The sequence below is a fragment of the Taurulus bubalis genome, assembly GCF_910589615.1.
Source record: "Taurulus bubalis genome assembly, chromosome: 2".
NCBI lineage: Eukaryota > Metazoa > Chordata > Actinopteri > Perciformes > Cottidae > Taurulus > Taurulus bubalis.
In genome coordinates, this window is record NC_136590.1 from 17,792,432 (window position 1) to 17,864,520 (window position 72,089).

General features: G+C 42.0%; 6 protein-coding genes across 6 annotated transcripts in view; 3 read left to right on the plus strand and 3 right to left on the minus strand.

Moving 5' to 3' along the window:
* Positions 1–2,274, plus strand: part of cops3 (COP9 signalosome subunit 3) — a 7,968-nt gene extending 5,694 nt beyond the window's left edge. Inside the window, exons 8-12 of the mRNA XM_079233600.1 lie at positions 23–196; positions 427–513; positions 819–932; positions 1,057–1,137; positions 1,438–2,274. Of these exons, the coding sequence (XP_079089726.1) occupies positions 23–196; positions 427–513; positions 819–932; positions 1,057–1,137; positions 1,438–1,491 (510 nt within the window). The 3' untranslated portion in view covers positions 1,492–2,274. The remainder of the gene's footprint in view (positions 1–22; positions 197–426; positions 514–818; positions 933–1,056; positions 1,138–1,437) is intronic.
* Positions 2,275–9,713: 7,439 nt separating this feature from the next.
* On the plus strand, positions 9,714–18,614 carry usp22 (ubiquitin specific peptidase 22; the record flags this gene model as incomplete). Its single annotated transcript, XM_079214405.1, has 11 exons — positions 9,714–9,807; positions 9,942–10,043; positions 12,425–12,591; positions 12,704–12,851; positions 15,100–15,202; positions 16,848–17,006; positions 17,411–17,537; positions 17,619–17,710; positions 17,887–17,949; positions 18,274–18,423; positions 18,572–18,614. The coding sequence occupies exons 1-11, from the start codon at positions 9,729–9,731 to the stop codon at positions 18,612–18,614; spliced, it is 1,233 nt and encodes a 410-aa protein (XP_079070531.1). The 5' UTR covers positions 9,714–9,728.
* A 2,653-nt stretch (positions 18,615–21,267) lies between these two features.
* tnfrsf13b (TNF receptor superfamily member 13B) lies at positions 21,268–24,158 on the minus strand (the record flags this gene model as incomplete). Its single annotated transcript, XM_079237771.1, has 4 exons — positions 21,268–21,530; positions 21,933–22,211; positions 23,356–23,472; positions 24,044–24,158. The coding sequence occupies 4 exons, from the start codon at positions 24,156–24,158 to the stop codon at positions 21,268–21,270; spliced, it is 774 nt and encodes a 257-aa protein (XP_079093897.1).
* A 13,682-nt stretch (positions 24,159–37,840) lies between these two features.
* LOC306733356 (somatostatin receptor type 2-like) lies at positions 37,841–40,456 on the minus strand (the record flags this gene model as incomplete). The annotated part of the gene is made up of 3 exons (XM_079214579.1): positions 37,841–38,272; positions 39,347–39,672; positions 40,069–40,456. 3 exons carry the CDS (start codon positions 40,454–40,456, stop codon positions 37,841–37,843), a joined length of 1,146 nt encoding a protein of 381 aa, XP_079070705.1.
* A 23,453-nt stretch (positions 40,457–63,909) lies between these two features.
* LOC306753855 (somatostatin receptor type 2) lies at positions 63,910–64,929 on the minus strand (the record flags this gene model as incomplete). The annotated part of the gene is made up of 1 exon (XM_079237772.1): positions 63,910–64,929. One exon carries the CDS (start codon positions 64,927–64,929, stop codon positions 63,910–63,912), a length of 1,020 nt encoding a protein of 339 aa, XP_079093898.1.
* A 5,514-nt stretch (positions 64,930–70,443) lies between these two features.
* Positions 70,444–72,089, plus strand: part of slc39a11 (solute carrier family 39, member 11) — a gene marked incomplete at its 5' end in the record, with an annotated part of 97,118 nt that continues 95,472 nt past the window's right edge. Inside the window, 2 exons of the mRNA XM_079237670.1 lie at positions 70,444–70,551; positions 71,045–71,083. Coding sequence (XP_079093796.1) covers positions 70,444–70,551; positions 71,045–71,083 — 147 coding nt within the window. The remainder of the gene's footprint in view (positions 70,552–71,044; positions 71,084–72,089) is intronic.

The window sequence follows — 72,089 nt, forward strand, 5'->3', positions numbered from 1 at the left end:
CTCTTGTTTCTCTCGCTCGTAGCCCCTGAGCAACGCGTACCACGAGTTAGCCCAGATTTACACCACCAACAACCCGGCCGAGTTGCGCGGCGTGGTCAACAAACACAGCGAGACCTTCACGAGAGACAACAACACGGGCCTGGTCAAGCAGTGCCTCTCCTCGCTCTACAAGAAGAACATTCAGAGGCTAACAAAGGTGGGCGTGTGCCTCTGTGGGTTTTTGTTTTGTCTGTCGACACGAGTTTGAGCCAAATGCTTTCGCAAGAAACATTTCTCATATATTCGCTTCTTCGTGTGGTTTGAACTGTGATGTGTAACAGCTGTTGATTTGGTTTGAGGATTAGTTAGATGTTACTACTACTATGGTGGCATGATCTACACAGGTATTTTACATTAATATCGAGCTGTTTCACGTGCCTCCTGCAGACCTTTCTGACACTGTCTTTGCAAGACATGGCGAGTCGAGTGCAGCTGTCCGGCCCACTGGAAGCGGAGAAATACGTCTTGCACATGGTGAGTTGGTCCAGGAAATCCAGATACAGGTTTCTCTCTCTGCACATTGAGTGTGTGTGTGTGTGTGTGTGTATATATATATATATATATATATATATATATATATATATATATAAAATTACACATGGTGATATATTATGATATTTAAATGCATATTATTTTGCAACAGGATATCTTGTACACAATATGTTAGTTAGTATTTTATCTGCTTTATCGAACTTATTTATTTATCTGTATCAGACTTTCTACCTAACAGTGGTTGACTCTAGATCCACACTAGAAATCCTCCTTATGCTTCTGTGTAGATTGAAGATGGTGAGATCTACGCTAGCATTAACCAAAAGGACGGCATGGTCTGCTTCCACGATAACCCCGAAAAATACAACAACCCAGCAATGCTCCACAAAATTGACCAAGAGGTGAGTACGTCCAACTCGGGGTTGTCTTGCTTTGCATGAGGTCCGATCATAATGCTATGGATGAACCCTGAAGATAAGTTCACTACTTATACAGTGAAGCTGTGTCCTCTTTTCTCCTTTTTAGATGTTGAAATGTATAGAGCTGGATGAGAAACTAAAGTCTATGGATCAAGAAATCACAGTAAACCCACAATTTGTGCAGAAGGTGAGGCAATCAAATATATATAATTTGTTTTCTTCTTTTTCTGTTATTATTTTTACAAACGCATGCATATATTATGCTTTGTGGTATCTTAGCTAAATCTCTCCTTGTGAATGCTGTGGTACGTAGCTTGCTTTTCATGTGGAAGAATTCAATATAAAACAATTGTAAGAATAAATGATACAATAATGCAACCAAAACGAGGAGATGTCTAGAGTTACGACTTTCAGGGTGTTACAAGCAGCAGAGTTGTTGTCTGGTTGCGTTAAGCGTTCTCAACCTGTGGCACTTTGTGTTTTTCAGAGTATGGGATCGCAGGAGGACGATGTTGGTAGCAAAACATCAAGTTATTCCTGAGGGGCCTTGGACGGGGAGAGAACGCTGCAGCCACCCAACACGTTCTTCCCAGGATGAGTTGGATTTTTTTTAAAGAGGAAAACAAACAAACATTCTATTGCATAAGGACTTTGGTCAAGGAAAATCTGATTGTGTGGAATGATGATAAATCTGGTTATTCTTTCTTCAGTGTCTTGAGGATAACAAATGGTCCTTGCAGAAAAAAGGAGAAAAGATAAAATTTTTGTCAGTGTTTTATTTATCAATGTTCAGGTTGGAGCGCCACTGCTACATTAACAGAAACCACAAAAATAAAAAACTGGACTTATTTGTTCCAAACATATGTGCGAATAATCTCACTGTTTGTATTGGTTCTGCTGCATGATGGCCGTAACGAGAGGGCATTACATGAGGTAAAAACATCTTTGGCTGACGAGGAATAAATCTGACATATTCTGCAATTGTAAAGACTGATGTGATTGTGTCCCCCCTCACACCTTTTGGTTAGAATGTAGATATCATCAATAACAAATCTGTACACATGGACATGCCCTTGACCAAACTCGGCACAATGGAGGAGTGGTTCACAATCTGGTGCACTGTTTTTGTTTTTTCCTTTCCTTTTTTTGGGTTGTTTTTTAGGTTGGATCCACTAGAGGTCGCTAGAGCACTGTATAGAAAACAGTTTTGACAGCTTGTTATTACAAGAGGTGAAGTCAACAGATGAAACCAAACTGTCATGTCATTTGGGAGCTTGAGCTTTGCGATTGTGGATCTGTTAATAATAAATTGTTTAAGAATATAGTTATGCGTTTCATGTCTCTTTGTGAAAATAACCTCACGTAAGGTGAATGTCCACCTTTTTATTGTGTCATTATAAATAACGCACCTGATTAATACAACGAAGCGGATTCAGGTTTCAGCTCATAAGCGTCCTCTTGCAGGCGGATGTGGTTTTGCCGGAAAAATGCACCAATCGCGACGCAGCACCCGCTTCATGGAGGCGGGACTTAATTGCAAAAAAGTTGACACGCCAATCATGCGTAGCGCCCGCTCCTCATTGGTCCGCCGTTATGAATGAGGTGGGTCTTGACGACACTCACCGTGTAAGCTACTGTTGAAATTCCAGTGCTAACCAACTTTAGCCAGCTTGCTAACATGTAATTCAGCGAATGTGGAGAGCTAGGTTACATAATATACAGCGCTGCTGTGGATGTAAATTAGTAAATTATATTTTATTTTCCAATAGAGCGACATTGGACAAATCGTGTTGATGTTTGCGACTGTGCGTGCCTCCGTCACTGCAACCATGTCCAGTTAGCCAGGACGCAGCAATCAGTGGATAACGAACCTGGCAAGCTAGCCAGCCAGCCCGTCTCGACTGGGTCTGCGGTGAGGGATTTGAACAGGTTACATCGCCCAGAGCAGACGGTATAGGCCGGGTGCTGTGACCGCCATGAGTCCCGCGGGCTGCCCCCATGTCAGCAGCTTCAAAGTGGACAACTGGAAGCAGAACCTGAGGGTCATTTATCAGTGTTTCGTGTGGAGCGGTTCGGCCGAGACCAGAAAACGCAAGGTAACAAGAAAGTGACGGGACGGAACTGTGTGTGTGTGTGTGTGTGTGTGTGAGAGAGAGAGAGAGAGTGAATGAGAGAGCGTGTGTGTGTGTGTGTGTGTGTGTGTGACCCATGCGCGCAGTTCCCCGCCCTTCCATAACAACAATTCACCTCCGACACCCTGTTCGGTCTACGTCAAATACTAACCCCGCTCACAGTCCAGTCTTTACTTTTATTATGTCGCCTAAAATTAAACCCCGGACATGACAGGCTCGCCACAGCTGTACAACAGCCCGACACTGAAGCAAACTTTCAGCCTGTCGCCCAGTTAACCCCGCACGGTCGGGGACGCTAGTTTAGTGAAAGCGAAGAGACCGCGTCACCGATCAGAGAGCTGGTGTGCGTCTGTTTGCGTTGGCCGCGCGCCTGCAGTGGCTCCACTTCTTGCACCAGCAGACCTCAGGTCAGCGCTGCACGGTGGTATTTCCTCACTTGGAGAGGTGGGGCTTAATTGATTGAAATATACTAAGCATACGTTCACCTGGTTATCCTGCAACCACACAAACGAAAACGAAAGCTGCACCACTGCTAACTTTGCACTGTGTGCGCGCGTGCCACTACACAACACACAAACTGGACCGATGTGAAAAGACAGGCTGACTGACTGTCTTTTCACATCGGTCCAGTTTGTGTTTTCTACACCCCATTTTTATTGAGTCATACATATTGCAAGGATCCACAAAACTCGTAGATACAGATCAGCTGTGCATAATATTAGCATGCTGTATCTGTAACGCATGGGCTTGCCTAACTGCATCCTGTACCCCAATGTGGACAACTCCCTGTCCACCCTGTCATCTGCCACGGGATCAGTGGGAGCTGGTAGTCCTGGAGGCGTGTTTACTGAACAAAATGGTGGTCAATATTTGCAGGGTCTCGTCCTGGTGTGGTTGCCTGATTCTCTCCTATAATTTTGGAAGAGACGTACCATCGTTCACTCTCCACTCCGGGGCCGACCGTTGGGCTACTACCGCTTGTGTCCGCCTCTAGTGGTCACGAACAACACTCCCTCCCGTCTGCATCGGGCTGACCTTCGGATACGGAATGCTTTTTTGTTAACCCGTGTACGAGTGTATATGTATGTGTGTTGATGGGTCATTTTGACCCCAAGACAACACAAGGGTTTTAAGCATTCGTTCACCTTGAGAATTCAGAGGTTCCACTCTTTTGGTCGGCTGCATGTGTCGATCGCATTTGTGAACGAAGGCTGCGTTGGATTTTTATCAGTCCACCACGAAACAAATGTGTTTTTCTGAAGAGGCCGCCGTGGAGAACAATGACCGTTCAGTTCAGCAACACAAAAATGGAATCAGTGCGGAAGCGGCCTGATGGGCTCAAAGCTGGTGGCAGAGGGTCAGAAGGTCAAATAAATCCTTTGCATTAGCGCTGTGTATTGCTGGCACGACCAGCTGTTATTTGTGAATATGACTTCAGTTCCAGCTCTGACGTTAAAGCAATATGTAAGATCTGGCAAGAACATTTGTTTAAAACGTATGTATTTCCAACAATATTGACTCCTAGGGAAGGCAAGAAGAATATGCGAGTCATTTTCTTGTTTCTGTCATCCAATTAACAAACTATGACCGTCTCCCAGTTGTGGCAGCTTGGTTCAATTTCGAGTTGTCTTGCCATGCTGTTGGAAAGTATTGCCTAATTTCTTTTTTTTGTGATGATGACTGTCAATTTAGACTGTAGTAGATGTAAAGACCCAACTTTGTCTGTTCTGCACATTGCACCCTTTTGTAATCGCCTACATTCATGTGTTGTAATTTTCATATACACATAAAATATCACTGTTTATTAGAATTGTTAGGACCTTCCCATCTCCGTGTCCTATATTTAGCAGGACTGTACAGTATTTAGTACCTCTTTTTTTTCTTATTTTTTGGAGGGAATAGGCCTTTTTTAATTCTCCTCCTCTGGATGCCTGGATCCTTATTTTATTTTTTGTTTCCTTCAATGGGTGAGATGGATTTTGTTGCATTTGGCTGACAGTGGGATTATGTCCTCACTTACACTTCGAACCAGGATCTGTTTCCGGCCCATTACCTCCTATTGCTCTTCTCCCACAACATCCTGCCGGCAGATGGGTTGTCACTGTCATCGCAGCGCTCGCAGAAATATGACACAGATAGAGCTTCGGCTGTCTCAAGGCCTTACGAAGTGTGTTTTTTGTATTTTTTTGTACGTGTTACTACATGGGCCGGTGTGTTTAAGCAGAACTACTTACTGTGTATGTCCATTACTACTTGGACATACAGTGTTTGTACTCTGACTCTTGTTGGCATGACGGCAGAGGTTTACGGATGTGTTGACAGACACACATTTTTCTCCACGAATACTAATGTTCTCTCAGGAAACAGAAAGACAACACTTGCAACACTGTAACACTGACAGTTGGAAGAATGAGTGAGGGACGATTGTAGCATGTTGATGCCTTTTCATAATGCATCTCAGCACTTATGCACGGAGGGGTGCACGTGACTGGAATAATATTTAAGAGTCGTTTGTTTTTCTTCTTTTTCCAAAGCTAGCCTGTTTTTTGCAGCTTCTTTTCCTTGGTCTGGGTTTGGATTAAACAAGGAAGATATAATGTGTTGATCAGTGAGTTTTAGAGGTGCTGGTAGGTGGATTATGTCGCCCTCAAATGGAGCCAAGCCAGCTGTTCCTAGTCTTTATGCTAAACTAAGCTAGCCAACTGTCACCCGAAATCACCCATGAAATTACTCAATTAAATCTGTGAAGAAAGCAATAAAACATTTTTTCGAGTCTTTATTTTAAGATTTTTTCTTGAACTCTAATGTTGCCATCCATAGCTATTTCCTTCTCCTTTATTCTCCCTCCTGTCTTTTTTTACTCTCCCCCCATCCCACCCTCTTCTTCCACACATTGCTCATTTCCTCTCACCTCTTCAATTCCCTGCTGCTGGATTCCCGGCATGCCGGCTTCTCATCTGCATGCTTTTGAACCGTTGCGATCAATCCTCCATCAGTAGTGTCTCTCCTCTCCACCGTCGTCTTGCCAACATGAGCAGAATATATAGGACGGTATTTTAGGTTTACACATTAAGTACTTGAAACTCATCCTATCGTGATTCAGCACGAGGTATGAGAGGTTTAAGACGAGCTATGTTTCACTTGATAGTAAAATCCCCCCAAGAAATTTGATGGCAGTTGAGGCCAATAATTATGGACCCATCATTATGTTGTAGTTCAAGAGACATTCAACGTTTTGAATTGTGTCCACCACAACTTCCTACGCATGTCAGACCTGCTGGCACGCCCACGTAACATACAGTAGTCCCCACCACCACCACCCTGCTGTGGATGCATGGCCATTTCATCACCTGGTGCCTTTAGAGTATTGTGAGTTGGTGTAACACTGATAATAACCTCTCTGTTTCCTCTCCCCCCTCTCTCTTCACAGGCCAAGTCGTGTATCTGCCACATGTGCGGTGCCCACCTCAACAGACTCCACTCCTGCCTCTACTGTGTCTTCTTCGGCTGCTTTGCCAAAAAGCACATCCACGAACACGCCAAGAGCAAAAGGCATAACCTAGGTATGGCAAAAGCACCCTCGCGCCCGAAGGTGGTCACAGGTGTGTACACGGTGCCACACCAGGCATCCAGACCTACAACTGAGTTGTCGACGCACTCTAAACATAATATGCACAAGCCACACCGTCAGTGATGCTTCTTCTTCTCTCAAAACAAAGTCTGCTAAGAGATCTAATTATACAGCCGAGTGGCTAATGAAGATGTATGAAACGATGACGGTTCACAAAGACCCGAGTGCGTGTGTCACATGTAAACTTTCAAGTTTATTATATGTTGGACCCCTTTTTTTTCCTCACCGACCCGGCTGTGATTTTGTGATTCATTTAATAAAAAAACAAGTAGTCGCGAGCAACAGAGAGAGAGAGAGACGTTATTATGCAACCGGGTGCAACTCGTTTGCAACACAGTCTAAGAGGCTCGGCCTCACGGGGGATTTGAATGTCACCCGTGCATTCGGCCTCATGTGGCCGGTTAGAGTTAGTATGCATTAGTGAATGTACTAATAAATAAGAACCACGACGCCTGTCGAGGTGGAAGATTGTTCTTCTTCTTTTTAAACGTAAGCAATTACATGGGCTTATTGGTAACGTCTCCCTTTTGTAGCTTCCTCCAAAACATTCAGTGTGGGGGTTTTATGGGTTAGAACACAAAATGGGATTTGCCTCCGCCTTGTTTTGATCGGATTATTATTCCGGGTCAGAGAAGCTAACGTAACACATCGTACATCAGTGATTTGGATTTGTTGAGATATGCTCCCTTTTTCAAAAGTCAGAGGGAGTGGAGCGCCTTCGAAGTGTGTCACATGACCACAACGTCCTGGGTCCGATTCAATTCATTGTTGCATGTCATAACCTCCATTTCTACTCTCTGTCTCTCTACTACACTAGTGGTGTCAAGCTCATTTTCACCCTGGGCCACTTCAGCATTGTGGTTGACCTCAAAGGGCCGCTTGTAACTGTAAGGCGTTATGAACTATACTCTATATAGAGTGGAATCCAATTATTTATAGAATCCAATTCTATACGGAGTGAAATTATACTCTAAATGGAGTAAAATATAACTCTGAATTGAGTGAAATGGCAGTAGAGTTGTTTTAATTTTATGCTACATAGAGTAAATTGTGTAGAAATGTAGAATAAAATATAAAAACTAAATGGAGTAAAAAAATACTCTGAATTATTAACTAGCAAACATTAGCAAATGTAATTTTTTTTCCCAATTTAGTAAAATTTACCCTAACATATTGTCAAATAACTGCCTCTGCCGTTTATTTACAGGTCACATAATTGACATGCATTGTGGGAGATGTAGCCTATGGTCAATGTACACTGTAAACCACCATAGAGTTTTAGATAATCATATGGCTTTCAAGCTCTTGCGGGTCACATAAAATGACGTGTCAATCACTGTCAAATACAGGTAAAAACAGCATTTGCCTGTAAACTGCTTTCTTGTTTACTTTATGAAAAGAATGGGTGACATTACAGCTGGGTGACAAGTGAAACAGCAACACAACTGTCTGCCTCGGGCATGATAGTGGCATGGATGCTTTAAAGGGTCTGCAGAAATATGCAGATTTGAACGTGAGCACATGTATCGACATTTGCTTGGAACAACCCCCGAATGAAGCTCTCAACATTATCGTGGAATTACGTGTCGTGCAGGAACTGCAGTACTTTAAAGGAAATTGAAAATCCCCTAAGAATCCAAGGTGGTAACGCTTCACATTCATGCTCAGAAAATTGTTTTGGGGCCAGGTAAACATGCCCAGTAACAGGCATTGTTTTTAGGTGTAAGCTGCATAGAACAACCTTTTTTTTTATATTGTCGATAAGAACAGAAAACCGACTTTGGAGGCGACGGAAACAAAAGATGCAGCAAAGCGGAAGATTATCTTCAACACCACAGCATCGTCTGTTGGAATACATGCTGCGATACCAACTCTACGCCCAGCAGTGCTCTCTTTCTCTCCATCGTCCTCATAATAGAATTAGGCTGCTTTGAGCTGCAAGTGAAGCGCGTTACACTGCAGTGTTTTGGAGGCGAGCGCTGCCGCAGCAGCAAAGAGGGGGGTCTTGGGTTTGGCAGGTGTTGAGTGTGTTTTTTACGATAAAGCGTTATCGCTCACCTCAGGAAGTCCCCTCACCCCCCCTCCCCCCCCACACACACACACACACCCACACACGTGCACACACACTTGAGTGTAATTGTGTGTTTAATTAGGTTAGCAACGAGTGAGAAACGGAGGGGGAGAGAGAAAGGGACAGATCTCCGCAGACTGGTGAGGAGGTAACTAAATCGTCTTTAACAAACCCCCTATGAAATTAGCCTCTGTTAAACCCCCGGCCCCTCCTGCTTCTCCTCCTCTTTTCTTTCTTGCCGTTCCATCTCTCTCATCTCACCGTTTTATGCGTTTCCATTCGCAGCTCTTTGAATGCTGTTTGCACCCCTGTATTGGGCTAGTCTCTATCCTCCTCCTTTCATTCACTCTCCTCCTGTTTCCTTGGTTACCTGACGACCCAGTCGATATACACAGAATTGTCAAAGTATTTCATCTAATAACGCTTGTGCCATCAGCCGCGTCTTTTCTTTTCTTTCAGGGGGAAAGAAAACTCTACTGAACATCAGTTCATTAGAGTTCTGTTCTTTCGTGTCCTCCCCGTCCTCACTCTCTGCTTCCATTTTTCCGTTTCTCCATAGTGGAGACGGGATGACAGCTGAGAAATGCCAATAGGCTGGTTGTCATGGCAACATAAAACGGGTAGCTGTAGGGTAACGGAGCAGGTGAGGAGACTAGGGAGTGGAATGAGCTTTGGTCTACCCCCTCCTCCTCACCCTTTTGACTCCTCAAGGCTCTCTCTCCACCTCTTTTTGGGGGGGGTCTCCCCGCCGCCCCTGGGTGGTGTTAACAGATAGCTGACATGTCAGCAGATAAACCGTCTTTTAAACCCAACCTGGCATCGTAGCACCATGACAACGCAGCCGAGTAGGAAAAAAGGCCTCATGCATCATTTGCTTTTCCTTCTCTTTCCCTCACCCTCCCCTTCCAGCGATAGACCTGCTGTATGGAGGGATTTACTGTTTCATGTGCCAAGACTACATCTATGACAAAGACATGGAGCAGATTTCCAAAGAGGAACAGAGGAAAGCCTGGAAAATGCAAGGTATGACACACGCACCCCCCCCCACACACACACACACACACACTGTCGTATACACACCATGTGAAAGCTGCAGGCTGTCACAGACCTGTGTGTGTGTGTGTGTGTGTGTGTGTGTGTGTGTGTGTGTGTTCCAGGCACAGGGGAGAAGTACTCAACGTGGGAGCCCAACAAGAGGGAACTGGAGCTGCTCCGCCACAACCCCAAGAGGAGGAGGATCACCTCCAACTGTACTATTGGTTAGTATTGCTTTGCCTCTCGTGCACGCACGCACACACACAGACCACTGTTGCAGAGGACGGTTGTGTAGCTGCAGAGAGCTCAAAGCCCAGAGTCAATCTGGGCCGCACTTTTCAGTAAAAATGTGTCACCCGAAAACCATTAGTGCCAGAAGTTTACCATGCGAGAGTCGGATGCCTCATTTCCACTGCGGGATTCGGCTCGAATTGACTCTACTCGACTCACTTTTTGGCATCAGGTCCATTTCTCTGCAGAGAGTGCCATCTCTGTGTAGGCGGGGTTCTCAGCTGATCGGCGTCCCGGCATCATCCTCAACGCGATGCAAGCTGCATATTTCCATTGGCAACCAATCAGAGGAACCTCTGCAATTGGTCAAGTGTGCGGCGTAGCGTATGCTGTAGTGTAACCGGGGTTTTTATGTTTTAATTTTAATAAACGGCAAGATGTGTCTCGCTGGTGACGGTTCTCTCTGTCCAATCAGGGGTCTGCAGTGTTTTAACACCACCTTTTTAGTATCTGCCCAGCTCTGTTGGAGCCTTGACCGAGGCGGTACCAGAAAACGGTACCAGGTACTTTATCTACAATGTTTGCTTTGTTTTTGCGTTTTTCAAAAAGTTGAGTTGAGTAGTAGCCATGTCGTAGCGTGCCATTCAGTAGAATTGCGGCAACATATCCTCAGGAAATGTATTCCTTTTTAAACTGTTCAGATTTAAAACAAAGCTGTCTGTACCTTGACCCACAGTGCTTTCGGATTCCGAAAAATGTATCATCTCTGATTCAACCCACTTGAATACAGATTATTGTGCCAATAAATGTCACATTTGCACCATGTTATCAGGCAAACAACTAGGGCTGCAACAACGAATCGATAAAATCGATAAAAATCGATTATCAAAAGTGTTGGCAACGAATTTCATTCTCAATTCGTTGTGTCGCGCGATTGTTACGCCGGGCAATAAGTCGCGGAGAAGAAAAAAAAGAGCGCAGCAGAGCAACTGGCCGGCCAGCGTTTCTGAGATTGGAGTGAGACACGAGAAAAGCTGAGGTCGTGATGTTCTCAAAAATAGAAGATCTTTGACAAGTCGAGTCTTGGCCAATCAGCGTCTTCATGTTCCTCAAACTTGTTTTTAATGGAAGCTAGTCAGCTTGCTATCACGTTAGCTAACGTGTTTGGGTTGTGTATTGTCGTTAAAGTTACGTTATGTTCCGTTACAGTTCAGTCTTGCTTGTAAAAAACCGTAACGTGGTGAAACATGCCGTCACCCCCCAGTCTGGTTCAGTTCACGCTGTCACTCGTTAACGTTAAACCGGCGGATCTGGCTGCAGGTTGTTTTTTTTTACTCAAAGTAGAATGAAGCAAATCACGTAGTTGGGCTTAGCCAACAACGTGACGTCGTGGTCATAAGAGACCCAGAATGAAAGAGTTTAAGGAAGAGGACGCTCTATATGGAGCAGTACAGCTTCCCTCTGTCCGAGTATTTCATACATATTGATAAAGCAGGGTATGTAAATGCAGCCTCTGGAGGGATCAATTACAGTAAAAAGGGCTCACATTTGGCAGATGTAAAGTATACATGTGTATGTTTTTAGTGTTAGTCCATTTTGTTGTTTTAATTAACAGCTCAGGGATGTTCAAGGAGCAACCTGTTTGTGCACTTTCTGAAGATGTTTTGCACTGTCACTTTTGTTTTTGAATAAAGGGTTGGAAATGAACGCTTTTTTGATAAAAACATTTTTTTATCTGATTAATCGAAAAAATAATCAACCGATTATTAAAATAATCGTTAGTTGCAGCCCTACAAACAACACATTTTTATTTATACCAGGTGTGTAAACGGTCTGAACATCACTCTAAACGGAGAAATATCATTGGCAAAATTGGCATATTTGGAAAAAATGTTCATCTTCAAACGAGTCATCTTGACAAAACATTTATGTTGACAGCAATTTTGATGATTTCAAGTAAAACAATTTCAAAGCTCTGAAAATATGAAAATCAGCATTTTCTGTCACAAATAAAACAGCTGTTATAGTGGACTCTGATATCCGATGGACCATTTCACAGTTTTAAACATTCCAGATGTCCCAGTTTGTTTCCCGTCGCAGTCTATGTGCTGACATGGAGCAAAGCTGTTGTCTAGCAATGCAACTCCACTGAAACATGGCGACCTACAGCGATAGCTCGGCAATTAGGCAAATAATGACGTGCGTGTGCGCGTGCCTTAGTGGTCTACCATTAACAGCATTGCAGATTAGCCCCCTCTTTTCAGCTTTCTTTCTCTCTCTCCTCCCTCTTTATTCCTCCCCCCTGACCCATCCTATTTTCTTCTTCGCCTCCTTTGTTGCCCCGCTTCTCACCTACTCTCCTCCTGACCCTCAGGCCTGCGAGGGCTGATCAACCTGGGCAACACGTGCTTCATGAACTGCATCGTCCAGGCGCTGACGCACACTCCCCTGTTGCGTGACTTCTTCCTGTCCGACCGACACAAATGCGAGATGCAGAGCAACTCCTGTTTGGTGTGTGAGATGTCGCAGCTCTTCCAGGAGGTAACCTGTCTCCTTTTATTTTTTTTAAGGACTTTGTTGGGTAGAAAGAGAGGGATAAGATGCACGGAAGGGAATGTTCGCTTTCTCACGCACGTACCTCGCCTTTTTAAAGTTCTACTCAGGCCATCGATCGCCGCACATCCCGTTCCGTCTTCTTCATCTGGTGTGGACCCACGCCCGTCACCTGGCCGGCTACGAGCAGCAGGACGCCCACGAGTTCCTCATCGCGGCGCTGGACGTCCTGCACAGACACTGCAAAGGTTGGTTCGCGCACAACACATATCATGTGTTGTGCGACTATGGCTCAGTGGTTAGCATGCCCATCTTTCAATTAGATCGGTGGTTCGAGCCCCGGCTCCACTAGTCCATGTTGATGTGTCCTTGAGCAAGACACTTAACCCCAAATTGCGCCCCGTTGCTGTGTCTATGGTGTATAGAGCAAAAATGTAAGTCGCTTTGGATAAAAGCATCAGCTAAATGAAATGTAATGTGTTTGGGAGCGGCGGCGGTAGTTTACACGCATTGGTTCAACATTTCCTGCGAACATTTTCTCATTTACCGTCTGGTTGTTGTTGTGCCACGCTCAGTCTTTGCCTTTGCAGCGCCTCCTTAGTTGTCAATTGGAATGAAACTTTCAGGGTATGTTTCAGGCACGTACGTTATATGACGTATCGTTTCATGATGATTGATCCAACAGATGTGGCGGTAGTTCTATTGATTTGTTGAGCCACGTTTTGATATCAGCAGAAAGCTTCTTCATGTTTTCTACCAGAGGATCTTAGCTCGTGTCCTCTTCTATGCTGTGCTCTGCTGGGAGGGCGGCATCACTGCGGGTGATAAAAACAGGATCAATAAGATGATCAGAAAGGCTGGCTCAGTGATTGACCTGACCCCGGACTCACTAGAGGCCCGTGTAGAAAAGAGAACATGGTTAAAGTTAAAAACCATTGTTTCTTTTGAAGGCCATCCATCACACCACCGTCTTTTTTCTGTGGACTGTGCCTATTCTGACTGAGTTTTTGGTGGCAAATGAGTTTCCCCACTGGGGATTAATAAAGTTTTCTAATCAAAATCTTACTTCAAATTCGACATGAAGCCGAGAGTTTGCATTTCCAAACATGAAAGGAGGCTCTACGACCGTTATACATTTTGTATAGTCCAACGCTTTACATTTCCAAGAAGAAAAGAAAATGCATACTCATTTCATTATCCGTCTGAATTAGTACATCGTCAATTTTGGGGGGGAAAAGACACCCAGTATTACATTTTCGGTTAAAATTGCGATATCAATGAGGGCACATTTTTTGATAAAACTATGACACGATTGGCATTGACCACATTTTCTATTTTTGGATTTCATTATTGGGTGCTACATCTTGCTTGCTTTTAGTCTCTCTCTCTCTCTCGGTGGAGACGAACGGCGCGCCCGTGTCCGTCATGCCGCTCTCCACACCAGTGGTCCGGATCACGGTGTCCAATGTGCCGCCATTTATCAAGGACGAGGCTCTGGTCAGAGAGCTGGGAAGGTACGGCAAGGTAATGAGTCGGGTGAGGAAGATCTCCTCGGGATTCAAGTCGCCACTGTTGAGGCACGTGGTGTCGAACAGGAGGCAGCTGCTCATGGTGTTAAATGACCGGAGCGGAGATCTCGACCACGTGGTCAAAGTATGGGTGGAGGAATTTGAGTCCAGTGAGGAAGAGTTCTATGACAGTTGTCTTTCCTCTGGGTCCGAGACTGAAAGCCGTGTTGGCGCGAAGACATACAGTCTGGAAAGAATTAAAAAGTTTCTCAAAGACACTAAGGGAGCGAGGGGAGTAAAGCTGGAGGACCACTTCTCTGATAAAGAGGGCTTAGGGGACTCTGCTCGGGCTCTCCTGCGCAAACAAGGAAGTGAAGGCTCCCCTAAGCTGGAGCGCTACAGAGTCAAGAAACTAGTAGTGAGAATCCTTGACGAGCTGTTAGAGGAGAGTGACGTTATGAGGAGGATTTGTGGAATCAGGAAGTGAGCGGGGCCAGGATGGAGAGCTGGAGTCCAGCCGGCGTAGCATCCTGGTGAGGACCGAGGACGGACGGACGGAGGAGGAGGAGGATGCTGCAGGAGACCATCAGAGGAGAGGAGAGCCGGCCTACACAGAACTAAGCTGTTGTGGGACGTCCCAATCCTGGAGCAGAGCGTCAGCAATAGACTACACGCTGTGCAGTGCGGGATGGACAGACATGCCATGAGAAGACCGTGCTTCATGGTTTTAATATGAAACCTTTATTTTTTACTTCTTAGTTTAGGCTTTTGTCGTCATAGGAACGATTTTTGGCTGATTGGTAAATAAAGTTTTTTTTGGGGGGGGGGGAAAGAAGGGAAGAAATGGAGGGGGAAAAAAGTCATAAAAGTGTTTTTAAATAATTGTCAAATAAAGGTTTTGTAAAAGTAAAAAAAAAGTCTCTCTCTCTGCAGAGTGGCTGTGAAGTTTCACATTGCTTTTCGTGACTGTGTGTTTGTATCCTCACAGACGACAACGGGAAGAAAGCAAACAACCCCAACCACTGTAACTGCATCATCGACCAAATCTTCACAGGGGGCCTTCAGTCTGACGTCACCTGTCAAGTCTGCCAGTAAGTGGGTTTGTGTGTGAGGTTCTTCTTCTGGGGGGAAAAAAACTAGCAGGGAAAAAAACAATCTTTCAGGCTTCTCCAGAGCCAGAATACAGAGATTAAAGTTTAAAAGAACAAAGACATGGCCGCACACTACGCCATTGTCTTACAGTACAGTTGCATTGTGTTAACAGTAGGACCTCTGTTGTGCAGCCGCTCAAAAGTGACACCCTTCACCTGTCTGTCACCATCCCGGTTTGAGCTTTCTAATTCCCTGCCCTGAGGTGACCCTCCTCCGTCAATCTCACACACAGAGACAGAGAGACACACAGAGATCCTTTAATGGTCCACAGAGTGTAGAGTTGATCTATAGTTCCACCTGGTGGTCAAAGAAAACGCTCGGTCTCTGTGCTCTGATGTGCATTTTTATTTTTTCATTGAAGGCATTTCCAGTAGCTGACTCACTGTACCAGCACAATGTGTTCCACTTTGTAATGAACAACAAAACGACATAACAAGATCTGGATTAAATCTAGATTAAGACAAAATTATTAAAGACACCTGGAAAAAAAAGAATCAATATCATCTCACTATAAAACATCTGCTTTAAATAGAAGAAAAAGCAATCTACAAGAAGCACTGTGCTTTGGCTTAGAGTCTAAAATGCAATTTCTTGCCGAAATAAGTGGAAAGCCATTTAATAATATATATATATATATATATATATATATATATATATATATATATATATATATATATATATTTAGCATACTGTGAATGAATTATTATTTATAATAATAGCTATAGCAAACGCAGTTATCCACACACTTGGATTAGGATGCTTTTTGATTTGTTGCTACCAGAAGAAAGTTCTTCCCCAGAACAGGTCTCTGAAGGAAATCCTGTGGCCACAAGGCTTCTGCTGATTCATGAATTATTCACTTTGCGTTCTCCATTTAACATGCAAGCCGAACATGGTTGCCAACTCAGCCGTTGCTTTTGTCCAAGCAAAATGGACTGCGGATATTCTCAAAGCGCAGAGCAGTTTATACACCAGTCACTTTTTATTTTTTTTGGACCACTCAATCTAGGTCATATGTATTCACAGCCTCAATCCAACTGAAGTTCCCTTTTTCTTTCTTTTTCTCGCACCATTTCAAAGTAAAGAGTTGGCGCTACTAAAACAATACTTTTTACATTTACGTGTACCACAACAAAAAAAAAAGATGAGCTAATAAAGTCGAAATTATGAGATAAAAATTTATAATAATGAGATAGAAAGTCGAAATTATGATTGTGATGTAAAAGTAATCTGGACTTCAATTTCATTAAAAAAAAAAGTGTTTTGCAGTGAAATAATAAAACGGCAATGAAAAGAATTCCATTACTAATTTAAATCAAAGTACAGCAAATAATTATGACTGAATAAGATAAAATCAGAGCAATAAAATGCCTTTGAGGAAGAAAAAATAGTGACGTTCAGTAGTTGTCTTTACGGCCCAGATGTGCAAAGCGTGGCGTCTTACCGTGCCGCCCCTGAAGTGGGTAGCGGACTAAAAGATAAACAAATCAATACATGTCAACGACCTCCAATCTGCTCGAGATGTGTGCAGCATTTTCATCGTCTCACGCAGACTCGTCGTCTTGTGTCTGTCTTTCTCCCTAGTGGCGTCTCGACGACCATAGACCCGTTCTGGGACATCAGCCTGGACCTACCAGGCTCCTCCACCCCGTTCTGGCCCCTGAGCCCCGGTGGAGACCGGTCAGCGCTGAACGGGGAGAGTCACACCACTGGAGCCACAACACTCACAGACTGCCTGCGCAGGTAACCGATCCTTCCTTTTGCGTCTGAAATCTTCTTTCTTTGCCACACAGTGCAGAAATGGAAGTAACCAGAGAAACCGGGAGACCTGGGATTGCAGATGTACAAGCTGCTGTGGCGATAGATGCTCGAGAAACACATCGCCGCGTGCCCGCCGTTTTCACGGAGCTATTCTTCTCGCCGACGGGCCCTGCCTCTGACTCGACATGCTCGATCAACCGAAAAGCCTCAGACACAGGCTCACAGTGCAGGACGGCCAACTACGTTGCGTCATCGCTGACATATACAGTTTCCTGAAACATAAGTCCTGTTCTTCCCAAATCCGCCGGGGACTCCAGGCAGCGGCGGCAGCAGCATCTATTCAAAAAAACGCACACATAGGCACCAAATCTCACTCTCCATTCCAGGTTTACCAGGCCAGAGCACCTCGGCAGCAGCGCCAAGATAAAGTGCAGCGGTTGCCACAGTTACCAGGAGTCCACCAAGCAGCTCACCATGAAGAAGCTGCCCATCGTGGCCTGCTTTCACGTCAAAGTAAGGGTTTGGTTTTGACTGCTAATTCATGGGAGATATCGGTTATCAGAGCGGCGCTCTCCTGTCCTTGTTCGTCCTCAGAGGTTCGAGCATTCAGCCAAACTGCGGCGGAAGATCACAACTTATGTCTCCTTCCCGTTGGAGCTGGACATGACGCCCTTCATGGCCTCCAGGTGAGCCCAAACCCCGAAGCACAGTGATGTGTTCAGTTGCAGGAGTTTAAAAGGAAGGCGAGGATACGTCCCACTGCAGTAAATGCTCCCTTTTTTGTTTTGTCGGATTTGTTGGCTTGTTGCCGACTTGTTTTTATGAAATTTGTTGACAGAGTTTGTTTTGCGCTATGTTTCAGTAAAGAAAGCAGGATGAATGGGCAGTACCAGCAGACCGTGGACCCCTTCAACAACGACAACAAGTAAGGCAAACGTCCGTCAGCATCCAACATCTGCTTTCAACACTTCTAAAGGGAACCAGTGTCCCCACCCGACTCACTGGGGTCACATGGGTGACTCTGTGACGGCCCACCTGACTAGAATGCATTGTGTGTTTTGTGTCTTGCGTTGTCCTTCCTGCTCCCCTTCCCCTCCCCCATTGGCCGTTTGACTGTTTGGCCGAGTTACATCTGGAATAACTGTGACTTCTCCTGCTCCAACACTGTACTCCTGCTGTAGTGTATCTGTTGTTTGTGGCTGCAGCATCGATGAAGCCCCTTGTTGTCTCTCTCCCGGTCCGTTTTCAGATACAGTCTATTTGCAGTGGTGAACCACCAGGGAACACTGGAGAGTGGCCACTACACCACCTTCATCCGCCAACACAAGGACCAGTGGTTCAAATGCGACGACGCCATCATCACGAAGGCCAGCATCAAGGACGTCCTGGACAGTGAAGGGTGAGCGAGACACCGCATTGACTGAATCCAGTGTGCCTTTCTGTCTCTGAAAAAAGTGGTTCAACAGTGACTGCTCCCTTTTTGTTTAATTCCTTTTTTAAATTAGTGATGCTGTAATGTGACTTCATGGGTACTTTTATCTCCCCAGGTACCTTTTGTTTTATCACAAACAGTTCCTGGAGTACGAGTAGTTCCCTCCATCGGCGCAGCCTGCCAGAGGGGACGGCACAAAGATTAGTTTCATGGGAAAAGGTAACGAGAGGCGCGTGAGCCCACTCGACTCGCCCTTGAGTCGCGGCTCTCACTCCGACATGGACACACCCTTCATACACGGTAATCTAGTTCCACCGTACAACGTTCAAGAAAGGAACTGTGCGCCGGGCAGAATGCGTTCAAACGTAAGAACAAAACCAAACGCAAGAACTGTGCAAAGGGGTTCTTGTATCCGCGCTAACGGGACGTTGCATGAAGAGTGTTTCACTTGAATTCAGGAATGAAGGAGGAGGCAGCCGCGCTAATCTGCAATATGAAGGAAATGACCGCAGAGTCCGTCTGTACAGCGGGTAAAGCGCCGTATCCCTCTATTTCAGATACAGACTAAAGGGCAGAAAGGTTATTCTCAACCTTAAGGTTTACTTATCACAAATGCTGTTCTTCACCGTGTTTCGTGCTCGCACAGCTGCATTAAGTCACACCCGGACATGTGGAATCGCAGCCTTCTAAACAGGGGTTTGAGGCTTCGCTTGAGCAGGAATTTTCTTTTTCTTCTTTCGCTTTACCTAAAGCGGCAACTTTCTTGAACACAAGCACACTTGTCTGACACACCCACACTCCCGCAAATGACCAAATATTTCAAGGACGGATGTTGTTTGATAGTATGCATTTATGTTCAGATTGCAAAAGGTTCAACAAGGAGAACGCAAAGGTTCTGTTGTCTTCTGCCTCTCATGCTGCTTCCAACCGTCACGGGGAAATAAACTACACAGTGAATACTATATTTTTATACATACTGTAATTAAATCGTTTGTTTACGATTTCTCCATAGAAGTCTCGCATTGTTTGACTGTGTTACACCGTGCCGTCAATCGTGTTTTCTGTCATAGATCATGAAACTGCCGCCGCGGAGGCTTCATTTTATTTAATTTACTTGCCAAATGTTTTGGCTTTATGTAGGCATATTCTCTACGTTCAAGACACGTTGTCGTGATGCTGTTTCAGGTAAATGGCAAAAAAAAAAAAATGAATCAAAGGAGTATGTGTAACAGGTTCGAAGCTCGATCCCACAGTGTTAATCGTTGGCCGCATGTTGCTCTGTCTGTGTGTGTGTGTGTGTGTGTGTGTGTGTGTACGTACGTGTGTGTGTGTGTGTACGTGCCCTCGAAAAAGGGGTAGGAATGAAAATAAAAGCTCAGTGTAGGTGTGTTTGTATACAATATGTTAGTGCGCGTAACGAGAGAAAACAAAACAAAGTGCGTATGTGTACCCGTTTGTATGCGCACATGTACCGTATATTCGTGTACTGAATCAGTACTTGCATTAAGCATGCCGTTTGAGCTGGGTATTGCAGTTTTTCTTTTCTTTTTTTTACCCATATGTTGATGACTTTATGTATAAGTATATATGTACAGTTTGTATGTATAAGAGATGAAATGGTGAAACCTCAAAGTCATTTTTTTTGTTCTTCTATATCGCTGGATCCGACCACAGAGGTGGTAATTGGAAGAAACTTTGTCTTGACCCGGTCAGTCATTCCACACACACACACACACACACACACACACACACACACACCTGTAACAGCTGCAATAACTGGACACAGCGATGGAAAGACACTCAAATAAAGAAAATATATATCTGTAAACACTTTTGTGCCTGTTATTTATTGTGTTTTTTTTATTAGCTCTGACAGGGAGGTCATGTGTTCGGTTAGTTTGTCTGTATTGCCAGATTCTTTCTAATACACAGCCATTGTAAAATCTAACAGGACTCACCCAGGATTAAACTGACTACTAGGGCTGCCCCCTCTTCGTTGACTAATCGGTCCTGTTTATAGGCTTTTACGGACACATATAAACACAAGATTTAAAGCGGGGCTTTTGTGCGATTTTTTTATTTATTTATTTATTTTTTTTTTTTAAATCTCTAAGTGTTAATCGACTGAGACTTTCTTTGTTTTCTGACAGCCCTCCACACTTTAAAAATGGATGATGATTCGAACAGCTTCTCCACAGATACCAAGGTTTTATTTGTTCCTCATTGTGAGCAAAACAAGTACAAAGGGATGCTGAATCCCCCCAGTCCATCACCCCACAAATACATAACACTGTATACATTTAACATGCTTACATACACTACATATGTATTTCTAAACTTGAGGACCTAGGAATCCTACGCCGCTGACGCCCGCACTAGACCAACCACCACAACTAATTGTGTGTGTGTGTGGTGTTTTCACTGGTTTTGTTGGAAAAGCAATACACATGTCGTGAGAGTAGAGACACACGAGTAGCGTCTTCCTGTGATTGGGTTTCTGAAAGTACTTCTTATGGAAATGTGATAGGAAGATGACAGATGACAGTTCTTCGCTGTTGGTGTGTCAAGGCCCCAAAAACCTTTTGAGAGGCCCGACACACATGAATCCTCACCGTTAAGGATAAGGATAGAACATGAGCTTAGCAAGTCAACTCAGTGCCCCATTTTCCGTGGAAATCATTACGTGGGCTTTTTACTGGCCTGGGATCATATCTACAGTGCCATTGAGAATCCGATATGCTGACGACCTTCTCCTGAGAGCTGACGACACATTTGGCCATTCCAGTTGCCCCGTGAGACGGCAAATGAGCCTCATCCCACTACAGCCTCCTGTTGTACCTCCAGTCCAGAGGTGCACAGGTTCTCCTCAGACAAGAGAGGCCCTTGCTTTTCAAACGGGGATTTGTGCAGGACGGCCTGCTGGTAGGATGAGAATGGTGCCCTCGCCGTCTTGTCGTTGCCCTGGCCGAGTGCTTTCAGATCGGGGAAACAGTGGACACACGCGCAGGTCTCAGTGGGGCTGGAGTCATATGATGGCTCGCGGGCTGTGGTGTGGTTTGAATTCGTCACTAAATCTGTAGAACGACAGAGGGCAGTGGGCACACATTGGAACAAAACGTATGAATCGCGTAGGATATTTTTCAACAGCAATTCTGAGACACAAAAGTTTGGAAATACAAGACAATAATGAAAAAAAATGATGTGTGAAGGGGAACTACTGTAAAATGGCTACTTGTGAAACAATGCGGTCGATCGCGTTGTCTCCAACTACAGTTTGCCTCTCAAGTTGCTAATTAAACTGTAAACAACGAGCAGCGCATGGAAAAGGAAGTCTATAGCTCCTTGAGATAGATCCAGAGGCTTAACCATTGTCAGACTGATAGCCGATGGGTTCAGAGATTGCAACATGACTAACGGACAAACTACTACTGATTGCACTCATTGGGGCCTTTTATTTGTATCTGTGCCAAACTAACCTTTAGAGTTCTTCCCCGGTTGGCCAACCTCCTGGCCTGGCTGGTGGTGGTTAGCCCCCTTGGGTCTTGGCTTAGAGGTTTTGACCCTAGCTCCCCTCAGTAAGACTGCAAAGGCTAGAGACAAGCTAGAGAACAGCAGCATCATGCTCAGGGCCAGCAGGGAGTAGAGCAGGATAGTGGAGTCTTCCAAGGCCGTTGGCGGCGAGAGCACTCTGAAATTTGGCATGTGTGGGGTGACTTGAACCAGGAGCTTTTTCGTGGTCACGGGGGGTGTTGGAGCTAAGGAGGGGATGGAAAGAATATTTCTTTATTGTAAAACGGCAGGTATCTATGGGGCATTCTATTCTTTTTTGGGGAAGAGAGATGACCGGTAACAAAGGGAGAACGATAAGGAGTGCCATGCAACAATGGTTCTCTGAAAATTGGTAACGTTGTGGTCCATGGTTTGTGCCCCGAAGCCTCTAGGGCACCGAAATACGTCAAATGTACAACCAACAAGTATCTATCTAAGCACAGACGTAAGCATCCTCTACGTACGCAAACCAAATACTACTCGGCCCCATTATACAGGAGTAGTGGGATCGTGTCTGGAAACTCTTGCAAGATCATTGAGGTTGAGCATTGACCTCAAATAGTAAGGTTAGCATAGGTCGTCAAACCCTTGATTAGCACAAATCTGTCTGGTTGAGGTTAGGCATTACCCTGGAATGGTTATGGTTGGAAAAGGTCGTCGGGCAGTGGGTGTCACAAGAGTTTTCGCAAATCTAGGATAACCAGTAAGCCACGACAAGTGGTGTCCTTCTAGCTGTACAGTCTCTGCAATTGGTATATGTTGGAAGAAAAAACATATTTACTCTTAATCAATTACTTTTTCACTGTTATATTAATAATCATATGTTCTGTTTAATAATCATATACTGTGTAAATGCTAGTGACTTCTCATTGACCTCTTTCTTGTTAAAACATATGTATGCTTTTCAAGTAATCTTCTGATAAAGTCATGAGACTGGGGATGCCTACATGTCTATGTCTGAGGAACAGACAGTTCCTTGTTATCATATGATCTAAAGACGTCATGGGGGCCTATGTTGATTGTTTATCTTAGAGTATTTAACTGACATCCCTCTGCTCGTTCATTGAGCAGTCCAAGATGCAATTCATACCATGTTGTATACATTCTTCTCTGCGCCTTCCTTGCAATGAATAAATGTCCTGATTGAATGATTTTACCACCAGGTGTTGAGTACATTTTTCTATCGGTATACATTTTTAGTTCAACGAGAGTTCCTTCTTTACCTCAACTCGTGCTCTGAAAACTTTGTCCACCGAGGCCCAGCTCAACAGAATATGTATGCCTCCAGGAAACAGAGATAGTCCCTAAATAATTAAAGCTCTCATCCAAGCCAGCGGGGTCAATACTCACTCTGGCAGTGCTGGGAGCACTGTGCTGGATGTCTGCCACAAACCTCAGCGCACCTCACACATTTCTTCAGCAGCATATCATAGTAGTGCCCAGCCCGTGCTTTACAATATCCAGACTCTTAATGCAGGAAAAGAACATATGATGAATTGAAGTCACTTCTGTCCATTTAAATGTATTCTTCTAAGGATAATTCTGATGTCACCCATGCCAATCAACGGTTTATCTGTTACTAGTGAATCAGCTCTTTAAAGAAATGTAGGTGTACTGCTGGAAAGAATCCATCCAGAACAGGTTACATCCATAACTTGTTTATCTAATGCATCTTTGATAGCGAGGGGCAACAAATATTTCAAGCTTGATTTAAGACCAAAGAAATTAAGTGGAAAAATAAAACAATGACAAAATTAAAAAAAATGTAAATGCATTTATCGCCTTCAAATGTTTCCTCTGGTCGAACTGGTATTTAAAATGTCCCTCTTGTGACTAGTGTCCCTGCCTTTAGGACAATCTGGTTTCATTTTAAAACATCTCGAGCATTGTTTAGTGCATTTTTTTACCCAGGGTTTATCAACCGTCAAGGCCCCTGAAGCCACTTAAAAATATGCGTAATTTCATAAGCACAACCATGGGTTTACGTGTATTCCTGTACCCTCTGACCTAATGTATGTATGTCCGTGTGTGTACTCACCACAGTAACCAGTGCATCTGGCGATGACTAGTGGTTGCCTGCATGCCGCCTGACAACCAATACATTTCCTGATCAAAGCATCCCAGTACTGACCCGCATGGCAGCTTCCACCCATCAGCCCTGATGACCCTCACACTGACCAACACAAACGACAACACACACAGTACATAGAAAGATGAGTGTTGATACAACAATAAATAATCATAATAATAATAGCTATGGCGCGTTACTGAGCCACTGTAGATGTGTGAACGGTAATCCATTTTTCTGGACATGTAGAGTTTCGGTATGTTATACTGTTTAACTTTCAGTCCACTGTAAGCAGCCTACTGTAGACTTCATGTACTGTGTAGATCCCACAAGAGGCTGCTTGGAGATGATCAGATGTTGCCAAGAGGATGTAGAAAGCAAGTTTGTGAAAATCAGGCAACTGTGGCTCAGTGGTAGAGCAAGGTCTTCCTTTGATCGGCGGTTTGATTCCCAACTCTGCTAGTACACATTGATGTGTCCTTCGGCAAGACATTAACCCGACATTGCTTCCACAAGATGAATAGGTGTGACGGATTAGATAGTCCTGATAGGCAGGGAGCACCTTGCATGGTAGCTACTGCCATCTGTGTGTGAATGGATGAATGATGACGTGTTGTGCTTTGAGTGGTTGGAAGCCGAGAAAAGTGCTATTCAAGCACAGGTCTATTTAGGATAGGTATTTTCTACCTCTGTTTTCCTCTTCTTCTTTTTTTAGCACACCGTGTAAAACCTTGTATAAAGGCCAGCGACTCAAACATTAAGGACCATCAGCAGGGCCATACCGTCCGTCCTGTCAGATATCATGTCTTGTTGTTCTCCTCGCTCGGCGGAGCGCTGAGTCAGCGGTCTGTGAAAGACACACGGATTTGAACCTCCTACACCCTCCACTGCACTTGTCACACCCTGATGATCAGCGCAACGTGTACTCATCATAAACACATGCTCCATGTTTGCTTTTATTAAAACAATAGAATGCTTATTTCCATATAAACCATAACAATAACTATTATGGTTTTATAATATCTTGTGTATTTATCTATTTTTGTTTAGATATTGGCCTTTTTACTATTCATCCTTTTTTTCTTCATTTTTTGGGGAGAAATCTTCTCATGATTGGTCTCACCAGTTATGTCTGTTATACGGCGTGTGGGTAAATGTAAGTGGAGACAGTTCACAGCAAAGTAAAGGCGTTCCTGGTGATCTTGGAGGTCTCACTGCGGAGTCGCAACAAGCTTCGACTCCTTTGTTAAACTTTCTAACTAGTGCGGTGAACAAAGCTGAAGTTGAGGGTTTGAGTCTCACCACCGCAAATACTGAAAAGGCAACTGTCGGTTGTCCGATGTGGCCCGCGATACAGGTTGAAAACGCAGAGAGGATTTCTTACCTTGGGGAGATGAAGATGCGGTGGGAGAATCCTTGGCCTGAAGATGAGAGTGAGAGAGAGGCCTGTATTTCAACATAGTGGCTCATTTGTGTACGAACGCACTTCCTGATGTGGGACTTCCCCCTGTGTGTGAGGAGAACATCCTCACCCCCTCACACACACACACACACACGCACACGGTTAGACTAATATAGAAAAGTCTATGAAAAGTATCCACACACCCCTTGGACTGTTGTGTTTTAACACTGAATCACTGCAGGGTGTTCAGTATTTAGGAAGTTTTGTTAATAATCAACAGAAAATATACCTAATTTAAATTTTAAACGGATAAACGAACGTGTCATGGGCCATGTGAGTTGAGACACTAGCTTGACGTTTGAGGTTGTGGCCTAATCTTCTCCCAATATCATGTAAATATCAATACAATATTTATATAAATGTATCGCTCCTGAGTTCTCCTGCCACCTTCTACCTTGAGAGGAAGGTAACACGCAGGCTCCATGCAAAGTGGTGTTTGTTGTTGTGGAAATGTATCATATTGTCCTTTTTAGATTTAACTGTATGGCTTAACTTTGACATTGTGTACATGCAGACGTTGTAAAGTATAAACTTGCCACCAAATTGTTTAATAAAATACTTTATGACTTTTGAAAGCTTTCATCATCACGGTTATTTCTCACAGGCTGGTTAAAAAGATACATTTCCACCACATTTGTCTTGTGCCTGAATAATAATGATGAATAATGATGACCAAAAAGCTTTGTGAGAGGCATAGAGCCTCCCACTTTGTATCGCACATGCCTATAGCAGCCCAGAGGCCATATGAATGTATTTCTCTTTACCACTTTGCTAAAACTATGTCTGACTGAGTAGCCAGTCAAAATATATGTTCCTTTGTCTTCCTCATGAATATTTTTTAACTTTTTTCAATTTTGAAAATAAAAGTCCTATTGACTGAAGAGGTGTATTTTGAATCAAAATGAGAGCACAGTGACTCATTGTTAACAGTTATGTATACGCTTGGAATATGTGACTAAACCCACTTTCTTCTCAGTGTGAAACGGTCAGGCAGTTCCACACCAGAGGTTTTACTCTCACACTGAGCAGAGGGTTTCATCTCGGCTTTCGTTCTCATATGAACCAGGGGATCTTTCTGTCTGACCGTGTGCAGCTTAGTTTTAGAGCCAGAGTGAATCCACTGAATAGTTTTTTGACAGAGCATGAACACCTGAAGTTAGGGAAGTTCAAAATAGTTAATAAATTAGATTTATTTTTGGTCCAATTCCAAATATATTTTTCCCCATTTTAAGCCCTGCACAGCTTTATTTTGAATTCCCGTAATCAGTTCAAATTGTTTCGTGTATCATTCAATTAAAAGGACCTTTTTGACATTCACCAATTTGTTTTTTTTTCATACTTTTTTAACTTACTCTTAAAGTTAGAATACAATTCCAAAGCCACATATAAAACTATTAAAGAAGCGTCACAAAGTAAACCGACTATAATTATGCAATGTATTCTTATCAAGTAAAGAAGGAGGAAAACAGAAAAGACAATAAGCTTCAGTTTTCAAACAATGCTTGTCACTGAGATTTTCATGGAGGATTGGCTGTGCAGCTGTTCGAAGATACCGGAAATTCTGGGGCCGACAGGACATTAGAGGTGTTAGTTCAGTTTCACAGCATACGGATTTGGTTCTGCTTTGTAACATTTTAAACAATTGGCAGCAGCTGCAGTAGGGCTGTAAGTATTGAAGAAGAGATCACAGAGTTATGGATATTAATGATGGACCATAATGAAACATTAAGTGAACCATTCACTACTTTGGAGGTCGGCATTGGCTAGACATAATTCATGGTTACAGTATGTCGTGACACTTGTGCTGCAAGTGTGATGCATCAAGTCATATACGTGCACGCAACATATAAAAAAGTAGTCAACCTTCTTTGACTTTGTATATGATCCATGAGCAGAAGTTATGAGTGCATTGATGAGGACGTGATCCCTGATTGGCTTTCCACCCACAAACAATTAGAGATAGCTCTCTCAAGAGCTGAACATGCGGTTAGCTTTTGTAAATGTAAACAAAACAAACACGTGACGGAACTACTCAGTGAGATTTAGAAAAAGGTCTTAGGTTTAGCTTAAAATAACTCTTTTTGTTTTTTACGTACATAAAGTTAAACGTAGCTGTTAAAATGAGTCTGTGTTGACTTTTGGTTTCACAGGGACATAGACGATGGTCTCCTGGGTGTGAGTCCTGTGTTTGTTGGACTCACCAATCCCCCCTGACCTACGCTATGCGGTCTTCCACAGACTTTGATTCAAAACGTATTTGTGGTATGACGAAAAACAAATCGTGCAAAAAATTTTCTCCAAAACATTGAAAAACGAGTGAAACGAAATTCGAACACTTCACCTCTGAATTGGTAGGATACCAACAGATAATTCTTCTGAGCAAATACAAATACAGGACTGTACCTGAGCTGGTATGCGGTAAATAAGTGAGACTTCCCCCATCTGAATGGAAATCGTCTGAATGCAACTTTGAGTCAGACAACAAATCAGTAAGAAAACCAAAAGGTTAAATTTGAGGAAGTAGGGATACAATTATGACTTGGCTTGATTCACAGTGATACCACAAGTTTCTTCACATATTGCATTCACTCTAACCTGTGCTGAAATACTGCAGATTGACTAGGACATTTTATTGATGACATCTATAACGGCCGGTTGGAGGAACGAATACAAAAAGGCAAATACACATAAACATATATAGGCATAAAGAAATAACTGTGAATCAAATATTTTGTGGGTAAGAGGCATACAAGAAAAAAGAAGGTTAGGTATACTATAATATAATTAATTGGTTTCCGTAGCTTTTTATGTTCCAATACATTTGATATTAGTATTACAACACACGTAAGAAGGAATTGGACAACATGGCAGCCCACCCCCACAGCATGGCAACCGACAGGCTTGTGGACAAGTTGATGCTAAAAAAAAATAAACTGCAGACATATGACGTGACAAAAGGTGCCTATTTGAATATGGACATTGCTGCTCATGACATTAAAACATTAAACTAAATGTGACCAGTAGAAAAAAAACACAAAGAGGAAGGATCGTTTGTTTTATTCAGATTACTGGATCACACCACGACCAGCTTCAGAAACCTGAGCACCGAGAATAGACTCACTGCAGATGGGTAGTCAAATTCAGAAAAAGGAAAAAGGGAAGCCAGTTCAACTGAGTAAAAATAAAATAAATTAAAAAAAGACCAAATCATGCTAAATCAGTCATTTGGCCACCTTTGCAAAACAATTAGGTGATCCAAAAAGACATGCATTTCTCAAAAGTCTTGATTGATGTCAACAATATCAATATTTGTAGTTTTTATTCAGACCAAATGGTAAATCATAAATTATAGGGAACAATTATTTATTTTTGTTGTTTTTTTAAACTCACACTGGAGTACAAAGAGAGGTTTGAGTACAAGAGAGCGAGCCACAAAACTATTTTGTCTTACTTCTGGCCTCATTTAATCACCAGAACGATAATCAATACATCACACTCACTCCAACAATACTATAATTACACCAGCAGATGGAGACAGCTCACAGTATTTGAAAAGACAATCCGTTCAGTGCAGATTCAACAATTAGGTCCAACCTAATCTCTGTGTACTTGCCATGGACTGAACAAAGCTCTCGTCCACCACACACACACACTTGCGAGTGCCTTTATGTTATTTATGTTATATTTAGTATGAATCACTCCTAATCTACTTCATTCCGGCAGGCAAAGCCTTGGCAAGAATCGAAATGTTCCGACTTTGGTGACGTGAGGATGGAGTATATTGAACATATTGAATTGAAACTAGTCCCAGGGAAAGGGTTTAGAGTGGATGAAATAAAGAGATGATTGACAAGCGTATGGACATGTCAGATCAAAGGATGAGAGCCCACTTGGTGAGAACATCTACTCGACAATGGAAACAATGTTTTCTGCGATGGATCAAACAGACCGTGATGTCGCGTGGACCAGCTGGTCAAGATTGATTATTTTTCCATTATTAAAATGAAACATGTTTTATTAACAATGGATCACATGATTACTCAAATGTAAAAGCGGTCGCTCATAGTAAAGAATCCATAAAGAATTATCCCCCAATTCTGCATTTCCACTTTTTTAGCGTCCTTTGTCCTATTCATTATTTTTTATTTATTACTTTAACCCTTTTCACAGTGTGTTTTCTGTTAATGAAAGGTAATGATAACATTTTGGTCGCCAAAACAAAAAAAAAGATGGCGACAGCCCAAAATGCCAAAAACCTTTGACTTCTAAACCAAAATGTTGACTTCTTCTATACTATAGAATCTATAGTAGTATGGTATCTGCTGAATGTGTAAATAGGCAGCTGTTTACTAACCTGTTAGATATATCAAGTTGATAATGTGCCAGAGTTCACACACTTTGCGCCAATGCACGTTCAGTGAAGAGAATTAACATCCATTAGGTAGAAAGAAAATGGACGCCCACACTCCTAAAACTATCAGTAGTGGGAGTAAATTGTGAGCTTGAACAAAACGTGAGCTTTAACAGAATTATTTCTCTGGAAGGTTCAAGTGCTGCATAACAAATATCCATCACGAGAACTAAGCCTTGTCACGCAAGCCTTGTTGGTGTTCATTTTTCAAAATCTGTTTTGGGTGTATGAAGACCTTTAAGTACAAAAAGAAACAAAATTGCTGGCCAAGCTGAAAACATGACTTTGTCTTTGCTTGGAGGGGTTTCACTTGAACCTTTCACTTGTCCTTTCCCAACCTGTTAAGTACAATTACCTCATACATTGATACTAGTCCGGCCCCCTTGCCCTCACTTTGTTTTACTTTAAGTCCATCTTATGCAACAGAACTTTTTTTAAGGTTTTTCAGGACCAGTTTGATGAGTCGTTTTTTTCTGTCTGGTTATTGAAAAGATCATAATAAAACAGATGCTTGTTCAGATACAAATGTTTTGGCAAAGTGCTTCACTGTTGACTCGAGGCGACTGTGGATCAGCGGTAGAACAGGGTCATCCTTCAACCGGCGGTTCGATCCCCGGCTCCACTAGTCCATTTTGTTGTGTCTTTGGCCAAGATGTGACAAGACATTTTTTCCCAAATTGCTCCCGCAAGATGAATAAGGGTGAATGATTAGATAGTTCTGATAGGAAGGTGGCACTTTGCATGGTAGCCACTGCTATCAGTGTGTGAATGGGTGAATGATGACATGTGGTGTTAAAGCACATTGAGGGATCGGATGACTAGAAAAGTGCTCTACGGGTACAGTCCATTTACCATTTATATTAAATCTATTTGGTGACCTTACTTAGTGAGCAAGGGCTGCGTCTGCTGATATTTTTTACATTGACATTCAAACTTGACTCTCCCAGAGCTCCTTTCTAGCTGGCTAAAGGTAGATTAATTTTCTACTTTGTGCATTTAATCCTCATTACCATCCTATCACCTGTGGCAGCCGCCACCACCACCACAATAAAACACTCCCAAGCGCAACATTCATTACAGAATGCATTTCTGTTTCCACAGTGGAACTGAATCCTCAGCAGTGCAGATTGGCACAGCGTTCATAGCCGTGAGTCATATGGAGGCGACTCAGGAGGGAGAGAAAATGAGAAGTGATAAGAGGCATTGTTGCAAGTTGGCTCGCTCGTGTGTGGAAGCTATTGGATGGAGCCTTACCTACTTCTAAAATGTCAGGGGATGGTCCACATTAAAACAAAGAAAACATGTATTTGATGTGATTTTGTCACTCCAGTTTTGTGAGATTATTTAAATTTTCAGCTGCAACTTAAATTGACGCCTGATTGAAATGCTTCAAGACATATTCGTGGCCATTCTAGTGCTGGGTTATAATAACTTTGTGCTTCCGTTGTACAGACAAAAGTCTTCCAAAGAAATCTAATTTTGTTTAGGTCATTTCAAATGTTTATCTCTGAGTGCGACAGAAAATACACAAAGAAAAGCTGTCAAAGCTAGCGGCTGTTTACATGTGAAGCTGTGGGTTGAAGTGTAAAATTATTACAACACATAGCGAGAATGTCCACAGTTATGAGAATAACTGTTTATTTTTAATCAAACAGTGACGGTAAGAGTTAGGTACAGTCGTGGTTTAAATTGAAATGCTGTTGTCTGCATCACATGGCTTCTAATTTTTGCCACATTAATATTTGCTTATTCAACACATTCTCACTCCAGACTCGTCAAATACTGACACGTGGTCCTATGCTTCAAACTATGACGCTCCACATACCCCTCTAGCATCAGTCTTGCACGTGTTGAAGATGCCGCATTAGTTTCCACTTGTTACATGCAGAGTAGAGTTTTTTTTTCAAAATAAACTTCTGTGTTCTCTGTAAAGGTACAGTTTACTTGTTTTTTAGGTTTACTCACGCCATGAAACTGGGCAACAAAATAACTCGTTTGGGAAAAGATGGTGGTTTGGGTTAAAAAAAGTGTGTGTGTTATACGTAAAATTAGTACATTTTTTACGTAACCGACGTTGAGTAGGCACGCATGGTACGTAACAAAAGTAAGGTTAAAATAAGCCATCATTGACTTTGTTTCCTGCTTGAAAGTCCCATCATGTTTGTTTGACTTTGTCCAACGTCCCCTCCTAGCTGGCCTTTTACTACGTCAGTTTCTCTGAGCGTCTAATAATGACGTAGATGGGTTTAAATTGGCGTTAGTTGAAAGCCTGGTGCGTCTTCTACAGATGCCGAGGGGGAACTGACCAAGCTTTGGTATTTTACGGTCAGAGAACAGGTCGGCATACTAGCACTCGGAATAAAGTTCAGCTTCAGAGTGATGATGACTTGAAAAATTTGTGGATTATTACAATTCATGCTGTGGAAACCATGAATGTCTTTACAAAATGTCATAGCATGGTTCAGTTTGGACCAAAGTGGTGTGAGAACAGACCAACATTGCCATTTCTATGTGGTGCTAGAATATCTGAGAAAAGGGATTACATTTGGTTGGAACGGGTACGTCTTTTGGACCATGTTATATAACTATTGTTTAAACAGCATTTATGTTACTATATTTCAGTTCTTAACTATAGTAAATGTCAAAATGCAGTTATTAAAAATATTGATAAATTACGTAGATGTCTAAAATGTTGCCTACATTTAACCCAGACTAGACAACATTTTATTTGCTAATCAGCAACTCAAAGCTTACAATGTGAGTTAACAGTATGTAATTGCTGTGAAAGTATATATGAGTCTGAGGCCTTATCTTATAATAACTTTAATGGTATGAAATGGGAAGACCCTGTTTAAACAGGACTACTTGACTCCCAGGTGCCCTGGCAACCTCCAGGTCTGAAAAGTTAAACTAATGTGCCTTAAAGTGTCAATTCTCGTGGCAAAAAAACAAGATGTCGACGGACAAAATGCTGAACTTGAGGCTTCAAAACGTCACATTGACAACGTTCCTTTCCCATTAACAGTCTATCCCTCAACCTCAGCTCAAAACTATCCTTAACACATATTTCCTCTCTGCTTTCACCCTTTTGGTTTTATGTGTGGTGTTGGCTCTATTTTGTTTAATTTGTATTTCTTTTTTTGCTAAACTCATGCGTTCTCGTGTCTTTGTCCAACCTTGAGCTATGTTGTAACAGAATCATTAATGATATTTAACTGTGTTTGGGAGTTCACAGCCCCTTGAGAAATGCTGGAATTCACAGAGCCCCCTTGGGTACTTATATTTACACAACATGGTGTATTCTGCGTGATGTGTTCAGGGATCAAGGAAACATTTGGAGTTCCTCCAAGGATTGCATTCCTGGGGGGGAAATACACAGTGGAAAGGATGTTTAAATTGCATATCATAGACATTACTCACAAACGCTGCACATCCATTGACACACAAATACACAGATTAGACCATGGGAGCAGACACTTTAATTTTAATTTTAATTGCAGAGACGAGGATATTGGACTGTCCATTACAATCAATGATCACATTATATTCTATGCAATAGTCACAAATAAACATCTGCTTCTGACATTACATCACACAAACATAAGCTATATAAGATGGGGAAATATAGAAGTAAAAATGATATACTCTTCGTTATGTAGTTACCATGTCTGTACAGTACAGGCATTTGGTTGTTTGGTCACAATGTTGTTTTGCTGTACATTGATTTCATCGCATGATTTTACATGAAGTTCCAAGGCACATAGATAAAAGTCACTGCACAGAAACGTACATATCCATGGCTGTACACCGTCAGAAACAAGCTTGTAAGTTACGACCAGTTTGGCCAACATTTGGCTGAGTAAAGATTATGTGATTATTGAAAACCCATAAATAATTGTATTTCTTTGATCAAAACCAAAAAGAAAGACTCAATAATGCTGATCACAACAAAACAATCGACAGAGTTGCATTCGTTGTTGCTAAAGCTGAACCCTAGCTCAAGTACATTTTTTTTGTGAGAGTTTATATTGCAAAGAAAAGGGTGGCCACCCAGTAAGTGTGTACCAATCGTTTTGGTTAGTGAGAGGACACAGACGGCGGGATACGCAGCCCTCCCCATGCACAAACAAGCAGAGGATACCACAAATACATAGTTAATATTGAACGGTGCATCCTCAGGAGTGCACGTTCTAGCCCTTCCCAAATTAATTTGTGTTTTCTAGAAAAAAGAAACAGAGCTCAAAGAAGGCAGAGGTTTCCCCATTCCTCCGCTTCTCCCTCTCTTCGTCTTGATTTCACAAAATTACAAAGGAAGCAGCGACTGCGGGTCCTCGCCTCATTGCCTCAGCTGTCCTTTAAGCGCTACATTAAACTGGTTTTGGCACGAACTGCATTATCAACATCTACTAAACATCAGAATGGTCCATTAAGTACATTAATTAAGTATGCTGAAATGGCCAGCGGCATGGTGTGTTTCCCTTCAGTATGGTTCAGCTAATTTCAGCTTGTTGAGTTTGGGTGGGTGTGAAATGTGTGTCAGCTCATATTATCCTTCACCAGCAGTGCACGCGAGAGAGATAGAGATATTTTGATATAGAGGATAGGACAGCGCAAAATTAATTAACTGTGAATGACAAAAGAATAGTTCTTGCACTTCATGCTTGAAGGCTCTGGTATTTGTAGACAGATAAAGATACACATAATGATATAGCATGTTTCAGGGTCACTCAAAGCATGTGATAATCAAATGACAATCCAAACTTGTTTCTGGTTGTGGGTTTACCCATGAAGCCTTTGGTTTCGTGATGCGTCACATTATTACACACAGTCCACTGGGTCAGTATGACTTCTGGATGCAGAATTGGTTACTCTCCTGACCTTCTGTGCTACTCAGAAAAGGGCGCAAGTAGCTTTGGACACATTGTGAGCGGCATGACTAGAGAGTGTTTTTTTCTTTCTTCTTTTTATACATTACTTGGAATTGTACCGGCATGCAAGACTACAAATGTCTGTGAGTGTGTGTTCCTATCGTGACCTGTGAGGGAAGATGGAACCGATCCTGCTAGAAGGGACGGCATGGAGAGAACACCATGACAGATTATTTTCTGCAGTAACCCTCTGGGACAAGCCTTGTGCTCCTCATGTATTTTGATTGCACTGATTGATGGCTTCTAACTTGACCGATATCCTGGGATGAAGTGAATTGGAGCCTTCGGCATATGGCCTTATTACGATATAGGCTTTGCAAGGTGTCTGGCAAATCTCCTGGAAACAAGATTTGGCACCATCATGGAGGACCGTTGGAAAAGTGACTGTACGCAAACAGCCTGATTGTTAAAACCAAAATGGATAAATAGCTTGTTCAGTCAACGTTTAGTGATAAGGTTTCCAAATTCAGTTTACTGTTACATGGTCTTTTGTTGTAACTCTTTGGCTGTAGCTCAGTAGAGTCAGCCCAGTTAACTAAGCAAGCTAGCTCGCTAATACATTTACAAAAGCTGATAATTACGTAAAATCGTGAAAGTTAAATGTGAACTTAAAAACGTATATATCTATGCTAACATGCTCACAATGGCAAGGATGACGTACATATTTAGCAGATATAATGTTCGCCATGTACACCTTTGTTCAACCTCTTGACATGCTAACATGTCCTAATTAGCGCTGAACCCAAAGTGCAGCTGAGGCTGATGGGAATGTCATGAGTTTTGCATGTATTTGGTCTCAAAGTGCTGAACAAATGGGAGCTGATTATAGTGCGACACTATCATGATCACTATCATGACTATCAGATCATGAATGTTTGTACCAGTTTAAATGAGAGTCCATCCAATAGTATTGGAGATGCTTCAATATGGACCAAAGTGGTGAACTGACAGACGCTAGCATGGCTAAAAAAAAGCTAAACATGGTAACCTTCAGGATGTACCACTGATTGATTGATAACTCTATTAATCAATATGGCATCCTGGCAGTCTTGTGTCATCTCAAGAAGCCATTCATTATAAAGAGCACAGGGATATAGGCACTTGGAGTTGAAAGCACAATTAAATATGGCCGCTGCCTGCTTATTGTTTTCACTATGAATCCAGTGTAATGATGTCACCGAGAGACATTTTGATGCATTGAGTCAAGGTCGCCTGGCCAGTTAATAGTAAGCCTTTTTGTAGAATTTGGAACACAATTATATGAGCATAGTACAATTCATATTTTAACAATAAGTGCTCTTGGTTTTTTCTGTGTGATTAGACTGTAAAGACTAGGTTATCCAGTATATTTAAAAGTATCAAGGGTGTGGCGTTTGAAAGACGTCTGCATTTAACAAACTGGAAGGGTCTGATCAAAGATGCTATCCAGGTGCATCTTGGGAAAGATGTGATCCATTGTTTATAGAACTTGACCCTGCCCGCTGCTTCGATTTTGACCGCTTTTTAAAAATCTGTGAGAATTAATGGACTGTAGGTTTGGTCTATTGATGCGAGTTGAGCTATTTGTTTTTCTTGTGTTGTGTTCTCAGCAGATATAGTACATACACAAGCTAAATCTATGAATAAATAAACAAAATCTTCTTTTCTGTATCTCCTCATCCCCCATGTCTGTCTCCCTCTCTGACTACATGACACATTTTTACTCCTTCTGTGAAATGTAGGCAATTATTTTTGCAAGCAGACTGAACCAAGTGTGAATCTGAGTGCAGTGACCATACATCAACATGTACTCAAAACACAGCACTTCACAAGTATAAATGGGCCCTTTACTATGGCACTGCAGGGAGCAGTTACTGTTCATGCCCGGACACAGTGAAGTATAACGTACATATGATGGATTTCATAAACATAGTTTCAGAACTGTCCTCAAAGCATTACAATAATAACGATTTTTTTTTTACAACTCAAATTGGAGTCGTCCGTGACAGGACATTTCCCCCAGGAGTCGACGGAAAACCATTTTGAAGGCTATATACAAAGTCAAGCTGTTTGAAAGGGAGAAAGGTCAGAGCGGCCGCCGAGATGTTTTCGCATCCTTCCACCTCAATCAATAATCCAGGATGTTCAATTCAAGAGTCTGTGGGATCAATGCAGCTTCTCCCGCGGAGATGCCAGCAAGAGGGAGAAAAGAGCATCCTCCGTGTGTTGTGTTGGGAGAGCTTTGCCGTTTTTGATCATGTAAGACCAGACTAATCAGCTGGTATGAATAAAACATGACAATGAAGATTTTCACCTTTGGCTTGTGGCTTCTGATTTTTATCTTTCAAAGTCTCCATAGAATTACAGTGCTGGCTGTTTTTTCACTGCATTGTTTGGCTGACTTCTCAAGCAGTATTTCCACATTCAGAGAAATCAATGCCGACCCCTTCACAGCTCTCTAAAACTCTATCAAGGAGCGAGCGGATGGTGCTTGATCCCCTCAGATCTCTCTCTCTTTACCACGGGCGAACTAGCCCGCGGTATTTCTGCAGTGGATCCACAGCAGTCCATTCTCTGGTCCTGCGTCTTGTTTCGATTTTTGGTTTCCATCTGCGTGACAACTGGATAGAAACCCTGGAGCTGGAGTTTGATGTAACATCGCTTCAAAAATCACTTCAGCCAAGATGCATTTTTTGTACCGCCTCGGGGCGAACCAGCTCGAGTTGCCTCATTAACCCATATATCAAGAGGTTTGAGCATTTGTACTTTTGCTGACCTCTAAACCCCTTAGGAAATAGTTTAGTCTTCTCTTAGACTTTGTTCATGTGTCAATGTCTATGAGCGGCAGCTAAATCATGCTCCTGCCTCCCGCATATTTAAACAGGGGTTACTAGCTTTGTACAGCCAGCTCATCAGTCTAGAAGCCACAAGTATCACAAGCGCCACTGCTCCGTCTCCCCGGCCTCCCTGTATGTGTCTGCCTTGCCTCAGATGCTGGTCTGCAGCTCGCCATTGAGCAGGGCAGCGTTGTGAGTCTCCAAGTTGGCGTTGATGATCATAGCGTCGTTGACCATCCTGCTCCTGTCTGCCCTGCTGTCGCTGCGCTCAATCTCGTCCAGACCCGCCACCTTTTTCAGGCACAGGACGTTCTGAAAGCTCTTCTTGAAGTTGTCCGACAGGAAGGCGTACAGAATGGGGTTGGCGCAGCTGTTGGCGTAGCCGAGCACTACCACAAAGTCGAAGGTGCTCTTCATGGCAGATGTGGGGTTGATGGAGCTGGCGACGGAGGTGACGTTGAATATGTAGAAAGGCAGCCAGCAGAGGACGAAAACCGCCACCACGATGGACACCATCCGTGTCACCTTTCGCTCAGAACGCTTGCGCTTGGTGGAACCCACCCGCATCCCCGATGACTTTACCTGGCAAAGGAATGGACTGTCAGTGGCTTAAAATCTCACGAATATAAAAGCTAATTGTTCACATAGATACATCTTAAAGTAAACATTAGAAGTCTGCGTGTTTACTTTTCTACATCAGAAGATTAATACCACTTTAATATCTGTCTGTCATTATGAGCTACAACTAGGAGACTGCTAGCTTAGCTCAGCATTAAGACAGGAAGCAGCTATGACTGGCTCTGTCAAAAGGTAAAAAACCTGTTCCTAAACTGTGCAAAAACATCAAGTGTGGTTTTACGTAAGGTTAAATGCTGGATTATTTCTTGGCCGAGGGCTAAAACTTTAACTAAAAAGACTTTAGACATGCTCATCGTTTTGCTAAACTGAGCTAACCACCCGCTGGCTTTAGCAGACATGTGGAGAAGTTGTTTTCTTATCTAACTCTCTGGCAAGAAAGTCAATAAGTGTGTTGAAACCAAAATGTCAAACTATTCCTTTAAGAGCTTAGAATGAGGATTTAAAAATCCTAACATTGGGATGTAGCTCATATCTCTGTTCTATGGGCAAGCCAAATGGCTATCGGAGGGAACCCAAACATTGTAGTCACTTAGGCACTTGTTGGAAATACAAACTCAGCAGAGACATGCTTCTAATACTGTCAACCTGATTAAAACTTTAGACTTATTAATATTGCTTTAGACTTATTGATATTGCTTCTGGCTAAAACACTCTATCAGGGTAAATCATGTATTTGTTCCTTTAAACGCACCTCTCAAAGTCTCTATTAAAATTAAATGTCCTACCATCCACTGTATTTTCAACATTACCCAAATAACGGTTTAAACTAATGCCTGTGAAATGTTACATTTCTCAAGCTAGCCTGGACAGCTTTCCAGTGCCTGTGTTCAAACGCACAGCTACCCTAGTGTGCGACTGTAAAAGTAAATATTATTAAAAAATGTAAATTGAGTAATTCCTCTGAATACATAAACATGACTCGTAGGGAACAAAATCCTTCCACATTCTAGACTTGTAGCCAGTAATAAAGAAACTTGCTACCATATGATAATGCCCCACGTGGAGGCCGGCTCTCACCTTGACTATAATGAATAGGTAGCACAGACATATGACTGCCAGCGGCAAGAAGAACCCGATGAAGAAGGTGTAGATTATGAATGCCGTGGAATAGATATCCTGGGGCTCCGGCCACACAATCCCACACACAGGCACCTTGTTAAGGCCACTAAAGATCAAAGTGGGTAGGATGACTAACAGGGACACACCCCATACTGTCAGGTTAATTAGCTTGGCCACGCGGGGCTTCCGCCATCTTGTGGACTTAATTGGATGGACCACCGCCAAGTACCGATCGATGCTCATCACCGCCAGACAGAAGATGCTGGTGAACTGATTGAGAGCGTCTGGAAAGAGGAGAGAGAGAAAAGTAAAATGAGGGTAATTAAGACTTGCAGTCATTGATAATGCTGGTTCTTTTCATTAAAATAGGAGGTTTATTAATCTAGGACGGCCAACACTGTTTGAATTGCAACTAAATCTAAATATCTATAATCATCAGTGTTGTTCGTCTTTTTGAAAGTTTTTTTTTCTGACAGTGTTTTTATTGAAATGTCGATCTTTCAAATCGACATTCCAAATTAAAAAAATAAATAAGTAAAAATGTGTATCTTTGTTTTCTTTAAATTGCAACCACAGCAGTTAATGAATTCATGATAATTTCACTCTTGAGGAAGCCAAACTTATTTATTTGCCCCTGTAAAACACCTGGTGCACCTTTAACTCCTCTGCTTCACACTTACCAACACTCATGATCACTCTGCACAGCACCTCTCCGAAGGGCCAGTGCACCAGTGCCAGCTGCAGGGCGATGAACGGCAGGCTCATCATACACAGAACATCCGCCACCGCCAGGTTCAGAATGTAGATGTTGGTCACCGTCTTCATCTTGGCGTAGCGCAGGATGACATATATGACCAGGGCGTTACCGCACAGCCCCACGCCGCACACTACGAAGTAGATGAAGGTGATGACCACGGAGCTGGTCTTGTCCTGGTGAGACTCCCTGGTCTTAGAGATGTTCTGGTTCTCATCGGACTCGTTGCCCTGGATGTAGCTGTCGTACAGGAGGGGCTCGGGCATGGAGATGTTTGGGGGGGTCGGGAGAAAGGGCCACTGATCCAAGGCCATGATGGCGGAGAGGGTTTAGGCTATCAAAGGGTTCCAAGTGTCTAAAGATGGCAACGTAAAGGAGTTGGGAGAAGGTCGATATTATTAGGTTTGAGATTACATGTTCGAAAGCATTCATGTTACCATACAAGACTGTTGATAAGAGGGCAAAGGGACCTCAAGTTGTGAGCTTAAAGGAGGAATTTGACACTTTGGGTCTACAGGATTGGTGCTCTGGGTAACGGGATTTTCATTAACGTGGAACCACAGGTATCACACCGCAGCTGTAGAGAAACAGAAAAAGAGCAAGATATATCCATGGAGAGAGAGAGAGAGAGAGAGAGAGAGAGACACAGAAAGAACAGAAAGTAAGTAAAACTCACTATTGCTTCAACAAATATTAATGGTCCTTTAAGATCCATGGAAGCAGTCAGGTTACATTACATAACTGCTGTCACAGCTTCAATCAGAGGAACAAAATATTCTCCAGACATGTCCTCTTTACACGTGCATGGGGGAAGGCCAGACGCAACACACGCCTTGCGCTGCACTCATCCCAAACACGCACAACTTCAATGTAATGACACTCATTTGAACATTTTGTATATCTAGATTAAAATTTCAGAAAAATGTGCAGGTGGGTGACACAAAACTCATCATGACAGCAGATATTGCATCTGTGTTCAATGACAAACTATCAGCTGGATCTCATCTGGTCATAATGCTCTCTTTTTTTGCTTTCTAACACAATCCTAGACTGTAAATCATACCAACGCTACACAGAGCCAAGTAGTCCAGGTCAGGCGTGTGCAAACGTGTGTGTATGTGCGTGTGTATGTGCGTGTGTGCGTGCGTGCACTTGTCAACCCATGCATACATGCAAAAAAAAGGTACGCCGAGCGAGAGCACGACGAGGGCACCGCGCTGCAGAAGACAAATGTTTATTCAATTGATCTCGGGGACAAACAGCTCTGGCCCTGTGTAGGATCACTCACTCTTTCCCTGCAGTGACAGATTGACCTGAATTACATGTGATTATGGACGGTCCACTTTGTGCTACTGAGGGATACATCGTTGGGTCGTATTAGTCATTGAGGATGAGGCACAATATACTTCTGTCTGTGTGGTGAACGTGTGCATGCAAAGGTTAGACTGTTGAGGGTTATTGTCATGTTTATACAAAAAAATACCAGAGCCAAAAGGGGGATGTATTGAACTGTGTTTTATCAGCTCATCAGTCAGAATGTATTTTGTATTAGTCATTACTGGGTATTATTTGATAACATCTTGGAGTTTAATCATTGAGCAAAGTAATTGCATTATTAAAGACTAAATTGTGAATTTGCTTGTCTATTAAAACTCTAAAGGTCTAAATGGGCTCCGACAGAAAATGGATGCGGCGGGCGTCAAACCTATGACCTCTTGATTGAATGACAAACCCCTTTTGGGTGGCAAAAAAACAAATGACCACTGCGCCATGAATTAACGTGCGCGGGTACTTAACTGCAAACAAACAAACACATGTAACTTTTATCAGATGAAATAGACCTGACTATATTTTGTATATTTGCTGTTGCATTAAAGTGTGCAACAGCAAAGGTCCACACATAAATGCCAAGAGATGAGGACACATTCAATGAGCGCCATTAAAAGAGGTACATACCAAAGTGTTCAAAATGACAATAGCATCACTTACTTTTGATTTGAAAACAGAACACTTTCTCTTCATACCCAGCAGAGCATTTGGAGCCCAGCGGTGCTGACCTGCTGGAAAGCTACATCCCTCGCCAGCCTCTCCATCCACCTGCTCCCCGGGTATTACGCAGGGTGCCGGCGTTCCACCGCCCACTCGGCACCTTCGTCAAAGCTCGTGGTTGTACTACGTCTCTTTTCCACCAACCTCTACGAAATAATCCGCGTTTGTAAACCGAAACTTTGACAGGCTGTGTTTGAGAAGAATAAGAAAAAAACGCGGCGCGCTCTCAGTGCATTGTATCCACGGAGAAAGTCTTGGCAGCGAATCCCCTGTGACGAGTCATCAGTCAGATCGGCAGGAAGCACGACTTCACCGGCGACAGAGAGAGAGAGAGGCAGACAGACAGAAAGAGAGAGAGAGAGAGAGAGAGAGAGAGAGAGAGAGAGAGAGAGAGAGAGAGAGAGAGAGAGAGAACCGTCTCAGCGACAGATTAGTCGAATCGTTGCGCGCATCACCCTGTGCGCGTCGGTGTTCGGCGGATTCGGAGTAATGCAGAGTTGGTCCTTTGTTCTGGTGCCAAGTGTCACGAGCTTTTTTTGTATTATTTCGCTGCAAACTGTGCACAGTCAGGCCACGCAGCAGACTGTTTTCAAATGAGAGGATGAGGATAAACCAAGTTAGATGTGGAACGTTCACATACCTGAACTTTGGATCTGAGCTCTGGATCAATGACATATGTTGTTTTCAAGGCAGTTTGAGATTGCTGTATTCTTGCAGAGTAAATAGAGAGATTGAAAACGGATCAGGCCTTCCACAGTCAGTGGTGGCACATTCTTGTCAGCCAAAAGTGATTACACTGGGACCTCAAAGATGAAGCATCTCAATGGCTTCTTTTTCCCTGTCTTTATAGAGGAGGAGTAATGAAGCAAGTGCAGATGGCGGGTATCTTCCACGACCTCTCCATGAGAAAATGTCCTGCCACTTGTCTCAATATAGCAGCACAAAAGTAATGCTATTATTACGACCAGCTGTTGTCCTATCAAAGATTAATGGTTCTATTTATGTGCTAAATGAGGGCTGAAGCTGCTCAGAGGGGTAAACAAGGCTCTGTGGCATCCTCAGTCATTCTTTGCAGAAATCCCCATCTTTGTAAATCAGTGGGAAGTCAGGAGGGTTCAGGTGTGTGTTTGCTGAGGTCTGCGTGTGGTTTGAGGTCAACAATTTCTCTGGGCAAGTTTGTTGTGTTGTGTGTCACTGAGAACCGCATCTGACCTGTTTGGAGTCATTTTGAAATGATCAGTGAGGCCGAAGCAGTTTGAAGGAGCATTTTAGCATTATCAATGGGTTGGTTTGACATTTTCATGTTTCCGGTCGGCTCCACTGGTTGCTTCAGTCTCCTGCTCTCGACAGCGACACAATCATTTTCATCATTCATTTCATACGTTTAGAAAGTTTATTAAACTCATTTTGCAATGCCTGAAACTGCTTCATGTCACACAAATTAAGCTAATTAGTCCATTTACGGTACACAGTATCAGCAAAGCAGAACTCAAGTCAACAACATGTCATATTACTACATAGCTTTGGACGTCATCGGTCAACAGTTCTCCACTTTCCCCTCAACTCTGACACTAGTCTAAGTCAACAAGAAACCTAGTTTGAAGGGTAAAGGTCCACTAACGTCAATCAGAAAGCTGCAGCTCGAGTCCTTATCAAGACCAGGAAAGTGAATCACATCACTCCAATCCTGAGGTATTTGCACTGGCTTCCTGTCCAACAAAGAATTGACTCTAAAATCCCGCTGCTGGTTTATAAAGCACTGAATGGTTTAGGGCCTAAATAAGTTTGTGATCTGCTGCTACCTTATGAACCATCCCGGCCCCTCAGGTCGTCTGGGACTCGTCTTCTTTCTGTTCCAAGAGTCAGAACTAAACACGGAGAAGCAGCGTTCAGCTTTTCTGCTCCATATATCTGGAACAAGGTCCCTGAAAGCTGCAGGTCTGCTGAGACCCTCAGAGACCCTCAGAGACCTTCTGAGACCCTCAGCTCTTAACCCCGCTTGAGCCCCAGCCATTTTTCTCAAAAATTCCGAATGGTTTGCATACCCATACTAAATACAGAATATCTCCTCAACCACAAGGGCAATTTGAATAATTTCAATTGATTTAATATACAGAAAACACTTGTGAAACTAGGTAAGAGCAGTATATCGTAAATGCGTTACTGGTTTATTAGTCTATGATAAAACACAGGAAAGAAAAAGAAATTCCAAAATAAGAAAAATTCCAGGATGTATTTCCTTTTTTTAATTATGCATATCCTTGTTTTTTTTAAAGCAAGGATATGCATAATTAAAATAAAGTGAAGTTAAATATTTTTAGTAATTCATTTAGTGTATGTTTCGTGTACCGTAGGTTTAGGTCCGCTGAAAGTAAAAATGCCGTAGCTTTCTTCCTGGACCTTGAATGCCTCTGGTTCCAACACAGACAGCCTCTGCTCAAGCAGATGCACCCATACATACCTAAAAGTATAAATCGTTTATTCCATAAGTAAGTCATATTTCAGTTTTTTGGCTGGAAAATGGTTGGTGTCTTGCTGAGGCTTTGTCTGACGGTGGTTTTGGTGCAAATTGGCAGATTCTGTAGGTCGTAAGCTTTCCAGAAAGGTGCGCTAATCATGAGTCATATTTATGATTTATGTCAATATTTATGGTTGAATTGTGTTATTAACATGTAAAATGGACTTATATGCTCTTGTAAGGCCAGGCGTTGTAGTTTTTTTTGCTATGTCACATCAGTGGCTTTGGTATCGATTCATGGGAGTGCGAGGACTTGTAGTGAGGAAGAGCTCCTGATGAAGAATTCAGCCCCCTGCTGGGGTATATATTAAATCCAGATTGAAGACTTTTCTGTTTGCTGTTGCCTTTAATTGAACCAGTTTCAAGGATTTGTATCAATTTCTGCATCTCACTGCATTTTATTTCTTAAACTGCACTGCAACTTGTATTCTATTTTTTGCTTTTTGACTATTTTTTTTATGTTTTAATGAATGTTCTTAATTGTTTTAAAATCTTGTTTTCCTCTGCATTATGTTTTGATGCTTTTAATGGTTTTATGTGAAGCACTTTGAATTGCCTTGTTGTTGAAATGTGCTATACAAATAAGCTTGCCTAAAGATGAGGATAAAAAAAGCTCTTATATTATTTCCTTTCTTACTCCTTCCCTACGCAGAATGAGCAATACATAACCACAGACATGCTTCTATTTTAACCAGCTACAGACATCATGGACTGGACTTTTCTTTTCTTGACTAGGTGATCAAGTTCTTGATTGTGAACTTTGGGCCGTGAGGTCCGGCAAATCCGTTTGAACACGTCCAGGCCACTGATGGGAGGACTGCAGCTGCCGATGACATATTGCTTTTGCCGTGTGGACAGGGTGTTACTGGAAGGAGTGAAACCACTAGAGAAAAGTGTCAAGCCATATTTGCCTCCCCTATTTTCCCCTCTGCAGCCCAACGCCTATAATGCTGTCATGTGTTATTCTTTAGCCGTCTTCGCCGCCGGCTTCACATTTCATGGCCGCTGGCACACTGAGCACATGAACAACCATCTCCAAAGTGTGACTGATGCGATGCTGCTGCAAAACACGGAACCGTGGCGCCGAGCTTGTAGTGAAAGTCTTTCAGGAAGACTTTAAGTATTCATTGTGACTGGCCTGGGTGCTGCACATGAACTGGTCCTCAAGGTCATGCAGCTTTGAATATTTATTTGAATGTGTTTCTTCCTGAGTTCCCCCCCTCTGTGTGACAATCACAAAACCACAAAGGAAGAACTTTCTGGACTTTTTCTTTCTGCCTGTTTACACGATTTTATTTTAGTGCACACTAGAGACAGGCCAGGCCTGTAAATAGATTATGACACAATGGGCCCCGGAGGCAGCGACATGTAAAAGACACAACTGTGGCATCTGTAGTTGTTTTGTAATCTCCATAAACAGATATCTGCATGTGTTTTGCAGAATATGTAGGAAATGAGATGAGATTTTGGTTTGGATGCAGGTAAACGGTGGAGAGCAAAAGAAGGTGGAAGGAATTAGTTTCTGTTTCTGTTTTTCATCAACATTCATATGAACGGAAACAATCTGGTCGTAGACAACTTAATTATTATAATTATAATAATTGTTGCTATTCTGACTTGACAATGGCCGTTGCATGGAAGAGGAAGTCTTTGCCTGGATATCCATCATCAGGATGATGGATAATTTGTTGGCTACAACAAATTAGAGTTTTAATTCAGTTCTAACTTGCCGACCAGCGATAACTTGGTCAATGAAAACTTTGACTCAAAATTAAAGATGATTTCCTAAAACTACAGTCAGCTCTGTTAGTATTTGGAGAACATATTCATTATTTTTGCCTCTGTATATCACCACAATGATTTTAAATTAAACAATTTGCATTTGCTTTCAGTCCAGACTTCATGCTTTAATGTAAAGGCATTGACAGCAACTAATACCCACATTTTACAACAACTATTATACATTTTCATCAATAGACTAAAACTAATCAATCAGGTGCCAAATTGAATTGCCAACATATGTGCATGTTTATGTTTATCTTTATATTTGTTGTTTGCGCTCATACAGATGAGAGAATGTATGCACACAGAAGAGCCAGTAGACGCATACTTATACTTGATTTAATATCATTGCACTGCTGTTGTTGTTGATTGTTGATTGTTGTTTGTCTCGTCTAACATCTCATGTGTAATGTATGCACCTTCTGCCTAGAAAAATTCCTTGTTTTTGTAAACATTCCTGACAAATAAACGGTTTCTGATTCTGATTTCTCAACGCCTGCATGTATTATGTGCGTGCGTGCATGCGCAATGGCGGATTTAGCAAATTGGGGGCCCAAGGCAAAGGTATGTATGGGGCCCCCCCCATCCGATCTTTAAAAGAGAACGAAAAAAGATTGTACCGACTGAATGGTGGGTAGGCAGGTAAAGCTAGTCTACAGGGAAGTAAAGGTTGGAGAGGAGAACAAAAAACCTTCCCCTTTAAACCCTGCATACACTTCTTTACTCCAAAATGAAGATGGAAAGCAGAGAACACACAAAGTGTAGCACGACACAAACTAATAGTCACGATGGAACCGAACAAAGAATAAAGTTTCAGATAACACCTGTCTTTGCCAAAATGCCAGGAAAACCAGCACTGTTTATTGTGTGCGTGCGTGTGTGTGTGTGTGTGTGTGTGTGTGTGTGTGTGTGTGTGTGTGTGTGTGTGTGTGTGTGTGTGTGTGCGTGTGTGAGTGAGAGAGAGAGAGATTGTTCTCCACATCACACGCTTCTGACACAGAGTCCTACTTGTTGACATTTTCTCACAGGTCTTCAAAACCGACATGATTCGCAGATGTAGGAGCTGTACCTGTAAATTAATAATGATAGAAATAATAAAAAAAACATTGTCACCAACTAACAATAAGGTCTATGAAAAAAATTAGCTTCTTCTATCATGAAGTAAGAAAATAACAAAAAACAACAGCAGTCCATCATTGGGATTAATAAATATGAATGTTTGTATTGTTAAATGATTACCTTCTCTCTTTTGTGTCTGTCCCTTCCTTTCTCTCCCCCGTGTTTCTCTTCCTCCGTATGCCTGTTTTTACTCTCTCTCCCTTGTCTTTCTTTCTCTTCCTCTCTTCCTTTTTCTGTTCTTCTCCTGTTCTTCTTTATGACTGTGTTAGAGTGCTGAGTGTTCCATCTGCTTTTGTCTCTGTCCCTTACTTTCTTCCTCCCTCTCTTCCTCCTCATGCATTTTTTTGTCTTTCTCATCATGTCATCATACCAATCTTACTCTGCGAGCCTTGGCCTCAGCACATTTTCTAACTATGGAGTCTGTATCAACAGTTTCCACTATCTCATGTTCGATGGAAATGACAGCCAGGGATGACAGTCTATCTTGGGACATAGATGAGCGCAGATATGTTTTTAATCGTTTCAGTGTAGAGAAACTTCCCTCACCTGATGCAACTGTAACAGGAAGAGTAAGCATGAGCCACAGGGCTACGCTTAGATTTGGATAAAGATCCAGGAGATTCTCTTTGTATATGTAGTTAAGAACTTCCAATGGTGATGAGATGTGTGGGGGAAAAGACTTAACATCACCTGTAATTTTTAGGTCCCCTGCATCCACATCCTCCATTGCCTTCTCAAACCTGTTGCAGCATTCATCTAGATTGCCTGCCTGTACGGTGCTTTTCATTATATCAGTGGAGTAGAGAAATCCATACAACTTAAAAAAGTTCTCCATGTATGAGAATCTCTCCCTAGTCTTGACCAGGGCAGTATCAACTAGGTGTAAGAAGAACTCCCTCATGAAATGTTCCTCTGCAGTTGAAGTAGCCTCCTCTGTGCCCTCATAGTCAAACTGCCTTTTTGTTTTTTTCTGCCGAACGGACTAGTCCACCGTTACGGACTAGTCCACCGTTACGGACTAGTCCACCGTTACGGACTAGTCCACCGTTACGGACTAGTCCACCGTTACGGACTAGTCCATTTCATTGTGGAAGTAGGGGGTGTAGGGACACGACAGATAACCATGAACTGGACATTTTAACTACTACTTCAACGTTTCAGCGTATTTCTTAAGAATATTAATACAATTGACCATGCTTTGGAAGCGTTCATGATGATAAGGGGCTTTTTCTTTTCTTTTTTCTTTTTGAGATTGGTTGGGGGCCCCCCCTACTACGACCACTGGTAGGGGGCCCCAAGCAGCCTATGCCTCTATGTTAAGACCGCCTCTGTGCGTGCGTGTGCTTCTGACTTTGGTATTCTGAGCTTCTCACCAAATTTAAAAGTCAACTATCTCAAGTGCATATTCAGCTATTGTCCAAGTCCCACTTCAAAATTAAAAAGTGGCATTGAAAACAGCAAAGCGGTTGAGAGATTCTAGACGTTCAGACACTGCAATTACTGGCAGAAAAATACCAGAATTATTCAATTTTCTATTTGGTGTAACGCTGCTCAGACAATATTTTGTGATTTATTTCTTTTCTCTAGTCCATTGCATTGGTGTGTCTGAAATATTGTAGTCTGGAAGTGTGTTTTTTCAGCCTGTGACTCTCTACTGTCTTTTTTTTTTTTCAGTGCAGAGTTCATTCACCCGAAACGCAGCGGAGCCTTGATCAAGCTCAGCGACCACAGGGACTTCAGAGTGAAGGGCCTGTCAAACAACTGTGGACAGACGAGGGTTGGGTTTGACCATGGCTTGGAAGCAGGAGCAACTGTCTTCACTGTTGGATAATAATAAAACAATAAAAAACAGTAAAGCCCATTGGGAATATTCATGACATCATCTCCATACAAAAAATCCTAATCTTAAATCTGTGTGTTATAGTGGCAGCACGCGGTGAGACACCAGTGTGATAATACATGATGAGCTGAAATTACAATACAATTATAATATATATTATAATTATAATACATTATAATACAAAATAAAACGCTCGTCTGTGCACATATCAGTTGGCAGCGGGCCAGTTGCATGAATCTAACCAATACGCACTCCATAGGCAAAATTGTGACCTTACATAAGAAATCTCCACTCACCCAGACAACATACTATGATATCATGACCACTGAAAATTGTTTCAGGCACAAACCTCCGAGGCTAAGGATGTGAATCATCCTGAGATGACATCCTACTGTCTTAGCCCTGTGGTCGAAATTGCGGACTGAACGTGTCAGCTGACGTATGTTTGCGATGGCCTGTATGGTTAAATGCTCATTGCATTGATGTGAAGCATCACTTAGCTGAATAATAGGCGTATGCCATGGCTCTGATGGAGCACTTTTATGACCCAAAACCAGAATCCATGGAAGGTCGTCATGAAGCACAATAGTACTCTGCGTTATTGGCTGTGACTAGAAGATCAATAGAAGGATTGCTGGAGCTTTTAAATCCTGTTCAGCTTCATGTTAATAACAGTGACAATCTGTGAGAACATTAGTCATATTCTGCCGGTGGGTGTTATAGTAATGTGCTTTTATTTTGTTCTTTATTTCAATTCATTCTCAGCAGAGCAGTGCATCAATGTGGCATTGTAGACTCAGGGCACAGTGGCAAGACAAACAATGTCCTCCTCCTCTGTCATTAATATGACTGAATAGTCATATTATAACTGTTATAGGGCCGTGGCTACTCTTTTCAGCTTGCGTTCTGTTGCTGCATTCTCATTTTGCAGATGTGACAACAATCAAATTGATACATTGACTTTACACATGAGATATTTCTTTTCTAATGGACTCTCGTCTTGTTCAACTTCAACTGGCCCGAAATGAACAGCATTACCAAGGGAGCACCATGTGACGCTCACCTGTTCTCGTCCTCAGTTGCCTGCCTTTCACTGTCGGCTGCTGGTCTAAGAAACATTAAATTGACCTTGCAATAATGTGTACCAAAGAGAACCTGAACAGAGACAGAAGATGACACAAAAGAGCCCCGAAAGTCAAAATCCTATACGTTACTAAATGCAGGACGGGAGCAGCAAGCTAATGCTACCGCCCCTCTTGGCAGCGAAGAGCCTGTAGAACGTTAGCATCAGCAAAACAACCCGACTTTTTTTGAAAGACTTTTCAATTTGGCTGATATTCAGGGGTGGGCCGTCATGACCTGCTAAGCCTTCTCTGCTGGCCTAAACAGAATCACAAAGTTATAGCTATTTTATAATTACATTTTTTAGTAATTTTTTTTATAATTAAAAGTTATATCTATTTTATAATGTAATTGTTGTTCACAAATACACTGTATGTATTATAATTATTTTTCCATATAAGCTTATTTTCTCATTGCACAGCTCCTGTCTCCTGTCTGTTTCTCATGCCTGGTCAGCTCCTGTCTCCTGTCTGTTCATGTGCGCCGAACAGCATCTTGTCATGCACGTATTTATGTATACGATACCAGACGGCAGGCCTAGGTAGGAAATGCACCGCCTGCCACTGCTGATATCTAAATAAGATAGCTAAACTATAGTGGGCTTTTGTTTTGAGGACCAAGGGTCGTTCAACTATGGTCTTTCGGGCCACTTGGACGTTTTTTTTAAATCTCTTTTGGAATAATGAGCTATCGGACCAAAGGCATTATTCAAAGGATCAACTAATGTATTTTTGCTGCCAGAACAACTGGCTCATTGTCATGCCGTGTTCACACCAAAACAGTTGCGAAATATTCACACGTCCAGATTACATGTTAAGTCAATGCAAAGACGCGTTAGGTTGCGAAAAAGCGGATTTTTCGTCGGGCGTCGCGATAGAGGCAAAACGGCGTTGCGAATATTCGCAAATCCGCTTTTCCGCTTTTCCGCCTTTTCGCTGGCGTTGAAATATTTCAACTCCAGCCAATAAATCGCCCGACGCGGAGTTGCGAAAGCCAATCGCCGTTGAGAAGCTACGCCCGGCATCACCGCCGTCCTGCCGTTACTGAATGAAACTGCGGGTCCGCTGAAGGAGCGCTGGAAGCGGCTTCATTCAGACACTCGTCCTGGAGGAGTCGGAGCTGTGTGCGACTACGGATAATATTATGAACCCAGTAACGGGGGCGTTTGATGTTCCGACGTGTGTGGGACTTCCTCAACAAGTATAAAGCAGAACTAGTGGTTATTTCAATGGTGGATGAAGGAAATAGTAAATGTTTTCACAGACACGGACATAAGCCATATAGGCAATATAGGCGAAGTGCCGTTGTGAAAATTTGCAACTCTTTTGGTGTGAACACGGCATCAGAGACAGATTCACATGCACACGTGTGGATGAGGGGAGAACTGGCACTTTTTGTCCACTTCAATCACAGCTTGTATTCATGCAAAGTTGGTATCACTTTGGTTGGCTGATGTTTTTGGCTGATTTATTTTGCGTTTGATGAACTAATGAGAGAAGATAAGGCCGTACAAAAATTAACTAATTCACAGAGAAAAAACACGGAAGAAAAAAAGATTTTGATTATGCTCTTTTGATCACACCACAAGGGATACATTGATTGCTATGTCGACCTAGTGGTCTCCAGCTATATCCATAATGTTCTATTGTTCTGAAGTGTGTAGCTCACACTAAAGAAAAAGAACAAAAACAAAAAGATTCTATACAGAGACCTTGTATCAATCAAGTTCTGTGCACGCTCAGCTGGGTCTCAAACCAGAGTGTTCACGTCTTCTTTTCCTTATCCTTAGCATTCAGTTGTCCAACCACAATGCAAGAGTAATGCCAGACTAAGCAACACAAATAATTAGGGCGGCCCCATTATACTTTATTTGGTACTCATGAATGTATTCATGTCTAATTCTCGTTTTATGTGTATACCTGCAGTACCAAGGCAGAGAAAAGAAAAACAAAGAAACACAGTGTATCCATACTTGCATCGGTAAATTATTCAACTCTAACGCACAGATGTTGGGAAAACATTTTCTATGTTACTCATAAAGATATGTAAAACAACAAAACAGCTAGTAAACTGGATTTCATGTTTTTTCTTTGCACTGTAAACTTCAGCTCTTTTAGGTGCACCTCTGGTTCTACAAAACCAGAGGTGCTAGCTTCCCAAAGCGTTCAACCCCAGAGTCTGTTTAGTAGTCAGGAGATAGCTCAGATGTCATGACAATTGGTTGACTTTAGACTTGACGAAATCAAAAAAAGTGACTTGTGACTTGAAATAATTTGAAGGTTGTCTAATGACCTGTTAAAGCACAGTGTTTAATACTTTGACTTGACTTGAGACTTGTTGGTCTCAACTAGGTACTTAACTTGGTAATTCTTGGAATTGACTGAGGTCTTTACTTGGGATATGTTGGTCTTGACTTGGAAATGGTCTTGAGTTACATTTTTGGTTTTAACTTGGAACTTGTTAGACTTGACTTTGAACCACACAATTGCAATATGGCCTTGCTGACTCATTTTGGCTGCAGCTGACCTTTCCACATGATTCTACGTGTAATACCTCAGCAGGGTTCTAGGAACATGACGTGTGTTTGGTTCAGCCAGAGATAAAGAGGATAAAAGATGAAGAAAAGAGAAAAGTAACTAATAGAGCAAGAGTAAAACATGGGTTGTAAGCTTATTAGGAAAACTAAATTAACGAGAGTTAATTTAACCAATTAGCAAAAAGTCCCCTTTCCAAACATGATCAAATAAATTCACACTAGGAAGTGCAGTAACCCCAATGCGTGTCGAAATATATACAAATTTAGGATTGATTATTACCTCCACAGAACATTATGTGTAAAGGCCATCCAGGAGGTGACAAAAAGCTTGGCTGGTGTAATGACATCAACAGAAAAAAAAAATCTAAATTAGGACCGGAATCAGAAAAAGTCAGCCATGCATCACCTTGTCAAATAATGATATTTCACAACATAGTTAACCGGAGAGAATAAGAACAGTGTACAGAGTGCTCCTAAATTATGCTGAGAGGCCGACAAAGCAGCCAGAAATTCATACAATTTGTTGGATATAAACTTTGCTAAAAAAAGACTTCTGGAAAAGTCCACTAGACAGAGCTGATTTAAAAAGAAGAAGAAAAGTAAACGAGAAATCATTGACAATGTATTGACCCAGCGGAGAGGACCTCGCTGACACAGACTTAACCGGGAGGTCGAAATGTGTTCATTGTGTCACAGATACAAAAAATTACAAGGTAGTACTTTGACAACATCATTTTCCTTGTCTTATAAAAGATCCCCTGGAGAGGATAACTTAAGCCGCCGTGTTTGAGTTCTGTCACGCAGCGAATGACAAACAACACTCCAAATAACTACTCTGTCCCAGTTTGAGTGTTGTGTTTTTTCTGTGTGGAAGATAAATGACGGCCGCTGTCACACTCTGCTGTGGTGACGTAGATGTAACTTTGAGGTTAGCCCAGTTGGACCGAGATGACAGAGAGACAGGTGGGCGTTTTGCTCGACGTCAAATCCAACCCAAACATGGCAGTGTCTTTGCGGTCATTTTTTAAGTTTAATCAATAGTTGTGATCTTTCCCATGCCCTCTAAAAAAACACAGCAAATATTTGGATGTTGAAATGATGTTGAAATGTTGGGCCGAACCAAAGTGCAGTTCACTTACAGATACCGCGCCACAATCAAAGCGGAGACTATAGATGCCTGCGAGCCTGGAAAGAGGCGATCAGAGAAGATTTAGACAGGCTTGAAAATTATTTTGGTGCTTTTGAATAATCTAGATTGTATTGATCTCGTATGTCATGTTTAGCTGGTCAGAACATAATGCTTTGATGCTTACACTGTGAGGATCAATGATTTAAACCATGGGGGCTCACATGTAATTATATCACCTTTCAGATCTACTCAGTCAGGTTGAAAGAAAATGAGTCACTCCGAGTGAAAATTGGTTTTGCGTCTCAGCGTGCCTGGTCTGGATGAAACGCCATCGAGTCACGATGTTAGTTATTAACACACTTTCAAGCTGGTAGTCCTTTTGTAACGGAGATGAAAATCCCTGCCGCCCAGCCGAGTCCAGTCAAGTCTCCCTTAACAGGAAGTAATGAGATGTGTTTCCAGCTAACTTTGACAAAACAGCCACTCTAAGATAAAATATCATGAACAGAAAGACCTCTGGGAAGTGTAAACAGCACGGAATGACAACAACAGAGAGAACGAAATACAATGGATGATCTCACCATTATATTTATCACATTTTATGGACAGTGTCTGTACCTTCTGACAGCTGAATCAAGAGGCAACTTCAGGGTGCAGCAACAGGTCATCTGCAGCCAAATAAATGGGGTTTCTGCAGCTGTTTCTGTATTTAGCAAGAACTGAAGAGCCTATGGAGTCCTATGGGGCCGAGTTAGACAACACTCAGTGCCTTATCACTGTGAGAGTCAGCCCATCGTTGAATCCCCAGAGCGCCTAAAACAGCTCATTAATGAACCTCATTTCGTCCTGTGTACTGCCCTTTGCTTGATCATGGGAGAATTTCCAGTGGGAATCTAGATTGTGTTGTTTCTTTTCTGAGGAGCATGTTAATTGAGATGGATGGTTTAAGATGCAGAATGAAGTGGAAATATATGTTTTTACATTATGAAAACCGAATACAAAAACGTTCACACAGAGTCCTTAGGCAAGGCACTGAGCCTGTCGCATCTGTATCGAGTGCTGTGACAGAGACGCAATGCGATTCAATTAACAACCAGATCTCCTCAACCTGAATGATCTTGTTTTTTTCATATGAATCTCTATGATGCAATAATAGCATTGCCTGGGTCCCATTTTGCCATCAAAGAATATTTCTGGAGCTGGAAGGAGTGCAGAAATTACTCATTTTGCCACCCAGTATGAACCTATTCGAAGAAACCCTCAGGTCAAGGTTCATTAAGTCTTTGTAAAACTGAACCAAATATAGATTTTTGCTACGATGTGTCTGTCGTATTATGAAAGCACAAGGCAGACCAACACCTACTCGTATTCACAAAATAGTCTTGTTTGTGGCTCTGCATATCTAAGACGTGCTTATGTGGGAAATGTATTAATGCACAATCAAATTGTTTTGAAACGTAAACTATGCAACTATGGGATTGCTTTTAGATAGTAATCAGTTCCTTAAGATGAGGGCGGCATTCATCCTATTCATAAGATATGGCTCTGAAAAGGGATGCTTGAAAGGAAATTTGCCCTTCATTGCAAACTTCAAACACAAATCCTGTACTTCAGCATTAAGGTTGATCGACTAACTGTGTTTTAAATTTCTCTGATCATTTCTCTATTCATGATCTACCACCATCTTTATTGTCTTTGATGCTCGTCATATGTTCATAATAAAGACAAGGTCAGTTACATCACACCTTGTTGCGGGAACAACCTTATCCACAAATGACAAATGTGGAAGAATAATTAAATGTACATGCATGGCCATGACATGCACAGAATATCTGCACACTCTGCACATGCTTGAGTGAGACCACGAGATACGATTAGAAAGGGGAAACTAGTTAGGTCATCCATGCACAGTGACAAATAGTTAATGTCACTACAACAATAGTAAAGTTAACACACAATCTAACATACATACCAAGAGGACAGTGTTGCAAAAGAGCATGTCTAATTTAATGAAAAATGTATTACTTACTCCTGCTATAACTGATTTTTTTCTTTTGGGGGCAGCAGAGAAAAGCTGAACATACATCACCTTTTATGTATGGCTCATGGTAACTTTTAGCTTTTATGTTTAAAAACAATTAATAAAAAGAAAGGCAACTCAATAAATTGGGCTGCAAATGGGCATATGACATTACATTTCATTTAGCTGACGCTTTTATCCTAAGCGACTTACAATAGGTGCATTCCACCATGAGTACAAACTCAGAACAACAAAAATCAAGGAAGTACAATTTTTTCAAGAAAGTTAAACTACAAAGTGCTATCATTAAGTGCAATTTAAGTGCTACTGCGGTGCTACTTTCCATATTCAAGGCCTGGCTCTAAAATCAATGGGCACAAATCTAACCGACATGCATTGCGTGCCGATCGCCACCGATCGATTCTGTGCAGAACTGGCTCATCTCGGACGAGCCTAATAAAAAATCAGCAGAGACCTGGAGCGCATCTGACTTTCTCTTTTTTCTGAATCCTGGAAGAGACGGTTTTGCAGCGTGACTCTCTTTACAATCATGGATCAAACAACTAAACTAACCATAGTAAGTTCCTGAAACTCACACATGTTATGCTTGAATAGTTGCACTAAATGATGCGTGTTTTTTGTGGAGGACTTAGTGAAATTAATGAAGTTACGGCATGAAAAACGTAAGCACCATATTTGATCATACGAATGTTTTTGGACATTTTCTTTTTCTAGATAACAAGCCATACAGTGCATTTTCTTTACAAATAAGGCAATACAGCTAAGGAATTGTTTTAATGTTGCCAAAGTGTTGCATAACACTATACAGTGATTCAGAGAGAATTTTTACCCATTTCTAGAAATATTCAAGCTATAAATAGTGAATATGAGTGATTTGTCAGTTTATGTTAAATTTTTTAGGAAGTGTCTGCTCGTGTTGTAGATGTCAAGAGGAGGCAGACTGTTGCCGTGCCAGCCCACTCTGCCATCAGTGATGATGAAGAAGCATGTATGTATGAAGGCCTAATGTTGTGGCCTAATGTTGTTGATGTGTATGTTGACTGTTCCAGTACCAGCACGTGTTTTAATCGTTTAATCTTCTAAAAGGGATTTTATGATTAGGAAATACATGTTCCTTTCACCATGTGTATTTCTTGTATTTTTTATATATACACTTCTTGTATTTATTTAGACCACAAACATGTTCATTTTCTATCTAAAAATAAAATAAATGAGTATTGTTATGTCCTCCAATAGCACTCTAGGGTTCACATTTTGAATTTCAAAGTATTTCAATGAGTGACCTATAAAGGGTTTAAGCAGCCATTTGAATGTTTTCGCGATTATAAGGCTTCAGACGGGACAAACCGTTGCAGTTTTAAATACGTGGTTAACGTTAACTAATTTAAACAAAACTATTTGGTTAGGTTGAGAAAAAGATCATGATTCTGGTTAAAATAAGTATATTTGCTACATAATTTATGTTACATTGTGTAAGTTAAGTGTGTTACGCACATTCAAATAAATCAATGTGTTGTCATATATTATGTCAACTGAATTTTTTTTTACTTTTCAGGGGTGATCCAGCTTACCAATAAATGACAACTATATATATATATATATATATATATATATATATATATATATATATATATATATATATATATATATATGTGATATATGTATCACATGTCTGGAAATTAGAAAGGCATAAGTAGTTTTTCTTCTGTTGTATGCTCTTCCCTTTACCGAATCTGGGCTTGAGCCTCAGAAGCACCCTCTGCAGATGACCATCATTATTAATTATTCACTGAGTCGCCTTCTATTACATTTGTCCTGCAGATAATAATATTAGCACAAAGTCATTACATTTAATCAACGTGTTATCATATCTTACGTCAGCTGAACAATTTGGAACCTTTCTGGGGTGATCCAGTTTACCAATAGATGACAGCGGCCTACTGAGCCATACCACCTTAATAGAAACATACAAAATCTTGTCAAAAACACAAGTCTTATGTATCACATGTGAGGTAATTAGAAAGGTAGTTTCTTTTTTTGTTATGTTGTATGCTCTTCCATTTACCAAATCTGTGCCTGAGCCTCAGAAGCAGCCTCTGCAGATGACCATCATTATTCACAGAGTTACCCTCTATTGTATTAGTACCGCAGATAATATTATTAGTACTGAATAAATTATCTACATCAGTGAATCATGAACATGGATTATAATACAAGACTTCGGTGTTTCTCAGTAGACTACTTTCCAGATTCATAAAGCTTCCTTTATCCTAAGACAGTTTCTTGAAAAAAGTGAAAGTTTAAGTCGCTTTGCAACTACAGAATAAACTGAACGTCCTCACTAACAAATTGCTTGTATAGATCATCTGTGCAAGAAGGTTATTACAAACTTGATTAATGTTTATTGTTGGGCAGGGATTTACAGTGGTCATAGTAATTATCACGGGAAGAAAGGAGGAAGTCAGGTGACGTAGTATAAAAAACAAAGTTGTGTAGGGAAACGGTGAGAAACGATGGAAAGGTGGAGGGATGGGTCAAACAAACACAGGACTTTCAACCGGGAGTGTTTGCGTGAAGGCAAAGGTCAAACGTAGACTTACGTAACATACTTAACATACATAACGTGCATTACATATTTAACTTACGTACATAACCCTAACCGTGAGAACATATAAGCATAGCTTATTTGAAACCAAACCATGATCTTTTTCTCAACGTAAATAAGTAGTTTTGTTGCCTTCACGCAACCAAATAGTTGTGTTGCCTAGACCTAAACAGCAGTTGTGTTGCCTAAACCTAGTCTAGTAGTTGCATTGCCTAACAATAGCCACGTAGTTGTGTTATCTCAACCTAACCAAGTAGTTTGCCTAAACTTAACTAAGTATTCTAACCAAGTAGTTTTTTTTGCTTACATCTAACCAAGTAGTTATGTTCCCTAAAGCTAACTAAGTATTGATGTTGCCTAAACCTAACCAAGCAGTTTTTTGCGTAAACCTAACCAAGTAGTTTTGTTTCCCAAACATAACCAAATAGTTGTGTTGCTTTAACCTAACCAAGTAGTTTTGTTGCCTAAACCTCACCCAGTAGTTTTGTTAAATTCACAATGTTAACCATGAGTTGGAAACGGTAACTGTTTCATAATGTGTGCCTGTCGATGGTCCTCTACAAAGGTCATATTTGTGGTTTTGGAAGTCATAGGTAAACAACCTTTTTACTGCTGCAGGTGCTGAGCAAAACTTTGACAAGAGATTAAACCATTTATTTTGGGCAAATGTCAAAGTCATTAAAACATTTGCAAGACAATTTGAACTCAGTTTATATTTTACATGTGTGTGCCTTCCAAGAACCCAGCAAAGTGATAGTAATTCATGGCTGGTTCTGTTTGCTGTCTGTCCCCTGCAATGCAACCCTTGCTCAACACTGTCTTGTTTTTTTCATAAATATGTCAATTTTGGCCAATGTTCAGCCCTGTTGCAAAATCAGCACGAAATGGGCAGTAGAGATTTAATGAGATAAATCCATTGTTGAACAATGAGGTGAGGGAATGACAGGAATGGAGGAGGAGGAAGAGAAACAAACAAAAACAAAATCAACAAAACAAAATCGAGTGGACTATGTCAATTTCCGAATCTACCTTTATTGATCTGTTGCTCTAATCATGTCATGGACAAATACACACACACACACACACACACACACACACACACACACACACACACACACACACACACACACACACACACAAACACGCATACTCTCTCTCAAGGGTCCCATCAATATTCCTTACTGAGACACCTCTCAAGCAGTTTGCATCTGGTCTTAATCACGTAGAGGATGAAGGTAGGATCAGTCAGCGGTAAAAAGACCATTGGAAAATAACTGCTGTCTGCCATTGCATTAATTAAGACCAACACACACATGAAGGAAACACACACAAACACACACACACACTTCGGACCTTTTAATTAGTGTGACCTTTTGGACTGTGGCGTAACACTACATTGTAAATCTTGTATTGTTCAGCACAATCGATTGGACGTAGTAATTGAACAATCCACCATATATTGTGGTTCTGGCTGGTATTTCCTGCTTTAGTCACCACAGCTGGTTGTTTTTATTATAATGAAAAGCTTTCGTTTTGTCTTATGTCAGCCATGTAAACTATTTACAATTGCCACATAGTCACACCGGATGCCCAAATGTATTACCTTGCTACAATACAATTATTAATGAATCCTACTATACATTTTATCAGTTACATCCAGTTCATTCAAACTGACTCAGATTCCATGTTATGCTTTTTCAAATATAAGAGGATATCCAACGTAAATAAATCAGCGTTGACCTTTGGTTTCACATTGGACACGAACAGCAGTCTCCTGGGTGAAAGTCATGTCTGTGTGACCCGTCCATCCACTTTCCTTCACCCTATGTGGACTTCGTCCCTCTTCATACTACGCCACTTGACTTCCGAAGCAGCTGATATTGCTGCGGATGGGCTTACATTAGAGTTGCTTGAAAGCCAGCTGCGTCTCATACAGACGCTAAAGGGTGCTTTGTGCATCGCTATCAGACACCGTAGGTTGTGTAAACTAAAGGATTGCTACACTAAATGAGCCATCAATAACCCCACTTTTTTGGTCTCAAATCAGTTCTCATTGCTATAAATTTACCTTGCTATATTCTAAAGAAATTGAGTTATATGAGAATATGTATAACACTCTCCTCTGTTCTTGTAACATAACTCAACAGCGAGCTGCCGGTTAGCTCAGTTTAGCCTGGAGACTTGAAACAGAGATTAGGAAACAACTAACCTATAGCACCTATGAACCTCGTTGAATGGTTTCCTCTTCTGATTCTCAATGTTTAGCAGCCAAAAAACTTTCACCATACCGATGAACAATTCTGATATAGTTCAACAAAGACCACAGGTCACCGTTTTTTCTATTTGACCATTATTTATTCAATTTTATTTCATTCATTAATCTAAAAAATGTTCTACTAATACTTCTACTTTTAATTAATTGGTTTTCTTTGCTATCAGGGCCTGAAAAAAACCCTCCCTAAAACATCAGGACCAAGACTCATAATAAAAACGTCAGCACCAAGTGGCCGTCACAAAAACTGTCACTTTTTTGGGGGTTTAAAGATTCTGTTTGTGTGCAGCCAATGGGATTATGAGCGTGTACAGTCCACATGCGTATAGACTCTCCCTTTCCTGAACTCTACCACCTCACCCCGCCTCCACCTACCTCAATGTCCCCAGACAGATAACATGACCGAGAACTCAATGACACCCTAAACCTGAACGCCCCTCAGTCAAGGCATAGCCTTTTGAGGCGGCAGCTGCCGGTTGGAAAAAGATAGAAAAGCACACAAACCAATTGGGATTTATTTTATGACCATTTTTTCATTTTATTTCATGCTTAACAAAGTGGTCAGATTTAAATCCAGATTCAACAGCTGGTTTCTCTGGCAAATTAGAATATGTACATTGTTACAGGGATTTCATTTGCATATTCTTTATAAAAGAAGAGTAACAAGTAGCAGTGGTGAAATAATCACTTGAACCCTGACAAGAGACAAGTGTTGGTAGTGTGTTGGCCAATATCAGCAAACATTTAGATTCTAAAAATATGTTGTGAACCCCTGTAAGAATATTAAAACGTGAGATGGCACTATAAGTAACTAATGAGTCCCTATGATGTCATGTCCAAACTATTTTAGTACGATAAATACTTTAGCCATGCAATAAAAAAACATTTGTGTGTTTTTTGCTCTTTTGGGCTGACCCCGAGCTTGGTTTCCTCTCCCTGTCCGTCAAATTCTTCCATGAGCGTCTTTAAACTTGCAGGAGATGTGGCAGGGGTTTATTGGCTCTTTTAAAAAAAACAAGCCGGAAGACACGAGTGGGTCTCAGCAAGCGTGCTTGATATTTACAGTCTTTCCAGTTCACAGAATGCCCACCGGAGAGAATACGCAAGCAGACGTTTACATGTTCATCCCATACAGAAGTAAGAATGTCCATTATTTAACAACATGCTTCTTCTATTTTTTATTGAGCTTCCATAAAGTGACCGGCTATTGCAGTGGTGGGAGAAAAGTACAACAATGTGAAAATACTTTGTGAAAGTAAAAGTCCTGTATTTCCCTCTGCAATGCCATGCAATTGAGCACAATAGATCACAAAATAGAAATACTTAAGTGAACACAAGTAACTATGTTTATTTACAGTCTATACGGCAATAGCATCGGATAAACGCTCATATATATGTAGAGTGGCTATATGATCAATATAAGTGAAGTCCCAGTCCCGTGTCCTGATCACCAGCCTCATTAAAACTCAGGATTTACAAAGGATGTGTTTTTGCGTGTTCAGATATGGTGTGAATGGATTTCATTGACTTGTTAAAATGAGGCACTCTTATCTTTTGTACACCAACATTTATGTTTGTCAACAAAATACAGATTGTCACACACACAGAGACATCATACATTTTCTCATTTATGCATATTTACATGGCTGAAAATGAACAGCCAACGTGCGTTTCTATGAATGTACTTTTAACAGGTGTGTTTGTGTGCGATCCGTTGAAAAAAACATGTTTCTGTTTATGTAACTCCTGCTGTTGATCGGCTGAAAATGCTGGGATTGGATAAATTTAGGGTCTCTTTTGTATGTGTTTTTGATCGCTGTCAGTTAAATCACCCATAATGCAAGCAGACTGGAAAAAGTTGTGTCCATATTCTTAAAAGTATCTTTTAGAAATCCTCTTAGTCAAATCAGGCTCAAGCAGAATACCGCAGTACGCCTGTGGCACGCAAGGTTTTCCAACATGCACGCATGCAGGTGCATGAACACGGCCACCCAGGCACACACACACACACACACACACACACACACACACACACACACACACACACACACACACACACACACACATCTGATAGTCTCCAACAAAAGGACATAATCCAGCTGTGGGAGTCTGTGTCTCCGTGCCGATGTTTGGCCACAGGCCTATGTTATTCTGTTTACACTCCACATGTCCACACTTCATCCCTCTTGTGCCTCATTTCACTAGTCCTGTGGAGATGCAGTGGAGCAGAGTTATTAGAGGACAAATTGTAGGTGGGCTCCTACTCTGTCGAGACAGAGGTTTTGTGTTCTGGAAAGTCAAACTGAATTATGCTCTTTGCTGTTTTTTTCTTCTTCTTCTTCTACTTTGACTAATCTGTGGTAGAAACTCAGAGAAATTAGAAAGTACGAAGGCAACGCTTTTCATTTCCACAAGAGGGTGAACTTCAAGATTCACGGTCCACACTCAACCGTGTGATCAACACAGGTGTGGTGAAAACCTGTCCATCTCGACAGACCCGACCGTACACCTACAGTTGAGACAACGGTGGACAAAATAACCTACAATTCAGCAAATCTAATCACCCAGAGCAAGAAAAATATGTACAAATTATACTGTATATTGTAGATATTACAAAGAAACCCCCCAAAAAACGAAATGATCACATATCTACAAACCATCAAATAAGTAGCAATGTTTAAAGGTGAACAGCATCATGGATTGCGTCATGACAGAAAATGGAGCAAAATGCTGAGTCAGTTTTATCATTGTCTTTTACGCCAGAATGGTCACATCCCGCACACCTGTGTCATTCAAGTCGTACCGTTCAGTGTTGCACTGCATGCTGGGAGAGGACTTGGCGGCAGGGCAGAGGAGTGTACGGAAGTGCCTCCTGAAGGTGTCGGAGAGGCAGGCGTAGAGGATGGGGTTAGCGCAGCTCCACGAGTACGACAGCAGTACCACAAACTCAAAAGCTTGGGCGAAGGACAGCACCACGCCGGTTTGATACAGGGAGCAGAAGTTGAAGGTGTAAAACGGCAGCCAGCACACCCCGAACACCACCACCACCGCAACCACCATTTTGGTGACCTGGCGCTCCAGCCGGTGGCTCTCCGAGTTGGCCGGCGGCGCTTGGAGCCGCTGGGCCCTCAGGGTGAGCAGCAGCGCCGCGTAGGAGGCCGTCATGACGGTGAACGGCAGAGCGAACCCCATGATGAAGGTGTAAGACAGGATGCCGAGCCACCAGGCGTCCGAAACCAGGTCTGGTATGCATAGGCCTCGATCGGCTGAGAAGTGAAGCGCCATGGGGAGGATGGTCAGGAGCGAGAACAGCCACAGCAACGCCGAGACGATCTTGGCGCACCGCGGCGTTCTCCAGCGGGCGAACCGCAGGGGGTCGGCCAACGCCATGTAGCGGTCGATGCTCATCGCTGTCAGACAGAAGACGCTCGTGAACTGGTTGATGCCGTCCAGCACCATGACCACTTTGCACACGGTGTCGCCGAACATCCAGTTGTTCTGGAAGTTTTGGCTCGCTATGAAGGGAAGACCAACCATGAAGAATCCGTCGGCCAGAGCCAGGTTGAAAATGTACACGGTCGTGGAAGATGACATTTTGTCCAATTTCAAAATGGCGATGATGACGAGGGAGTTCCCAGCTAGTCCCAGGATGCAAACCACCAGGTAGAGTATGGCCATGGTGATGCCATAGCCGTCAATATTGTCCTCGAAGAAATAATGCTCATCCACATATGTATGGTTGTAGTCTATATCTGATTGAGATGAGGCGCCCATTCTGAAAATTCAAAGGAGCGGCAGCTCAGAGGGACAAAATCTCCGCTTCTGTTCGAATTCTTCCTCTCGACTCTCCACGGTGGGAGAGAGGAGTAAACAACAAACGAAAATCTGAAAATCAAACACCGTTCTCAGGTTCAAGGGCAGCCGGGCTTCAGCAACGCTTCAACTTCCCCCATTCAGTCAATTGTTCCCTCTTTTTATCTTAAAAAAAAAGTTTATTCCTTTGCGGTGGGTAGTTGGCACGCTTCTCACTGATCCACACACAGGTGCGCACGCACTCACACACACTCTCGCGTAAACACACTCTGTGATGCACAGCAGTGTGGAAATGATCAGGATGGCCACTCGCTTGCCTGACCACTCTTTCTCCCTGGGAGCCCTTTTATATGTCTTCCCCCCACAGTGTGCGAGGAGTGTGTCGCCCCCCCCCACACACACTCACTTACTCACAAACCACACTACCTCCCCCCTCACCCCTTGTTCATCAGTCTCCAGAGATAAACTCCAGCTTGGCTCACGCCCCTCCTCAGTACTCCCCCAGTTCCTCTGCCGTAATGCTGTTTCCAAGGTAAACCCTGGCCCCATCTGCTGCAATACTTTTGTTTTCATTACTTTTTTCCCCCTCCACTCTTTCTTCTCTCCCCTCTGCTTCTGTTTACTTCACCCCACCTCCCCACCATCCATTTTGTCTCACCACAGTTCACTGGGGGGTCATACAACTAAACTTAAACACACACACACACACACACACACGCACACACACACACACACACACACACACACAGATAATGACACTCATCAAGCACGTCTCCCCCGAATCCCCTGGACTCATCAGCCAATCAAAAAAAAGAAATGGGCTACACGAATAGCCAATCAGAAAAACGGATCTGTTGTATCTGGGTGAAATGTAATCCAGCAACCAGCAACCAATGAAAATGAAGCTAATAATAATAATATGGGGGTAGGGGGACTGGTCTGTGGGCATACGGAGGCGCGTCCGGGGGGGGAGGAGTAGGAGGAGGATATGTCACTCTTACCTGTCTTAAAAACTTGAGAGCCCTGCAAGACATACCTTCACTCTGGATTTTGACTGGTTCCAATTAACTGGAAAAAATGCCTTTGTAGTCTAAACTCCTGATTAGGTTCCAGCTTAACTTGCCCCCGGAGACTAACACTTCACACGACGAGGCCCACCTCCCCAACCAAACCCCAGCCCCCCGTAAAAACATCACTGGAATCGTGGTTTCATGGTGCTAAATTCGGAGACGTTTGACAGCTTTGTGTTTCACAGGCACTATTTCACTGTGGTGGCATGCTGTCATTAATAGCCAAGTGCTGCATGGCGGTCTACAGCAAAAGCACGAGCCATGTTGATCTTTCATGTTGCCAGAATCAAGGCTGAGACACACTTCACGATTTATCGGAAAATTAGCTTTTAAGGAGTTCTCTGTTCAAAGACTCCCCTTTCTCTTCTTCCCCTCACAAGGTTTTTACTTTCACTGTTGGCTTCCAACACGTGAATACCGGAAAGCACATTTCATACTTAAGAACGAGATGCTTACTCTTGTCTTGCAGAGACATCAACAGCCATGCTAGCAGCTCAGTGAGGCTGTGTGTACAGTAGGTACACTAGTGCATTGAGCTATATGTTAAGATCAGCATGCTGACAATGCTGACATGATGGCGTTCAGCATGTTCATGTTCTTAGTTTTGCGTGCACACAAAGTAATGCTGAAGTTGGCAAGGTGGCACTTGCGAGCAATAAGTATTTACAACTTGAAATCATAATGTACTGTATAAATATTATAATAACCCAATGATGGTGCTAGATGAAAAATCAGGAAACTTCACGGCAAATCTAACACTAGTTAGTGAGAGATGTCATTCAAAGTAAAAAATGTCCACCTCACCATGGTGCTATCAGAGGATAACTCAAGATTCTTCCTCAAGGGACCATGAACATCTGTAGCAAATTTCACGAAAAATGTTTAAATCTGAATGTCAAACATACTACAGGTTATGTCAAAGGACCGCCAACGTCTACAGTGCTCATCCTTTGGGGACCATCTGTACCAACTCTCATGGCAATCCATCAAATAGCTTTTGAGATATTTCAGTCTTGAGCAAACTGGTTGAGCTAACAGGCTGACATTTCCATCTATAGAGCCACGTTGCTCGAGTGAAGAAAAAGAAAAGCCGTAAATGAAAAACCGAGACCATCTGCAGCTTGCATGCAATTATTTAATTACAGCAAAATATGAATCAGACATAAAAATTGCTTTCGGCATACTTGGAAGTGAGAGGAAGCCACAGAAGGAATCTGGAAACTCCACATGTTTTATTGTTTTGTTTATTGTTTCCGGGTATCAGCTTATTTTCATCTTTTTGTTTCCCGGCAGCAGTGCCTATAAACCCAGAGTACTCATGATTAATACAAATTGGGATTCCTGTAATTTGTGAAACAGAAATGTCAAATATTTAAGGGAATGTTGGCCGAGCAGCGATCCCAACTGCACTGTAACATCTGTGTTTCATCAATAAAGTAGAAAAGGCTGCCATGGCATAATCTAAAAGCATTAGTGGATGGATTTATTGTATCCAAGGTGGCATATTAACATGTTCCCAAACGGTTGGTGATTTCAGCAAAGTATTTTAAGACATCTAATTGAAAACATATACTTAATAACGCATGAACACTGTAAAAGAATAATACGGGTTGAGGCACAAATGTTGTCTTTGGTGGTGTATTCCTGCTATTATGATGCAAAAAAAAGCAGTGTGATGTCATGTTTGTATATTTTCAATGCAGGAGTTTTGATATCGTATTAACATAAAACAGCGGGGGGTCTTACACATCAGACAGTAAACTTCAGTCAGTTTCTCGGAATTAAAGAGTAACTGCTTCCTTCTTGAGTCATCATTATGCACAGCTGTTCAATAATCCTGCAAGCACAGGAATCCATTGAAGAAAAGGCAGAAAGGACAGTTTATCCCCAGAGAGATCATAATGCAATAAAAAACAAGATATGTCGGTCAGTGACAGGAATTTACACATTTGAAAGAATTCACCAAAACAGTATTGGTCAACTTGCTTCCGGACAAAATACATGAAAAGAGACAGTATCTTCTAACATGCTTTAATTGGCTGCTGTATAAATACTCACGATAAAATATGTGCCTTTTGGATGTGTTTGGATCGGTAGTTAGGATGAAAATACTCTTTTTAATTCATATAGCTATCAGTGTTACAGCATTATTGCTGCAGTGCTTTCCAGGAAACATTTAAGATCTGATTATAGCACAACTTCTGAAATATCAGAAACAGGAAATTCAGTGCTTGAATCAGTTACTAATGATCGTTCCGCGAGTCAAAGGTCAACATGCCTAGGAATTACCACTGGTAAGTATTGTTTTGTTGAGAATGTGTACTTAAAGTATAATTCATGCTGAAAAATCATGGTGTTATATAATTCTATATTATATTAAGGAGTGTGTAATGTGTATAGTATCCTTTCAATATTGTAGGTGGTCAAGGTGAACGTAATTATATATTTTATATCCAGTATTGTGAATGAGTTTTATCTACAAGAATGTAACGTATTCGATACTGATGACATGTTTTGTATGTGGAATCTTAATTTGTAAATCTTTCGGATGAATGTAGTGGAATAAATAGAACAATGTTTCACTCGGAATTGTGGCAACAAATGAAGACTCCAAAGTAAAGTACAAGTTTGTCAACTTTGTATTTAAGCACAGTGTATTCCACTACTGTCCAAACCAGGCATACACTAGACTCCCCACAGACCTGTTCATTATAATATAACACTGCTTGTTGCATTATGATCTGTTGGAGTCATTTTTTTATTTTATACAACTGGGATATGTTTGATTGAATCTCTGATAAAACAGGGACATTTTCTTGCATCATGTTCATAGAATGTAAAAATAAAAAAAATAGAACTGAACAGTTTACCAAACTCCTCGGTGGCATTTTCCCATAATATGCAAATGAATTAATAAGGTCGCTTTCACTACCTCTGATTCTGCTTCTTCTGTCAAAGTGATTGACCAATAGGCTGCGAGGATAAGCGGGGCTGTGACGTCATAGACACGCGTACCGGGAAGTAGGAAGTAAATACAGAGGAGGTGAGGTGCCACTGGAAAGAAGTGAGTAGACCTGAAACAAATGCCAAAAAGGACCGATAACATAAAAAAATAAACTTTGCCGAATTAATGCGTGTAGTTTAATAAAACCGGAAATAGAGTTTGAGTGAAATGTAACGTTACTTTATAGTATAAAGCGAGAAAGCATTTAAAGTTAGCCGGCTGGCTCTCGTTCCCCTGCATACATCATGTACTGTGTGTCCGTGTTTGTAACTCCGTTACACGAAGACCAGTTATGCAACACGCATTAATGACGCCACAGTTTATGCAGCGATATACTTTGACAGTAATAAAACAACAGCATAAACACGTGCACGTACACCACCGCGCACCCAAAACAAATACATGTAAATTCTCATTCAAACGTTCATTCGGCATTTCTGAGACGTATATCAATATGTAAGTCACATTTAGCGTATGGAGTTGTCAGTCGTCAATACATTCAATATAAAAGCAGCTCTCATTCCTGCCGTGTGATTAAATATTATTGCTCGTGAACATGTCATTTGATGATGAAATGCAAGCTTGTTGATGACTCTTCTCTTCTTGCGCCACTGTTACACTATGTCTTAACATTTTAATATTACCCAGTCGTAGTCAGTTGTTAGCACAGTGGCCACTTTGTTTGTGTGTATTTAACCTCTGATAGTTGAACTCTAGCCACTCTGTTGTCTTTAATGTCTTTTTTTTATATTTATCTTGTTTATTGTATATAATATGTACATGTACGACGAGAGCAATGTGTAACCAGAGTCAAATTCAGTGTATGTGTACACACACATGCCCAATAAAGCTGATTGATTCTTGAATTGTACAGTGGAGCAACCACAACAGGTTTGGCTGCGCAGATACAAAAAGAACTTCCAGGATCTTAAGAAACCCGATCAAACAGGATTTGACTCTCTCATCTGTTGAGTTTGTGCGTTGAAGCAAAACACAACGGGTGTATACGTCGGACTAAGTAATCCGAGGGCTTAATAGGCACACATTTAAAGATGAGTCAGCCCAAGCACGTTCAGCCCTTCTGTGGGGATTGTTTGTTCTCTTTGTCATTCTTGTCCGCACTTCGGCGTCGAAGGTATAAACTTCCTAAAAGTTGTGTTGTTTTGTGACTGGCGTCTCTGAGACGGGGGACAATATTGACTCAACTCTTGTAGGAGGAGGCTAATATAGTCATATAGTCATATAGAGCAGTTACTGGAAGATTTCAATACAGATATTTTTGCCAACCTTCAGTCCTCAAAGTCTTTCTGGAGAAAAGATAAGGACGAGACGTTGTCTTCCTACATCTTCCCACAGGATTAGTTTGACTTCACGTGTGTTGTCTGTCCAGGTTCTGGCACCATGCTGGAAGGCTACAGCCCCGTGACCCAGGCCCTGCTGGGGACTCTGTTCACCTGGGGCCTGACTGCCGCCGGAGCAGCCCTAGTGTTTGTCTTCTCCAGCCGACAGGTATCGTATGAACCCAGGACACACAGACACACGGCGCTTGAGTAAACACTTTACACGTCGCTTCAAAGGAACAGTTGGCCGCCGTCTTGTAAAGAGTTCGATGAGAAGATGCCGATTCCACATCCGTATGCAAAGTTCGTAGCTGGAGCCAGCGGCGGGTTAGGCGAGTTAGCCGAGTGTAGCATAAAAGGCTGGAGATGGCATGTGTTTTTTAAAGTAAAGACAAAATGTTTTCAAATGTTCAAAGTCATTCAGCTGCTGTTGCCACGAGCTGAGGGTTTCCAATGTAACTGCTAAAAGCCCACGAAAGCCCTCTATTGACAGACTGGTTTTCCTCGTAGATTCTATGTGTTTATTTATTTTTTAAATCTCTGACTCTCTGGACCTGTTGCATTTTTGCCAGTTAAGTCACCAGTAACAGGTCTACTGAAGGGTTTGAGGATATTGCTTTGACTGACTGGCACAATCTCTCTTCTTGTCTGCCCTTTTGCAGAAGCGCATCTTGGATGGAAGCCTAGGCTTTGCAGCTGGGGTGAGACACACATGCACACGCACACAGCTCAAGTGGGAAGATGCTGCGATGTGATGTTTTTTTGAACGTTTCACTGTGGCAGGCTGAGTTTCTCCCAGAGACGGGCGGACGCTGATACTTCCAGATGCCCCGTTAATTCATACAAGTTTGAGATCATTATTCCCCCGAAGGAATTCCTGGTCTTATCATGTCTAAAGAGGTATTATTATTATTAATAATAATAATTATTATTATTATTATTATGCTGCAATTGAAAATACAGCCCCCCAAAGCTCACTATCTGACTCGTGCAATTACAATTCTTGATTTCCTCCGGGGGAAGCAGTTCACGGACGATATTCATCATGCGTCTCAGTGCAGAGAATTGGGAGCATATCTGAACTGGCACTGAGCGGCAAAGTCTCAGAGTGATGCCTTTTACAATAATAAAATTACTTTAAAAGCTTTTGAAGCAAATGAAAGCTATGTTGTACTATATCTCTGCTGGGATTTAAGAACGCTAAGTAGCTGTTTTTAAAGTATTAGAGGTTCACAAAAGAGGGAAATGATAGGAAAAACATACATTGTGCGAGGAAAGACGTTCAGAATGTTAAGCTTTGATTTGATTTATTTATTCTTTTTTAAATAATGAGGCTCTTTATTAAAACCTCCGCATTGAGAAAGCACATCCAAGCATAGATACTTGAGTACGAGACCAAAAAATACTTTGGGGAATTCAGAGCCTCCTCCTGCTGCGGAAGTCAGATGTTACTTACGTTACTGCAGCTCCACAAGCGCGCTGGAGCGCTGCGGTGGTGAATGAAGGGCTCATTCTAAGGTAACACAAACACAATTCTTCATTTCCGGTGACTATGCACGAAGGTAAAAAAACATAGTTATGGATATTATATTCCAGTTCTGCTCATAGAGTCCCTGAAATGCTACACACTGGCCCTTTAATTCACTTTTCAAGTAAAAAAAAAAAAGTGTACAGTACAATGCTGGATCAAACTGGCCCAAAGATCCT